Source organism: Curcuma longa, chromosome 17 (assembly GCF_044706935.1).
Source record: "Curcuma longa cultivar G26 ecotype Majalengka, Jawa Barat chromosome 17, ITB_CL_G26_1.1, whole genome shotgun sequence".
NCBI classification, from domain to species: Eukaryota; Viridiplantae; Streptophyta; class Magnoliopsida; order Zingiberales; family Zingiberaceae; genus Curcuma; species Curcuma longa.
The window spans coordinates 915,806-976,753 of record NC_133877.1 but is presented as its reverse complement, the minus strand read 5'-3'; the positions used below and the strand labels follow the sequence as shown (position 1 = coordinate 976,753).

General features: G+C 38.5%; 6 protein-coding genes across 8 annotated transcripts; 2 read left to right on the top strand and 4 right to left on the bottom strand.

Moving 5' to 3' along the window:
• Positions 1-252: 252 nt before the first annotated feature.
• LOC141811916 (uncharacterized) lies at positions 253-1,993 on the top strand. Its single transcript, XM_074699993.1, has one exon. The coding sequence runs from the start codon at positions 274-276 to the stop codon at positions 1,774-1,776; it is 1,503 nt and encodes a 500-aa protein (XP_074556094.1). The 5' UTR covers positions 253-273; the 3' UTR covers positions 1,777-1,993.
• A 261-nt stretch (positions 1,994-2,254) lies between these two features.
• LOC141811832 (uncharacterized) lies at positions 2,255-6,872 on the bottom strand. Its single transcript, XM_074699890.1, has 3 exons — positions 6,700-6,872; positions 6,490-6,595; positions 2,255-2,559 (listed from the first exon to the last, which is right to left on the bottom strand). Exons 1-3 carry the CDS (start codon positions 6,830-6,832, stop codon positions 2,481-2,483), a joined length of 318 nt encoding a protein of 105 aa, XP_074555991.1. The 5' UTR covers positions 6,833-6,872; the 3' UTR covers positions 2,255-2,480.
• A 147-nt stretch (positions 6,873-7,019) lies between these two features.
• On the top strand, positions 7,020-10,845 carry LOC141848253 (ras-related protein Rab2BV-like). The gene is made up of 3 exons (XM_074736307.1): positions 7,020-7,094; positions 7,185-7,395; positions 10,326-10,845. Exons 2-3 carry the CDS (start codon positions 7,231-7,233, stop codon positions 10,806-10,808), a joined length of 648 nt encoding a protein of 215 aa, XP_074592408.1. The 5' UTR covers positions 7,020-7,094; positions 7,185-7,230; the 3' UTR covers positions 10,809-10,845.
• A 2,501-nt stretch (positions 10,846-13,346) lies between these two features.
• On the bottom strand, positions 13,347-14,341 carry LOC141811703 (uncharacterized). Its single transcript, XM_074699738.1, has 2 exons — positions 13,971-14,341; positions 13,347-13,889 (listed from the first exon to the last, which is right to left on the bottom strand). Exons 1-2 carry the CDS (start codon positions 14,231-14,233, stop codon positions 13,589-13,591), a joined length of 564 nt encoding a protein of 187 aa, XP_074555839.1. The 5' UTR covers positions 14,234-14,341; the 3' UTR covers positions 13,347-13,588.
• An 11,706-nt stretch (positions 14,342-26,047) lies between these two features.
• On the bottom strand, positions 26,048-28,312 carry LOC141811594 (protein IQ-domain 26-like). Its single transcript, XM_074699615.1, is given in 5 exon segments — positions 26,048-26,376; positions 26,379-27,023; positions 27,122-27,328; positions 27,675-28,138; positions 28,299-28,312. Coding segments are annotated over 4 exon segments (1,293 nt in total). The 5' UTR covers positions 28,074-28,138; positions 28,299-28,312; the 3' UTR covers positions 26,048-26,334.
• Positions 28,313-32,389: 4,077 nt separating this feature from the next.
• Positions 32,390-49,980, bottom strand: LOC141848439 (neutral/alkaline invertase 3, chloroplastic-like). Of its 3 annotated transcripts, none has more exons than XM_074736468.1 (7): positions 49,875-49,980; positions 48,877-49,577; positions 48,165-48,330; positions 47,745-47,956; positions 34,985-35,478; positions 34,851-34,899; positions 32,390-33,094 (listed from the first exon to the last, which is right to left on the bottom strand). In XM_074736468.1, exons 2-7 carry the CDS (start codon positions 49,513-49,515, stop codon positions 32,780-32,782), a joined length of 1,875 nt encoding a protein of 624 aa, XP_074592569.1. In that variant the 5' UTR covers positions 49,516-49,577; positions 49,875-49,980; the 3' UTR covers positions 32,390-32,779. The 3 variants fall into 3 exon arrangements, with proteins under 3 accessions (XP_074592569.1, XP_074592568.1, XP_074592570.1); XM_074736467.1 differs by having other exon boundaries at positions 49,730-49,976; XM_074736469.1 differs by having other exon boundaries at positions 49,733-49,976.
• Between the last annotated feature and the right edge of the window lie 10,968 nt (positions 49,981-60,948).

Genomic DNA, 60,948 nt, shown 5'->3' with positions numbered 1-60,948 from the left:
AAAAAAAAAATTAAAATATCTTCTTCTTCTTCACTATATTTTCTATTTTTAGTCTTGTTTAAATGCTTGTTTTGTTAACGTAATCTACGATGGATTTCAACCAGATTCTGCCTAAATTCCAGTAAGATCACATGGACTGAAGCTGGCAATGAAGTCAAACGATTGCACGCCCCTCCACGTTTCAAACTTCACACCCAACAAAAACCACGAATCTTGTGTTTGGAATCCATTTCCATCTCCTCTGTTCTTCCTTCCTTGTGTTTGGAATCCGTGATGAAGAGAGAGCATTGTGGCGGCAAATCCATCGGTTTCCGCCAGCTCTGTCGCTTCCTCCTCGCCGTCTCCATCCCTTCCTCCTTCTTCATCTTCTGGCCTCGCCCCGCCTCTGCTCCCTGCTACATCGATGCCGCCGCCGCCACCGCCACCGCCGCTAAGCAGAATAGGTCCTTGGACATCCTCGCCTTTTCCTCCGCCCTCAACCAGCTTTCTTTCTCCGCCCGCCCGCCGCCGCGGCTCCTCAAGATCGCCCTCTTCGTCAAGCGCTGGCCGCAGCGCAACCGCGCCGGCGGCCTCGAGCGCCACGCCCTCACGCTCCACCTCGCCCTCGCGCGCCGCGGCCACGAGGTGCACGTCTTCACCACCAGATCCAACGCCACCCTGGGCGACTCCGCCGCCGCCGCCTCCCCCCTGATCTTCCACCCCACCGACCCCTCCCCCGCCGGCTTCCTCAACCAGGCCCTGGCGTGGGAGCAGTTCCGCATCCACAACGCCACCGGGCGGCCCTTCGAAGTGATCCACTCGGAGAGCGTCGGCGTCCTCAACGGCCGCGCCCGCGGCCTCAGCAACCTCGCCGCGTCCTGGCACGGCATCGCCTACGAGACCATCCACTCCGACATCGTTCAGGACATGCTCCGCGGCGGCGACGAGCCGCGGAGCCCGATCGTGGCGGAGCGGCTCGCCAAGGTGATCGAGGAAGTCAAGTTCTTCCCCCGCTACGCCCACCACGTGGCCACCAGCGACCACGTCGGGGACGTCCTCAAGCGGGTCTACATGATCCCGGAGGAGCGCGTCCACATCATCGTCAACGGCGTCGACGAGAGCGTCTTCGGGCCCGATCCGAAATCGGGAGCAGAATTCAAGGCCAAGGTCGGCGTGCCGAGCGGCGCGAAGCTGGTGATAGGAATCGCGGGGAGGTTGGTGAAGGACAAAGGCCACCCGCTGATGTTCGCAGCGCTGAAGAAGGCCTTCGAGGAGGGAGAGACGTTCCGAAAGGGGGACGTCTTCGTTCTGGTGGCCGGAGACGGGCCGTGGGGCGACAGGTACAGAGAGCTGGGCCGGAGCGTCGTCGTCGTGGGGCCGCTGGAGCAATCCGAGCTCGCCAAATTCTACAACTCGCTCGACGTTTACATGAACCCGACGCTGAGAGCGCAGGGGCTGGATCACACCTTCATAGAGGCGATGATGTCGGGGGTGGCCGCCGCCGGCACGAGGTTCGCGAGCATCACGGGGTCGCTGATAGTGGGGCCGGAGGTAGGGTACACGTTCTTGCCGACGGTGGAGTCGCTGACGGCGTGCCTGTACAGGATCGCCGGCGACGGGAAGGAGGTGCTGGCGAGGAAAGGTGAGGCGGCCAGGAACAGAGCGTTGAGGCTGCACACGGCCACTAAGATGTCCCTCGCTTACGAGAGGCTGTTCTTGTGCATCGCCAAGAGGTCGCCGGCGGTGAAGGTCGACGACGACGACGACTACTGCAGATATCCACTTCCGTGGGATTGACGTGGAGTGCTGCCGCAGAAAAATTAGCCAATTAATATTATTTTTTTAATCATAATTTGACAAAACTGACCATGTGACTCGCACCAAAGACTTCATTGGTCATGGCTGTTAGGACTGGGGATTAATTCTCTTGCATTAATATTTAAATGCTCAAAATTATTGCAGATGTTCAAATAAATGTGTTTAAATATATTTATTTGCCTAATTAATGTTTAAAGGGCGTTTCAAGGGCTAGCTTGTTAAAAGACAATGTGTATTAAATCTAGATTGGTGAAATAAATTCGTGCATTGTCCTTTTACAAAACATCATCCATCTTGAAATTGAAACATTTGAGATGACAATTTTAAAAATTACAGAATATTATGAAATAAATCACTGAAACCTAAACTTATAGAAAAAAATTAAAAATAAATAGAAACGCATTTCCGTGAAAAGGAGAAATCAAGGTAAATATAATGTTGAAGGATAGCTGAGCACTAAAGCATCACGAAAAAATGTATGTGAGGTCGATAAGTGGATATGTAATTTCCAGTCTCACCAAGTCTACATCTATTTGAAATATTTCAATCAATACAGCACAAACAAACAATTGTTTTGAAGCACTTACAATGCGTTTCCATAAATGATCTATATTTCCGTCTGTGAAGAGAAACAGTCATTATTTCCAGAGTCATCATCTCCGGTTTGTTGATTCATGGGCACCTCAAGTATGGAGATAGTTCGCAGCCATCATCAGTTCCAAAGTCATCTCAGGTTCAATGTGAAACTCGGTTTCCTTTCCACTGTCACGTACAGCATCCAAATCATCATATAGTTCTTATAACTTTTTTTTTTTTGTAGTTCTCTATTTTTTGATCAAAAACTTGAGCAAGTAGTGAAAGGATAGGTGCACATGAATTTGGGTTTTAACTCACTGATCATCCAATTCTACCATTTTGAGCATGAAAATGAAACAAGTCATAAATTATTTCAAAATTCCTGTATGCAACTGCTTTTAGTCAGAGTGGGATAGCTGGAACTATCAATTCAGATCAGCTGGAAATGCTAGATTTGCTAAGCAACATCGATACATTAAATTTATCAGTTTCCATCAATTGCTTAGTAGAAGCATTGGAGAGATGATTAACACTTAAGGATTGTAATGTCGATGATAAAAGGTTATGAGTTGCCAACGCGTCGACTTGACATTAGAGATTGCAGAAAAAACATCCACGAAAGAAAGTGATTATGATGATAGGGTCGTATCGTTTGAGAAAAGATTCCCAATGGTCCCATCGTCCTCAGGATGACTATATAAAGGAGATAACAAAACAAAATAGGCTATTGGTTAAGGATTAGGAAGAAATTGAGGTTTCCTATTCAGGCTGCAATAATTGTCAAGACACAACAACAAGAAGAAAAGCTGTGAGTCCCAGCTATTTGGGTTCAGCTAAACTACTGCCAGTATGTGAAAGCTAAACAAAAATCACACTAGAAGATAAAGGAAGTCACTCCCTTGAACAGAGTAAAGAAGTTCACATATAACATGCCTACATATGTTTGTTAAAGTTGCATGATATAGCATATACGGCTGCAAGCAGCAGCATTCTAAAGAATCAAATGATTTCTGAATTTCCTATGTGGGAAGGGAGGGAGGGGCATGCGACTGATGAAAATGCTGGTGGAACTCACCATTTGTTCTGTTTCCTTGGGGGGAACAAGAGGGTGGGAAAGAAACAACTGGAAAAACATTTTCCCAGTTGAGCAAAATTGCTTCTAGCCAAATGAAGGAGAAAACTACATAAGCAAGGTAGCAATTTCCTTCTCCATCTATATTTCTTTCCCTTTTCACATCTTTCCATGACATTTACCTCTCTCATAGGAAATACTATACGATAGATTAGTTGAAGACAATTATGATCTTTCTTCTGCAAATAGAGCTTCATCTATTAGTTGTAGTATAGAACACTAGCGTAGATAAGTTCAAACTGACAAGTCTATCATCCATAGGTGCTCAATTTTAAATGCTTCTATAGATGGGCATCATTGGCTACTTATTGTTCCAAAAAAAGAAGGAAAAAGGAGAATAAAGAATACAAATTTGAACAAGTTCAAACCAAAAACTATATTTATGTCCTTTACAGGACATAGTTGGCATAAAAAAATGAATTAGAAGAAATTTCCAATAGAATTTGATCAGGAGCTTAAATGAAAGAAAGCAAGTTGGGTGGAATCAGAAGATTAGTTGTGGCCCAAAATGGTCAACTTTTCCCCTTAGCTACGTAAGGTATAAAATGCAATAAACAGATGGCAAAATTCGCCATCTATTTCTTTTGTTTGAGAAGGATTAAACTGAGTTAAATGAAATTGCTAAATGTTATCAACAAATATAAATCTCATTAGAAACAAACTAACGGGATTTTAAGTGTAATATAAAACCCCAATTTATTAAATGCTGTTTGTCAATGGGAATTAGCAATTTGGTATATAATACCAAATATTGTACACAAAGGTAAACTATCATGACGCTTTCTACTATTAGTACTTAGGAGTTAAAACTTGCAATTATTATTGTTTCCATAAAAAAGTGTATCATATAAGCTCATCACAACAAAAATTCACATTGCATGATTTTGTATTTCAACAATTATGGAAAACGTTATAATAGTTTCACAGTAAAATTTAATTCAACAAGAATCTATGTTTTTTCTCAAAGCTTGACTAAATACTTTTACTGTAAAATGATGGAAGGCACTGAAATTCCAATAATAAGGAATTGCAAAGAGATACAACAATTCAATATGTTAGAGGTATTAGATTAATAAATTTATCATTCTAGTGGATTCAGTCCCACATTAATACTATTAGGTATGAGTTAATAGACATCCACATGTTATCTCTTAGTATGATGCAATACAATATTTATGATCCCCAAATTTCACATGGTATCAATGTGGGTAAAAATACCCACTATTCTTACCCAAGGTAAATAACAAATGGCATCAACAGATTAAGCTACACCGAGATAGGAAACACCCAACCTAGTCAACCAGGAGACACCATCATGCTGGCACCAAGCCCAACATCAGGTGGCTCTCCCTCCACGTGGTGGGAATCTCATGGAAGAGGGTGTGCCTCTCCGAGCCTATAAACAGAGCATCAAAGCACTGCTTCAAGAAAATGAAAAAATCACACCAATTGAAACCACCAACCATCAGTCAGTTCTTCAACTCAGACCAGCTATGCCTACGCTTCGCACGGCTAGATTTCTTTGCCATGGACCAATGACCAACTCACTTAATCCAACTCGACCAAACTCCTTCTGGAGGACCCTAGCTCAGTCAGACCACCTCAGAATGGGCAAGTGTGGACCTCCACTATACAGCTCAACCAGCTTGTGATATAATTTAACAGAACTCCAACACATTCTCTAACCAGAATGTAGGCTTGCATTGACCGCATGCTGACAGCAACTCTATTTGTTGACCACAGTAATATCAAACCCCCTTTTCTAAGGATAGCTTTCCCAAATGAGGTGTTCTCTTGAAGAGGAAGTCGTCGACCTCACCCTCATCTCTCTAGACTGTTCGACTGACCCCTCTTTATTGCATGCCCACCATCATTTAGGTGAGTGCAGCCTCCACCCACAACCCAACCGCCTAAGGCGCATGCCTACTAGAACATGGAAGTTCCTGCAAGCATTATGTTGTTTATACTGCAACCACCAACTATCCATTCTGCTCACAGCAAACCCACACAGAACAAATCCTTGTCCAGTACTACCAGACTTGGATCTCCCAAGACTAGTAAGCAAATTACCTCTTCTTCATACACTCATCAGTGGCTTCATTTTCTAGCATATCAGGATCATTCTTCCAGGATTATGGCTGAGGAGGAGGAAGAAACCAGACCCAACAGAAGCAATGTTGGAACCAGGTGAAAGAGAGCATTTCCACTATGGGCCTCTGATCTCAACCTGACCACCAGCCTCTACATGCTGCAAGGACTGCAAGGGACATGAACACCACCATTACTAGACTCTACACTCAACCTGACCTTCTGTCTCCACTTGCTGCAAGGACTTCACAAGGATCCAAGCACTACCACTACCATCCTCTCTCATGATTCAACAGTCTGCTGATGATTGCACCTTATGGATGTGAGCATTGCTAGCAATACGCTCTACTTGTGATCTGATAGTCTACCATTGAACACGCCTTATGCAGACATAAATATTGCAACTACCTGCCTCTGTTTGTAGCTTGACCATCTGTGTACCATCTCTGGAACTACTAATTATAGGATGAAGGGATCCTTAGTCGCGTGCTTTGTTAACTCTTTATGTTTTGTTTCTCCTATGTGTGTGCATCATGTTTCCATGTTCATGGCTAGTTCATATTTTTCTCATGATAATTTCTGTCATTTACGTTAGAAGGGCATTGATAGTATCTGTAGTCCAACTTGAGGAGTGTTGGAAATATTAGATAATAGGATTAACATATGCCGTTATCACATAGGATGATGCAATACAAATATTTTTTTATCCAAAATTTTCTACAACATGAACAAGTTTCACAAGTAGCAAACAAACAATTGGTCTAATTATGCATCCAACCGATTACTAGGGTTTGTAAACACATGCTAGCAGATTATTTTTCACAACCCCGAGGGTAAGGCAAATCATAATCACGCAATAGAACAAATAAATCAAGGTAAACGTAAGGGAAAAGAACCTCAGAAAATCAAGATTCCAGTAGAAGTATTGGCAGATTTTCTCGAGGATAGGTGTGCTAATCTCTGGAAAGGTCACAACTCCCAGTTGCGTCTCCGCGAAGCCACCTGCGCCACCGGAAAATTTTCAGATTTACTCCACAAAAGACTGAGAAACAAGAAACGTACAAAGATTCGACGTTTAGGAAGGAGGAGCGAAGAAGGAGAGAGACCGGGGGAGGTAAGCATGTTGCTGATCGTCTGGGAGACCATGGCGGCCTTCTTGTCGATGACGAACTCGAATCCCTCGGCGCTTATCAGCTTCACCATCTCTCCATTCCTCGCCTTCTCCTCCTCCCCCTCCATCGCCCTCGATCGCCGCCGACGCTGTGATCCGTCTCGCTTCCGAAGCGACGCCATCAATTTATACGGATCGGGTCTAATTTGATTCGGGTCCGATAAGCCGGTCCTAGCCCGATAAGCTGAGACAGGTAAAGGTCCAAATAGAAAGGCTATTTCAAGGTTCGTATGAAATGTTCCCGTTTCTCGGTCGGCCGTTCATGGCTTCCCTCTCGCCTCCCGAAATCGCCGGGATCGCGGCCCTTCCTTCCACCGGATCTGGCGTCAGGTGGGTATATTTCGTTCTCTTCTATTCAAATATCGATCTCCTTTTTCTCGTTCGATCATGCTCTGATGGTTGCGGTTCATTTTGCAACAGTTTGAGATGGATTGAGTTCGGGTAATAGAGAGGAGGGGGAGGAGAAATGGCGCATCGAGTGGACAATGAGTACGATTACCTGTTTAAGATTGTTCTGATCGGGGATTCTGGCGTGGGGAAATCCAACATCCTCTCCAGGTTCACGCGCAACGAGTTCTGCTTGGAATCCAAGTCCACCATCGGCGTCGAGTTCGCCACCAAGACTCTTCAGGTACTCGACGAATTGCTTGCGTTCCTTTTTCTGCTCGGAATCCTGTGCGTGATAGAGAGCTGCATGCGTGCTTTCTGTCCAAGATTGAGAATAAGCCTAAACGCTGTGGGATTACGACTTATAGCCACGTTGTGCTTACTGAATTATTCACAAGAGCAATTGTTCATCCTAATGCTCGAGAAGTAAGCTGCTTGCGCGCCTATTATTTTGTTCCGTCTAGGGGGTGGAGCGGAAGAGTGAATGAGTTACTCGAGATAACTGGTTCAGAGTTTCAACTTTCAAAACCTTAATCTTTCATGGAGGTTGTGGAAAACCAAGGATAGTTCAATTCAATCCAATTGTCAAGGCTTGTAAGTGATAATCTTTTGATACTTATCCAAGAGTATCTCGCTTAGGCCCAATATTCTACCAGGAAAGGAAACCACCGAGGAAACAAGAGGATATAGAAAAATAATAATGATGAAAAAGTGATAGGAAATATTTCTCTTGCTTTGATTTTCTTTGAGGGAAGGAAACAATTAGAGTTTTGCTTGTGACTGTTTCCTTGGAAAGAAGATAAGAGAGAGGGAAAGAAATTTCAGAAATTAATTTGTTAAGAAACATATATATCAAAAATATATTTGAAATATATATATATATATATATATAGATTTTTTAAAATCAAATTTGAGCTTTATTACACATGAATAGTAGTGTCTTTTCTGCATAAATCCAGTGAAAACAGATTCAGAATTGGGAAAATATTTTCTCATTTTTTCGCTTTTCTCCCTCCATCTTCACAAAAAGAAATGGAGTGAAAGTGCAACTGGAGAAATCCTTTTACCACCTTATTTTCTTTTGTATTTCCCTCATGGGAAATATGGTCACATGAGACTAAGTGAAGAGATGAGTTTGTACTCTTTCTTGCTCCTCAATCACAATAGAGATGGAGTCACTCTGCTTTCATGTAGAAGACTAAGGGAATGCCTAATCTAATTTAAAATTCCTCGTGGAGGTGGCCCCTTGATATTTAAGCATTCCCAAGAAGATCCCACTTAAATCATGTAGTACTAAAAGGAATAGATGTCTCTTATTACGCCCTTAAAATCCCCTAGTCCAAGATCATCGTAATTAAGATATCGACTCTAATTGCACATAAAAGCCCAATGCAAATATAATTCAATCTAAATTGCCAAGATACTTAGGTTGGTGTTTGTAAAATGAACCAAGTTGATCATATTAGTTAACCAAGAACAAAGAATAATTTGATTCATTTGCAAAATAGAACACATCAGCTGAACTAGATTTTTTACTAGTCAAATGGAAAAACAATGACCGAAGTGGATGATTGATTAAACCCTAATCTAGTTTTCAAAATATCGTCTTAGGTGTTGGGGTCTCTTGATTCTTAAGCATGTCCGTGAAGATGTAACTTATCATGTGTGATAAAAGTGAATTTGTGCCTCTTACTATCTAATACTTTCTCATTCTCAATATTATTAGAGTTGATAGACTAAATTTGTTCCATATAGATGTCTCACAATATTTAAGTATGCACTCCAAAATCTCACTTAATTGAGACTAAGAGAGTGTCTCTTACTCTACCAGTCTCAACATTGTCAAAAGTGAGAGACTAATTTTGCTACCACATGACAATCTAAGCAGACACTCAATTCAATCTAGATGTAAAGGTAATTAATTGAAGATCTCATTGTACGTAAGCATGTCTTAAAGGATTTTACTAACATTAGTGGATCCAAGGGACCCCACCATAGTTAAATTTTCAAGTGATACTTAGACTTTTTATCTAACTCATTCATACTCATTTTGGATACATTTTGGATACTGACACTTAGACACTAACACCCAAGTGAAGATTAAATATTTCTATTAATCACATGTGAAAAACAAATTTAGAAATAGTTCGGCCACATATTGGATATGCACATGTATCGAATACTCAACTGAAGTTGAGTAACATAGGATTTCTTTAACTTTTGACTTTACTAAATATATATAGTATATCATTGTTGTCTTAATTAATATATAATGATAATTGAGCAAAAATCAAAAGGACACCCCCATTTTATCTAAATCTTAAAAAAGGGCACCTTTTTATTTTTTATAAAAGGGGTGCCCCTTTTCTAAACAACCAAAATACTCCTAGTCTATAATAAAATTATAAGTGAATAGTTTAAAGTTGTTCATTTTTTCTAGATTGTAGGCAAAAATATTCTAACTCTATTTGTAGTTTTGAACTAGCATTCTTGAGATGTCTGACCCATTAACGAAGCTATAAAGCATGTAGCATAATTAACAGATAACTGTATTCACATTTAGCGAGCACAAACAAACATAGTGCATTTCAATGAAATAATATGTCCATGTAGATTTAGCTACCCTTGGGATATCTTTATCCACGATGTAAAAAATTGAACAAAATTAGTGAAATTGCTTGGTTTCTATTCTTATTGATATTTTAATTATAAAATTTGGTGTGATAATACTTGTGTGTAAATATGAATGCTTTGGATTTTTTTTTTCTTCCTACAATGTAGAAAAATTGAACAGTTTAAGGAAACTTTTCTGACACAGTTATCATCGTATTGATGTGATTTCTATAACTGGCTATAGATTCGTGGTATGATTTATGCTAACCTAACTTGAACCAGTCATGTAAATGGTTCATCAATATATGCTTTAACATGACAATTGGCAATAGTTCAAATCCAAAAGGGTTCCTTGTGTGCCTGTGCTGATGGTTGTATTATAGCCAAAATTATTGCCATCAACCTTTTCTGTTATTCTCATTCCTTAGGCAGCATCAAGCTCCTCATTTCAGATGGTATCCTTATGTAGAATTTAATCAGTATCAAATAGCAATTGCATAGTGATTCATGCCTTCCTAGTTTTCCATTTTTATATTGTTAATAAGTTAATTTCATAAACAGCTAGAGGGGAAGACAATCAAGGCTCAGATATGGGACACGGCTGGGCAGGAAAGGTACCGAGCCATCACCAGCGCTTACTACAGGGGTGCAGTTGGAGCACTCCTGGTCTATGACATAACAAAGAAGCAAACTTTTGAAAATGTTCAAAGGTGGCTACGTGAGCTGAGGGACCATGCTGACTCCAACATTGTGATCTTGATGGTTGGGAACAAGGCAGACTTGAGGCATCTTAGAGCAGTCACAGAAGAGGAAGCCCAGATGTTAGCTGAGAAGGAAGAGCTTTCTTTTCTGGAGACATCAGCTTTGGAGGCACTTAACATAGATAAGGCATTTCAGACTATTTTAAAAAATATTTACCAGATAATCAGCCGAAAGGCACTTGCTGCTGCAGAGGCAGCAGGAACAGTTCCCAGCCAAGGCATGACCATCAATGTATCGGATCCCAATGGAGGCGTCACAAAGAAAGGTTGCTGTTCAAATTAGCTAATTTGCCTTTTGTGTGGGTGGTTTGCCCAGAAACCTGGATCCGCCCAAGGTGCTAACACAATTATTCAATAATTGTTCATTTATAGTTTATTCAGATCTGCATTGAAAAGTCTGTCTTGTTTCTTTTGTTCTGGAGGCTATGAGATGCAGATTTCCTTTTCCATATACTTGGTTCTCACTAAAAAGTGCGCGTGCGCCGCATAAGCTCATTTGGATATAGACTGTAAATTTTAAGTTTTTGTATTACTAATACCAGAACACTGTCAGATATTTGTTCATCTCTCAAATGTTTGTGGCAAAAACTTGCAAAGCAAATAGTATTCTTATCCATTCATGAGGTACTTTAAATATGATTAATCATGCACACACATGAAGGCCACAAACCACATGACTAAGCTTCCAACAAATTTGATTTCATACAAGCCTATCAAGTATTATTATAGGATGTTTTTTTGCTACCATCTTTTGTACAGTTTGTGCTGCCTCTGTGTACCTTTTTATTTAGCAACTCTTATTATCTTGAAGTGTGGATGGAGGAGGGAAAGGAATCGAAGGTGGAATAAATTCCTCAGGGAAGAGAAAGGAGAACGGAAAAAGGAGGAAAAAAATACAATCGGCACCTTTGATGGCCGCAACTCATGACCAGACTGCGAGGTTACAGTGGCCTAGCCACAATTTGTGTTTAGGCCAGAGCTCGTAGCCACAATTCGCAGTCAAGCCTTGAGCTATTTGTGGCCTGGCCGCGGGCTTGCAAGCTTGTGACCATGATTCACAACCATGCTGTGAATAACTCGCAACTATTTGTTGTTTGACCATGAGTTTGTGGCCGCAAATTGGTCTACTGTGGAAATGAGATTTCAAAAGATATGGATTTAAAAGCAGAACAAAAGATGGGTAAACTCAATCATCTTCCCAAAAGAAATGCAGTAATATTGAGAGAAAATTATTTACCTTGTAAATTAAATATATGATGAGGTTGTTTGATACTGTGATCAATATACGACTCTTTGAGAATGTATAATTTTAGGTATTGTGACAATTTATTTAATCGATACAAATTGTGATTTGGATCTCGCAAATTAGTATCCAATAATGATGTTATAGCTTCAATCCTATTGGTTTTTAACAAATTACTATTCAACTATTTGCGGCCTGGCTATGAAATCACGACCACTGCGATTCACGTCCAGACGCATAAGAGCTCATAACCATGATACGGTTACAAGCTCGCAGCCAAGCCAATGCAGCCAAGCCAATGGAGTGGCTCACGGCTGTGAGTTTGCATGTTGTTGGTTTAAGAGTTTGTGTTCTAAAGTGTTTCACATGAATTGCTAATTTCCTTGCCATTGTATTCAAGAGTAATTTCCAGTCACCTTTATCTCACTTATTTTCTAGTGCATTGGATATGATTTCGAAAGATTTTTCATGGTTATCCAGTACAATATGCTTATGGAGATGCAAGTTTCTAAAGGAGTAAACTTCCTTTTAGGCACTTGGATTTTCCTAAGACTAGAATGATTGAGCTTATCATATGCTGCAGGAGATGTGTTGCTCTTGTCTTAGGTAAAGCATCTTAATCTTTGTTCTTGCTAATGATACTTTGGATGGATGAGCAGAGTTACTTTTTCTTGCAACTGCTGAACAGATAACCACACTGATCAGAGGCAGGCAGCTAAACGGCTTGCAGATGTGCCTGAAATTTTCAGTTAACCCAGCTGGAGTTCCAAAGAGTAGGCATTAACATACTTCTGTATCACCTTGGAGTGGCCTCAGATGAGGTATTTAATACTGCCTCTGAATATATTCCTTACAGATTGATTAATTGAAGGTGAATTACTTTTCCCCCTCAATTTTGACATGTTTGAAATCTATCTTAAGATTTTGGCTGTAAGTTTAATGTTTTCATGATACTAATGGATGGTGTTCCCAGACAGATCTGAGTTTCTTTGTTAAGAAATGCTAGAGGCATCTTCAGCTGGTCATATTGGCATCAATTAGATTGTTAATGTGAAAAAGGAAAAGATCTATATTAAGAACTAGATTGCTAGGCATCACAGATTTCTCTATTTTCAATCTCAAATATCATAGTTGCATGTGATGTATTCTCAGTTGGATTTGCTCATCATGAAACTATGGAAACATATTTGTATTATAGGCACAAAAGAGCTGCTGTCTTTATCAAGTGAGCAAAATATAAATGCACAAAGTAATTATCAACCCAACTTCTGATCTATATTAAGAACTAGATTTCTAGGCATCACAGATTTCTCTATTTTCAATCTCAAATATCATAGTTGCATGTGATGTATTCTCACTTGGATTTGCTCATCATGAAACTATGGAAACATATTTGTATTATAGGCACAAAAGAGCTGCTGTCTTTATCAAGTGAGCAAAATATAAATGCACAAAGTAATTATCCCCAACTTCTGATCTATATTAAGAACTAGATTGCTAGGCATCACAGATTTCTCTATTTTCAATCTTAAGTATCATAGTTGTATGTGATGTATTCTCAGTTGGATTTGCTCATCATGAAACTATGGAAACATATTTGTATTATAGGCACAAAAGAGCTGCTCTCTTTATCAAGTGAGCAAAATATAAATGCACAAAGTAATTATCAACCCAACTTCTTTCCCATCAGTTTGGCACTCTACATATAGGACTGATTATTCATGGTTCCGTGGCATGAACAAAGGGGGAAAATGATCCAAATGAACTCTCTTCATAACATAGATCTGTATGGTATTACATGGAATTGATATTGTGCACCTTCACTGCAGGTTCTCATGCAGAGGCAGATTGAGCATCTTGCTACTGAACAAAGCAGTGCTTCTGTTCCTTCTTGCCAGCGAAGAGACAGTCGAACCCCTGGAGGTTTTCTTCGATGTTGTCCTGCCATGGAACCTTGATCTGTTGCAGTGCTTTTGTGTCGAATCGAATCCATGGTCACTGGATGCCTTTAACCTCTTTCTGCTGGGATTCACTTTTTTCACAAGATCTTCAATGCACCTAGCATCAGATAGAGATCTAAAAGACTCTGATTTCCCCTCAAAATACTTGGACAGCCCTCTTCTGCAGGTTTGACAGTTTCAACCTCATTAGCTGATGAAACATCGTAGAGTTTGTGATGCAAACTGATAATTCAGTACTTACTTGATTGGGAGGTCGTCCACGAGCGAAGATAAGTCGAAAGAAGATTGATTTGGATCAAATTGTGATGCATTTGATGACCGGGACGACGACGAGCTTGGAGATGTGGAGGTTGCATCATCTGTAAGATCCGACGTCAAGATGGAGTCATCAGAATTTCCATAAAATGATGAAGATTCACACCTCTTATCATCATCATCATCATCATCATCATTAATTCTCTTCAAACAGAAGCCATTGGTAGCATCCTTAGCACCTTCATCCATTTTACAGATATGAATCAACAAATTGTAGATGGAGATCAAGTGGAAATGGATAGGGAAGCAAGAAACAAGTTTTGTTGTTAGTTATTTTCTCCTTGCTTTTGTGGGCTTTCTCTTATATATATCGTATTGTTGTGCCCTGCTCCTCGGTCATTTTCTTATAGAGGATTAGAATCACTCGTCTCCACCTGCTGTTGATTAGGGAGAGTTTGTGGATAGGATGAGGAACATGGATAGAAGCGACCTGGATCATCCATATCTGCCACGTTTTATTTTATTTTATTATTTTCTGGTTTATGTTCTTTCAACTTTAATCACTGCATTCAGCCATATTTATTAATACTTTCAATTATTTAGAAGCGCTAAAAATTTTCAAACGCGGAATTCATGGCTGCAGGAATTTCTCAGAACTTCAATCGGCACATTTAAAAATAAAAAAAAATGTTTTTGAGCATTGCTAATATTTTTGAAACCATCTTTTTCTTCCAATTACTCTAGAAGGAATTTGAATGGGTTTTAAACCAAAGGTTTGATTTGATTGTGTTATAAATGAAAAATATTAATATTTTTGAGTTTGAGTTGTAAAAATATGTGAGATATTCATCAAATTCAAAAATATAAATAATTTTAATTCAAATTTAATTAAAAAATAAAATTGAGTTGGCTTAAATTCATTTGCACCTATACTTTCTTTAATAAAAAGTAAAATTTATCATCTAACAATCTCACACAGTGGATCTCATATTCATTTGTGAAGAAGTAAATTAATAAGCATTTTGCACCTATATTCTCTTTAGTAAAAAGTGAAATCACCACCCAACGACTATAACCATCTACGAAGAGGTAAATCGAAAAGCTGCAATGACCATTATAGAGGAAGACAATTATCTCGATTTCGTTGAGATTCGATCTTATTTACTTTAACAAATTTTCTATCGTAACCAACTTAACTATGCTCCGGGACCGCACCTATACTCCCCATTATAAAGCAAATGGATTAAAAAAAAACATTGACCTAGATTATAATTAACTACAATATCTCTAGCTATCCATATACAATATAATCCCCCTCCCCTCCATATATTCCTTTAAAAAAGAAGTGGTTCAGATTGTAACGCAAGTTCGATTGAGACTCGGCTTAATCGTAATTATTCTCACCCAAATGCATATCTTAATGGAAAAGTAGTCAGTCCCATGAAAGCTACTCTACTGATCATCTGCCTAACCCTAAACCCTAAATCGGAACCCTACTACCTAGCTAGGAACACCTCATCTGATCTTCCTGTCAAACAAACAACTGGAATCATTCTTCCCCATCTCCAAACATTGCACTGCATGTCCTTTTCGCCATGACGTACGCCTTTGGGACTTTTCAATCCAAGAAAACAGAGCTTTTGCTTTCGCTTGTGTCAGCCAAAATGAAATGTCTCAAGAAAGATTCAAAATGATTAATTAAAAAATTCCAAAAAAAAGACTAAATGTGGTGGAGTGCCTGGAAGTGGATGGATAAATATGGTGGATATATGAAGGTCAATTCAACATCAAGTTCAAAAAAAACTCCAAAATAATAATAATAATAATAAAGTAAGGAACATATTCGCACATTGACTTGATGGTTTATCACTTTGGAGAGATGTGATGAAAGGAGTATGAAAACGTCTTCACTAGTTTATGAAATGACTGATTGTGTAAAGGGCAAAGAGTTACAAGCTAAGAAAGTAGGTATATGATTTTCAAACACGAAAGAATTTTTTTTCTATCACGAAGAGGAGCTTTGAATTAATGGTAGAATTGCTACCGTGATTTTGTGATCATAAATTCAAATCAAGAAAATAATCTCTTATATTGCAATATAAGATAAGATTCTTACATTGATGAGAACTTCATGTACAGAATTATATTATCCTTTAATAAATTCTAGAAAATAAAATTGACTCTAAATGGTGTTTATCTTTAACAAATTAAATATGAGCATAAAGTTACGTATTCCTTCTCTGTTTTATTAATCTAGGTAAATAGGCCTTAGGCCCAATTAGTCCTTGAGGTGGGTTGTCTTCCCCCTTATTCGTCCACCAATTCAATTCAAAAACATAGCGGCTCCTCACCCAACAGCTAACTATCCCAATTGTTCGAGCACTGCATAAGAATCGAATCCTAGATGCACAGATATACCACTGGATGTTTTATTTCTTCGTCAAATATTACATTAGTTGTTTTTTCGACTTTAAAGGTTTCTTTGTTATATACCCTATGTGTAACACCCGGATTATTTTTCCCTATTTGTAGGGATTTTAATTAGATTTAAAATTCTAATAAAAGTACCTTAGTTAAACAATAGAAGAGAGTTTAATAAAATAAAATGGATAAAAAGGTTTGTCTCGCGAAGACGAATCCAACAAAACTTGTTTGGATCAAATCGGAGGTCGTTTGGTTAGTAAACCAAGTGAACCAAAATTGAACCCGGTTCGGTTCAATCGTTATAATGGGATTTAGCCGGTAGTTTAGATTTAATCGGGTTAATTACTGTGCACTCCTATTATAACTGCACCGCTCGTTCCCTCCTACGCCGCGAGACCCAGTCCGCGCAACCGCGCCCAGCCCGCCACCGCCGCCCGATTCCACCGACGGAAAACTCGAACGGGGAGGCTTTAAAAGGAGCCAGATCCCAAACCCTAGCCACCAGCCCGCCTCCTCCTTTCCCTCTGCTCGCGTCCGTGCGACGCGCCGCCTTCCCCTTTCCTCGCGCCGCCTCCCTCACCAGCCGAAGCCAGCACTGCAGGACGCCGGAAGCCGCCTCCTCTCCTTCGAAGCCGCCTCCGCCGACACCCTGCTGCCGGCCGCCGCGTGAAGACGCCGCGATCGTCGCCCGCCGCGTAGAGGCAGAGCAGACGCCGCCTTTGCCGCCGCCGCTCGCCGCAATCCAGCTGCCACCGCCCCGGTCTCCTCTGCACAGCTCGACGTCGCCTGACCGCCGCCGTCCAGCCGACACAGACGGCTTCCGCCGGTGCCCAGCCCGCGCCTCCGCCCGTGACCGCGCTGCCTTCTTTACGCGAAGAAGAAAGCCAATTAATTAATTATATTAATTAATTAAGGTAAGGTTTAATTAATTAAAGTTAGTTTGATTAATTAAGATTTGTTTGATTAAACTAGTTTAATTAAATTATTAATCTGGTTAATTACATACTAATCAAGTGAATTAGTTAAAGGATTAGTGATTATTTTAATAAATTGATATGTGATAAATAATCTGATTAATTAAGATAATTAATATGTTAATCAGATAATTAATAATTAAGTAGGTAATTAAAGGTTATTTGTTAATGAAATATGATAATTTGTTAACTAATCATTAATGATTAGTTTAGTGATTAATTAGTAAACATTTAAAAGAATTGGTTAAATCATGGATTAATAATTGATTAATTAAGTATTGTGATATAAATAATTAATGGATAATTAATGGAAGGATTAGATAGGGTTAATGATTCCGGTTAAACTATAGTTATGACTTTTCTAGGTCGTGCGAAGAAGGCGCTAGAGCACCTCAGAGAAAGTCTCCGATTTCACAAACATTAGCATTAAAAACCTAGTGAGCAGACAAGGTAAGTACATTTCTCACCTGCAGTATGAGTTGTTCCGTTATTTTCTTTGCTTTATTGTTTCCACAATATGATTTGATAGAGCATGCATAAAGTATTCTTTCCATGACATCATTTTAAGTTAAAGCAAGTGTAAATTGTTTCTTCCAAATTGCATGATATAAGAAGTATAAGAAATGTATTTTACTTTTAAGAGGCGGGTATCGGGCCAAAGGTTCGCCCATCGAGAACACTTGGTACCAGGATTCATAAACTTTAGTACTTAGCCTGGAGGTCTAGAGTTCGAATCCTGGGGAAGGCAAAAATCTACTTCCAGGGGTGGAAAGTCCAGATGAGTAACGACACGGTCGACGAGCCGACGGTCGACGGTCGACGACCACAAGGGTCGCCAAATGGGCCGCCGAATGGACCGCCAAATGGGCTGGGCCGGATGAGTAACGACACGGTCGACGAGCCGACGGTCGACGGTCGACGACCACAAGGGTCGCCAAATGGGCCGCCGAATGGACCGCCAAATGGGCTGGGCCGGGTCGTTACAATTCAAACGTATGACTTTCAATTATAAAGAAGCTAAGAAATTTTCTATGCAATACAAATATTTCCATGTTCAGGTAGTTTCTGCTTAAGTACATGACTTCATAACTACAAGTTATTTCCTGTTTAATTACTAAGAAAGCATGCAATGATTTCCGTTGTTTTGTGAGATTAGGTATGTACTTACTAAGCTTTGCTTATAGTTGCATTCCTTATACTGCAGATAGAGGTAAAGAAAAGTGTTAAGCAACGGGAGGCAGCAGGAGCAGTGTTCGATGTGTGTGGCGGCGGAACCGCGGATTAGAATAAATAAATGAATAAACACCTTATATCAATTATGTATTTTATATCAATGGCTTCCGCATGCATCGTAAATTGAACAGTTATTTTATTCCGTTATAAGAATATTCCTTTTGATAGAATTTATCTATTGGATTTTCTACCAATAATTTAATAATGATAAGATATACGTAACATCCCCCTATTAGTCAAAAATTAAACTGATCTATTAAGTCAAAAATTAATAGAAAATAGAATTTATCCGAAAATCTATATGTACAAACCTTGACAACTCGACCACTCGGCTGCTTGGTCCACTCGGCACCTCTATCACTTGACAGCTCCATAACTCTGTCACTTGGTAGCTCGGCAATTCGGCAGCTCAACCACTCTGTCACTTAGCAGTGTTAGTACCGATGGAATCAAACTATTTCTACAATGGTATGATATTGTCCACTTTAGACCTAAGCCCTCATGGCTTTGTTCTTGGGCTCTTCCCAAAAGGCCTCATACCAATGGAGATACTTTTCATCCTTTTAACCCCCATGATCTTTTTCATGTACTTTAGATGTGGGACTATGTTTGCACCCTTGCAACCCAACAATCCCCCCCCTCAAACAAAGGACCACATGCCCCCCTCAACGTCGTTTTTGATGTATGAATCCTCGACCCACCAGGACTTTTTGCCCCTCGGTCCATCCGACCTACTAGGACTTCCCACCTAGCCGCAGCTAAGACTTTTTGCCCCTCGGTCCACCCGACCTACTAGGACTTTCCACCTAGTCGCAACTAGGACTTTTTGCCCCTCGATCCACCCGACCTACTAGGACTTCTCACCTGGTGTCTGGTCCTCTTGATTCAGACACGGGAGCACCTATTTCCTTTATTTAAGGTTCAAACCACATGATTAGATCTGGATCATGGCTCATCCGACGGTTAGTCCGGTGAAGAGTGGTCTCGCTCTGATACCATTTGTTAGTACCGATGAAATCAAAATATCTCCACAATGGTATGATATTATCCACTTTGGGTCTAAGCCCTCATGGCTTTGTTCTTGGGCTCTCCCCAAAAGGCCTCATACCAATTGAGATACTTTTCATCCTTTTAACCTCATGATCTTTTCCATGTACTTTAGATGTGGGACTATGTTTGCACCCTTGCAACCCAACAGGCAGCTCGGCCACTCGGCAGCTCGACAGCTCAACCACTCGGCAGTTCTATCACTCGGCAGCTTGGCCACTCAGCAGCTCTGTCACTCGCACTACAAGAAAAACAGTCATAGACATCGGTGGAAAACCGATGTCTATGAGAAAATCGACCGATGTCTATGAAGGCGATGTAAAAGGTCTGACATTTTAGACATCGATTTTTAACCGATGTAATATCACTCAACGACATCGGTTTGTAACCGATGTAGTACCGATGTAGTATTACTCAAAGACATCGGTTATGCAACGGTATAAAACCGATGTAATATCTGTTTAACATCAATTTTAGCAACGGTTTTTGACCGATGTAATATCACTCAACGACATCGATTTTGCAACGGTGTAAAACCGATGTAATATCTGTTTAACATCAATTTTAGCAACGATTTTCGACCGATGTAATATCACTTAACGACAACGCTTTCAAACCGATGTCATTAAATCTAAAACTGTTATAATAACACTTATTTTTTTATGTTATTTGTAAATTATGATCGAGCAAGAGTACAAAAATATTATAAATTCACACAACAAATCACAAATAGAAAAGCACCGATATATTTAATCACCTCAATATTTACAAATAACCAAAAGTAACTAACACAAATATTCTTCTTACAACATATTACACATTCCCTCAGCGTTTTCATCCCCAGAAGGATCACCTTCAACCCCATCGTCCTCTTCCTGGTCTTCGCCATCTTGTTCATCATCATCCTCTTCGTCCTCATCTGAATCACCAAAAGCCTGAGCAGGGTTTCCAAGTACTGACTTGGGTTTCCACTCTTTATTAGGAAGAGGTGCTGAACAGAAAGAAGATCACTCAGTCTACTTCAAAGTTAGAAACTAAATAAATACAAATCAGATCAGAAATTTAGACAACAATATTTAATTATTATCACACAAGATATTTTCAATGCACAATGTTAGGCCTAAAACTAAGAATTGTCCGATGATATATATAAAATCTATTGTAAGAGGAGCATCAGAACAACAAATGTGAATTACAATAAAAATCTCAAATTAAAATCAGTGTAATTAGGTGGAACAGGGGAAGCAAGGTCTCAGACTGTGCATTGTATAAGCAAAAGGAGCAAGTTCCTGAAACAGACATCCTTGTTCTCTAGCACAACTTCATTCTTGCTGTTTCGAAGTAGCATTCAAAGAAACAAAACTAAGATTATTCGCTGGTACCATATCAGGATCATAACTGCTTTGAGGTTAAGGTAACAGCATCTACCTGTAAATTGCATCAGGACCTTTAACAAGTGAAGCAGTTTCACGATGAGCAACACGTGGTAAGCAGTCCATAATGCTGAGCAACACGATGAGCAGCACATCTCAGATAGGAAGTTGGCAAGTGCTGGAATTCAAATTGATGTTGATCAGAATTCTGCATAAACCTTTGGATGCCAAATTCCATACGCAGGACTGCAATGGAAAAAAGAAAAGAAAGCATCATATACATGATATAATTTTCTTTAGAGACAAAGAGATTGAACAAGAATTTTTTAGTACAAAGTTCACAATATCATTTTTTTTTGTCTACCAAAGAGCAATGAAATAATATTTCAACTATCTCTCCTGATCAGTCATGTATGCTATTCATGAATCCATTCATATGAATAACATACATATGGAGAAAATAGTAAGTCCACTCAATCTGCCTCCAAGTTCAGTTTTCATGTATGCTATTCATCCATTCATATGGAGAAAATACCTATTGAGCTAAGGACCACTATTGCCAAAACTACTTCAAAATTTTTTTTAAACCAGTAAAATTTATCTGATAGCACAAATAATCCTGTGGTGTGCAAATCTGATAGCACAAAGGAAATTGGACAAGGTCCCAGTTCATAGTGGTGCCATAATAGCAATGTTATTGAAGAAGGCAAGGTCCTAACCAACCAAGCCATTAGATGCTAGCCCAAGAAAAGGAATCTGACATAAAATTATAAAAATGTATAAAACAATATAATTGCATAAAATGAACTCATTATATATTAAAGACTTCTAAACTTACAGCCACCAATAGAATCAAGCATGTGGATTAAAACAGATAAGTAGTAACTAAAATAAAGCACATACTATAAAACTTCCAACAATAGAACAACTAAACCTGGAGATAAATAATCAACTAAATCCTATAATTATGAAGATGAAACAAAAAAAAGAAAGGTTGCATATTTATAACAGTAAAAATAAAAACAAAGTAAAAAAATCAAGTATTATAGTAAAATCAATTGATAAGCATAACGATCTAGAGCATGAACTCTTGGAGATTCTGCAGTTAGATTCATTAATTGGTAGGTTGCATTTAGTATTAATTATACTTTGACAGTTCAACCTAGTAAGAGACCTCAAAATCACCAGCTTGAAAAACCACAAACAAGATCAGGTATACATCCACTGCAGTTATGAGATGAAATTATTACATTTATCAAAGCTAATTCGTTATTAATATGGTCATAAAACTAACTATCGAATGTTATAATAATTTTAGTTCGAAGTTGGAGAATATACGTAAAATTCCACGACCCTAGTGTGACAAGATTCAAAAAGAAAAAAAAATCTACAGAGACAGATCTTGGTCGCCAGAGTCCAAAACTACAGCAATCTCACACAAAAACCTAAAATTTATAACCAAGAGACAAAAATATACAGTCACCAAAAACAAAAGCAACGAAACAGATTTATGCCACAGCAACAGCGGCGTTAGATTCATGAGATTACTACAAACCCTAGGCACCAAATCACAGGCTAAATTCGCAATCCAATAAAAGATACAGTACCAGTAAGACGATGGCGAGGATTCTCTAGGGCTTCGATGAGAAAAGAATCCACCTGGTCCTGGAAACCCTGACTCTCGATTGAGACCGCACCGGTCACCGAACGCTCCATCAGCGGACAGCGAGAACAAGTAAGAAAAGGATGAGATATCGAATGGGATCTGGAGAGGTGAAAGAGATCCCCTCCGCCGCTTCTTTCCTCGCCTCAGACGATGGGGGCAAGAACAGAGCAACGACGAAGGGCAGCGACGAAAGCGAAGGGAGAGCGGCGAAAGCGAAGTGCAGTGGCGAAAGGCGAAGGAGATGCGGTGTTGGCTTGCTCTGTCGGCTACGAAGGAGGAAGAAGATGAGGTAGGGCGGCGGCGGTAGACGGTGGAGAAGGAAGAAGTAGGGCTCGGGTTTATGAGGGAAGGGGCGTGAATACGAAGGAGGAAGAAGATGAGGTAGGGGATGTGGTGTTGAAAGGCGACGGACGGCTCCTTTCGACGGACGGTGGTGAAAGGCGAAGGGGCTGCGGTGTTGGCTTGCTCTGTCGGCTACGAAGGAGGAAGAAGATGAGGTAGGGCGGCGGCGGTAGACGGTGGAGAAGGAAGAAGTAGGGCTCGGGTTTATGAGGGAAGGGGCGCGAATATAATAGTTCCTATTAAAATAAGGAAGGCAAATGAAATCGAGGTTAAAAAGGTTATTCGCGCGTAGTGGAAGAAATATTTGGAAGGAGAGAGGGAAAGAAAAAATGAAAATATACAACGGTTTTAAATTGTTGTTATAGCTTCCAAAACCGTTGTTGAAAGCGCAAATAGACATCGGTTTTAAAATGTTGTTATAGCTTCCAAAACCGTTGTTGAAAGCGCAAATAGACAACGGTTCTCAAACCGTTGTCGTAGTCTTCAAAAACTGTTGTTGAAAGCGCACATAGACATCGATTTTAAAACCGTTGTTGTAGCCTCCAAAAATCGTTGTCGTAGGCTCCAACCGATGTCTCAAAGACATCGGTTTTTGTTAAAACCGTTGTTAAAAAGTAAAAGACATCGGTTTTGACATAAAACCGATGTCTTTTGAGTGTTGTTAAAGACCGATTTTCTTGTAGTGTCGGGGTAACTCGGCCACTCGGCAGCTCAGTCATTCGACCTCTTGGCCACTCAGCCACTCATCCAAGTCTCTCGGCCACTTAGCAACTTAGTCTCCCGCCATTTAATTAGTCTGATTTGGAGGTTGCAGAGACTCCTGAAACATACAATAGCTAGAAGGTATAAAAGGGGTGCAATTACTAAGTTGCCAAACTTGACCCCCCGAGCACTCTCATATCTGCACATAACGTCAAACAGAAGCAAGGATATTCACTGATTGTTACAGAATAACCCAAACGATTACAAGGGGTGTCAGACCTGGTCCCCTCGGATACCCCTTTCTTCTGCACAATGCCAAAAAGAAATAGAAGTGATCAGCACCCGTCAGATTTGGTCTCCTCATACACTTCCATAATAATGCCGCTCTAACAGACGTGGAGATGCCCTCTCGACAGCTATATAAATCCTAAATAAAGTTTTCTAAAGGACTCTTCTGCTTCTTCTCCGTTGGTTGGTTTGACTTTCTGAACTCCTCTTCTTCTTTTTTGGTACTTCTATTTTTTCTTCTACGAAATATTAACTTGAGCTTCAGAGTGGCATACCCTCCCCAGCACCATTAATTATCGCCTTTTGTTGAAGTGCATTTCAGGTCCTCATCATCTCCTCCCTCGAGTTCCATCAAAAAGTCGCATACGTCGGATTGTTCGTTGACTGATGGCTTGACCATCAGCGGTATTTGATCGGAATAGTCATCCAATATCATTCTTCCTCGATAATCTTAGTTATTTCATTTCAGTTTTTTCTCTTTTTTTTTAATTGAACTAAAATTTTGTCCAATTAAGCTCAATAAAATGAAAAAAAGGGAAATTATGGTGTAAAATTTAATTTCTATTCCAATATTGATCGACAGGAGAACTGAGATGAAGCATGCATGCATGTAAGTGTACGTACCCTGCTATAAATAAACCAAACCCATACATAGCCAGCCAACTTAACCAAACACTCAACCCCACAACCAATCGATCCACTTCATTACGATGACAATATTAATTAATTAGAAGAGGAAGAAGAAGAGCTAGCTGTCCAGTTTAACACAGTCTTGGCGAGACAGGGCCTGAGCATGCATGCATGCAAATAGTGCACAGGTGATCTAACAATGAGCTTGCATGAGCTAGGGCCCAACTCATCAAGGTGATCTACCATGCAAGCTGCCAAGAAGCTAAGAGTTCAGTACTGGGCGATCGATCGAGAGCTCTGGTAATTAATTATCTTTCATATATGCAACCCTAAAAGAGCTAGTAAATTCTCAAGGTAAAATTAACGCTCACTGCGAAGTAGATAAGGTCGACAGGCGATGCTGGAGGACCACAGCGAGCCACTCCAGAGAGACTGACTGAGAACAGGCCGGGGAGCGGCTCCCGACACCGGAACATGCACGCCGCCTGCTGCGCTACGGTGGCTCGATCCAGATTCGCATGGCGCAGAAGGAATTCCGTGAACAGCTTCGATCAGTCAGTATTTCCAATGGATCCATTTGCACATCCTCTTCAATGTTGAGGGAGAGAGATAAATTTGTTAATTTGCTCGAGGGATGAACAAGCCTCAAAATATGCAACCATTTAACTGATCCTGATTTTTAATCAGCAGTGCTAGCTACTTACGCTCTGCTTTGATATCGATTAGCAGTGTACCGATCGAGAGTTTCTGCACACCCTTTTCGAGAATTCAAAATTTTAATTGACAACTCTGGAAGCTCGCCCAGATGCAGATGGTGGTGGCAATGGTCGGCGACCACCATTTTTGCAGCCTCGTGGACTGAGCCATCGAACTAAACAAAGCTATTTGGCAATGACCAAGGTTAATTTTTGGATAAGTCGACTGTAGAGAAGGCTGTGGAGAAGAGAATGCTGCAACAGTTGGATAGTAATGGACGAAGGGGAAGAGGAGCAAGCACAGGAACATTTCAGAGAGAGAGAGAGAGAAGGTGTGTGATTTTGATTCAGATGTTGTCTGCATGCACACCTCCCAAACTCTCATCAATCAAATCAAAACCTAATGATTACTGAAGAAAACTCAAAAAGATAGAGAGAGAGAGAGGGAGGTAGGTACAAGGCAAGCATCATCATGCATCAGCATCTGGCATTTGCAGCCTCAGCATTCAAAAGGGTGCCATAAGTTTTCAAATTCCTCTCTGAAACTGCAGATTTCACTGCGGCGGAGTAAATGCTTTGCTTTTACTCTCTCAGAGTGGGACGGATTCCCAAGTTATGGAATGATGAGTAATCCGCTAGCAGGAAGACAACTTTAATGCAACCAGGTGCAGCGAATTCAAGTAGCAGGAATGATGAACATTATTTATAAATATTTATGAAAATTCGATTCCAAAATAGATTACATATTTGAAACCAAATCATGGCGTTGTCTGGGATATCTTTTTTTGGCACTCAAACATGTTTCTTGGAGTGGAATCTTAATTAAACATCTGCAATTGAGAACAGGGAGTAATTCTGAATCGGATGATAAGAATTTACAATGAACCAGGCACGGCGGAAGAAATTTGATCGAAGAGAAGAGCAAGCAAAAGAGCTCCTCTCTCTTTATTGATTGATTTCTGAATGGCGTCTTGCATCATTTTCTTTGCACGTAGAAGAACTCCCTCTCTGGATTTCCAAATCAGAGCACCTGTCGAGCCGCCCGACGACGGCGCTCTTGAAGTTGAAGGCCTCTTGAGCGCGAGCGCACGACCTCTGCATTCCGACGCCGCTCAGGCTGGCCCTCGTTTCCAGCATCACTTCGGTCAACGGGAGCCGCCTCCTCGTCGCGGCTGCCTCCGGCCGCTGCTTGGGCGCGCTCTGCGACCTCAACTTGGCCTCGAACGACTGCGTGCTGGCCATGTAGTTAGGGGAGCAGGGAACGTTGGCGGGTCGCAGTTGCGCGCTTTTCGCCGGAGTTGGGGGCGCATTGCTGCTCATGTAGCAGCGGGGCGTGGTCTGCGCCGTCGCGGGCCGGCATTTGTCTCCTCCGGCGAGGCACCAGTCGAAGTCCTGGAAGTTACGGCAGTCTGGGATAGGAATGCGGGCCGGGATGTGGCAGGAGAGCAGCGGGGAGGAGATGGAACTGGAGTGCCAATCGTCGGCAGGGTCGAGGACGGACGGGTTCGTGCTCCGTCGAGAAGATCGCGACTTGGGGCGGCAGGTGTCGATCTCCACCACCTTTGGGCTCCAGTCGAAGCCATTAGAAGCGTTATCGAGACCCACCGAGGGCCGCCGCCGGTGGAATGATGTCGTGTTCTCACTCCGTATCTCATCGAACTTTTCCTGTGATTCACGTACAGAAAAACAAAAGAGCAAAAATTAGTAGAAATGCAAGTCCACTGATGCTACTATTTGCAACATGTCGAACACGATCGACGTACTACAGATCGTCGAGGACGGAACTCTGGCGGTAACCTCCGATCGTTACGGACAAGATTGCGAGTTCGCTGAGCTCGGACGGCGGCCTGAGCTCTGATGAGAGCCTGCATACTGTGGAGAGTTGCAGCGGCTTGCTTGCGTACGAGATAGCCTCTCACTAAGGCCTGCAGCTTAACCAATGCTCTCAGAGCTCTAAGGGCTTTCCTTGCCTGCGCAAACTCAAGAAAGGAAAGATTAATTGCTTTGCAGCAGGGATGCAGAGACGACGGATAAGAAGAAGAAAGAAAGAATTGAATTCGAATGGAGCAGGACCACAAAAAAAAAAGGAATTGCAGAGATCGAGCATGGACGAATAAAGAAAGGTTTAACTTATGATAAAATCCAAAAGTAGATGATATCACAGGATAGACGAGAAGTGCCTTATTCTCTACAGAGGGATCCATTTCTATCGAGTTCTTTCATTGAAGAAGACATCGAAATAGTTGTAACGATGCAGAAGAATCCGGAATCGCAAATAAAGATTGCAGGAAAAAAAAAGGAAGAAATTTTAGGTACCAAGTAGCCCCTGAATGCTCTCTGGATCTTCACCGCCGAGCGTTCGCAGGCGTTGACGAAAAGGCCGCCGCCCCTTCCCTGGCTTGTGAGCCGAACGACGGCAACCGCCGCCTGGGCTGCCGCCACTGCCGCATCGGCAGCTGCGGCGGTGGCCGCCGCAACCGCAATGGCGTGCTTGCTCTGCTCCTTCTCACTCTCGGAGTAGAACGACCTGAAGCACGCTGCCTCCACTGCTGCAGCTGTCGCCTCCGATGTGCCCCTGCCCGCCTTCGCGAAGCTCCACCTTTTCTTCTCCCTTCTATCCTCAACGCTGATATGGCCCCCGGAGCAGTCGCCTGGCTCTTTCCTCTCCTTCTTCCCGCTCCAAAGGCTCCGAAGCCACCGCGTCGCCCGACCCATTTGCCGGCAGTCGAAATCTTCCGTACGTATTCCGGCAGTAAAAGGGCGCCTACTGGCTGCAGGTGCTACAGGGAACACAAGAGCGAGAAGGATGTGAATGAAATGATATCATAGGCTACAAACAAGACATGATGGAGCAGGGAATCTGACTAACATAGTAAAATAAGGGAGGGAATGATATAAATGAATTTTGAAATATGCAGAAGGAAATCCGGAAAAAATTACTCGAAAAGATGCGATCTTTTTCAAAAAATGAAGAAAAATTATAGGCCCTCGTGAAGAACAGCATTAGAAGACAAAAGGACGCCGAAGGACGGCAAGGGATAAAGAAGCTCCACGTCCCACTCCAAAACCATTAAACTAATAGTCGAACGGATAGCCATTACAGACAAAAAAAAGAGGACGAAGAAAAAGGAGAGAGATGTAAATTGAGGCACTCCAGATTCAAATATGGAAGACTGAGGCGGCGGCTTTCACTTGTTGATATTTGTAAGTAAAGCTAGCTAGGAGTCCAAAAGAGGCGGAGAACAGAGGGGGAACAGCTCAGATTTCTATATATTCTCTACGCCCCAAAACTTCATCAGAAAAGACAAAGGAATCAAAAGAAAGTAGGAAACAAGACTGGCTAATTGCTCAAAAACGGAGCAAGATTGGACTTTTCCTCCCACAGACTGTCTCTTTCTCTTGTTCTCTCGCCACGGCTTGTAACTTGAAAGCAAGAAAACGTCACCGAGATAATCACTACATATCGAGACTACAAAACTAGTGTGACAGTGAGAAATGGCACCCAAAAGGTCCGGGCTTTCCTTTCCGATTCCTGCAAAAGTGGACAATGCACATCGCAACAAAGAAAGCAGATTCCACATGTGGTTCAAGAAAAAAAAAAGGGGGAGGGGGGGGGTGTTAAATCATCAAAAGAAGGAAAAAAAATTAAAACCCTAGATTAACTCTACATTAATCAATTTAAAATCCTCGAAAAGAAATTTAAACCCTAAATTAAAATCTACGGCGATCGGTTCATATTTCTTCTCTCTCTTTACTGCTTATGATGTCATTTATTGCGAGATCTCTCTCTCTCTCTCTCGATCTCGATCTCACTAGGGCAATGAAAATCTACCTTTTTAAAGTTCACAAGGTTGCAGCTTTTCTATCGCTGACCGAACGAACTGCTCGCAACGCCAAAGGACGATCTAATGGCAGAGGAAAAGGGGATCGGTCGGTGGTCTAAACTCCTCGATCTCCACGGAACGTCTTCGTCGAAAGAACAAATTGGGCAATGGATCAGATGAGAGGGAATGCGAATTGAATGACATAGACCACTTACTCGTTTTGATATCGCGATGCCGTAGGCTTTGCGCCCTCTCCGCTCCAGCGAAGTAGCGTGATTTCTTTTCCCGGCGGCGGAGAGATCTGCCGCACTCCTCCGCACGATCGCGTGGGATCGGAATCGAATGGCGTTGTGATGAAAGCGAGCAAGAGGTGCGGGGATTTAAAAGACGAATCCGTTGGATTAAAAATGAATTTTGCTTTTAATTAATTTCAAAAAGAGTAGTTTAATGCCTGCCACGTCATTAAAATAAAATTTCCTTTTTGATAAAACTTTTTTAAAATATATATATTTTTTAAATGATAGACAAACACAGACGTTGTAAAGTTACAGAAAAAGCCCACGTCATCGCATCTGCAACCGAATTTACTTAAATACCCCTCAAAGGATCTCATATTAACCATTTTACCATCGTTAAACGAAACAGAGGAGTGGCGTTCTGGTAATTCCACTAGTGACGAACGGTGACGTCGCCGTTTATCAAACTCGACTTTCTAAAAAGACCCGAAAACTATGATATTTACGAAACGGGACGACACTTTAGCGAGAGGATCCACAGAGTTGGTTTATTTTCATAATAGTCCTTTCCTAATACTAAGCGAGGGTTTCCGATTGTTAATGGTATAAATATCTGGGCTTGAATTTACTTAAATACCCTTAATAGGATCTCATATTAACCATTTTACCATCGTTAAACGAAACAGAGGAGTGGCGTTCTGGTAATTCCACTAGTGTCGAACGGTGACGTCGCCGTTTATCAAACTCGACTTTCTAAAAAGCCCCGAAAACTATGATATTTACGAAACGGGACGACACTTTAGCGAGAGGATCCACAGAGTTGGTTTATTTTCATAAAAGTCCTTTCCTGAATACTAAGCGAGGGTACATACAATTTTTTAAATATGATATGGGACTCTATTTACTATTGTGGTTTTGCATACAATTTTGTAAATATGAGTTATAAAGTTAAATCATGATTTACTACTACGATTTTGCTTAAGTTTAAGTAAATATGATTCAAATCCGCTTTGGGTTATAAGGAGGACTCTTGAAATTTGGCATGTACTACAAATCATATTTTGTGATTTTCATACTACATATTCACATTTGATTTATGTCATTAATTAAATTAGAACTGTGATTTCTGTTAAGTCTTGTTAAATTATAGTAACTCTGACTTCTTTAATTTTGTGCTAATTGAATTAATAGACCAGATTGTTTAAGGGGTTGTTTAACCTATAAAGTTTGGCACGTTAAGTTCAACTAAGGGGTTGTGTGATGTATAAGAGATCAAATATAGGCCAAGTGGGAAATTGAAGGATTTTAAGTCCACATTAGTGGTTTAAATCTCCATAAGGTGAGCTCACACTTGGTTAACACATACACACGACTAATTGCCATTAAGGAATTAAATCCCAAGCAAGTGATCTAATGTTTGTAGCATGAAAGGGGTTTAAGTTAAATGGATGTGAATTAAATGTGTATATCCAATAACTCAGTTCATTAACAATAATAAACTATTAATGGGTAATGGATTTTATAATGGATGGTCGCTATAAGATGGGTCAAGGTATATAAGGAAGAAGGTAAAATTGATTTGGGCATCTTGCATTTTGGTGAATTTTTGACCTTTATTCTTCCTCCTCTCTTCTCCAATTGATAAAGACTTTGGTTTTCACTCATTCCTATAAAAAAAAACTTCCACTATAGAATCTTCAACGAAGTAAGACGCCATGATATTAGCTTTTGACTCAGATCAACCCTTCGATTTCCATTGCATTCAATTTGCAATTTTGTATTGTCTTATTCTTGATGATAGCTAGATCCTATTTAGATGCATCATTGATTTATTTCAGCTATATCATATTATTGCTAACAGTTTTTTTTTTGCAAGATTAAATGTTATTTTTGAATATTATAATATATATATATATTGGATTTTAAAAAATTTTAAAAATTCTCCGTTCTTATGTTTTCGATGTAGTATCATCTATAAGAATATATTGTCAAGCTACCCTTCAACCTCTTTTGAAGACCAACAATGCAACCTCATCTATCTAAGCGACCACCACCTTGCCTCCTGATCATATTCTTCTCCCTCTCTTTATTTCCCACTACGCACTATGCAGAAACACCATCAACATTTTCGGCAAATATATAGTTATGTTCTTTATCAGTTAGCCCACTTTTTTTTTCTTCTTCTCGTAATAGGCTTATTTTAAGCATTCTTTGGCTATCATTTCTTTATGAAATATATATCATCAAGAAATTGCAACATGCATTTACACAGAACATCCGTTAGCATTCACCCATTATGATGATAGTGTTCGATTCTTCTTCTCTTAAATCTTGATGACTTGGTGTCTATTATATGCATTCAACTTCACCAAAGGATGAGGTTTGATGTCATCCATCCTCCGTGGTAAACCTAGCGTTCATGCTCTAGGTAACATTTCCTGTCATTGTCCCTTTTAGGGCTTGTGCATTATTAGGATTTACATGCTGCTCAGCTGATTCGCCTACAAAGCTCCATTCACGCCTTCATCTCTACTGTTGTAAAATTACAAACTTTGATATGCCTTTTTCTCATTTGGTGGTCCATTAGGCATTTCTTTGTCTAATGCTATGATAACTATTCGTTCGATGAGTTCGTCAATCAATGGAAATTACAAACTAAATCCACCCTTTATCTTTCAATAATTTAAAATTTGATAAATAATTTTTTTTTCTTTCTATAAGATGAACAAATCATGTACTAACTCAGCATGAGCTACCTCCTAATGAAGCAGCTCATTCATTCTGGAATAAAAAAATCACAGTGAGATTTTTTCTAGGTTAGGATGCAAAAACAATTGAGATGCATCCTCATAGAGACGCTCATAATCTAAGTCATCAAGCAAACAAAGAATAGTGGGTAGAAGTGACAATCTAAGTTGTCTCTTTAACTTATCTGTTGATTATGTAACCAAGCTCATTTTAGTACGAGTACTTGACAAAGTGTTGTCTAAAATCACGATTACAACTGGATTTTATTTCCTATACAATTCATCCAAAACCATAGGTCAGGCACATTTCATACCTAGTCTGTTCTATTTCAGGATCCAAAGATTCCACACGTTATTCCACTTACAATCCAGAGCTGAAAGAGCCCTCAACAGCATCAACTACATACCAATCTATTACAACATCCCTCCAAAAACTGGATGGTGGAAATAATAAGGTGACGTCAAGGAATTATTATATACACATTTATAAAGCTTTGATGCACCAAAGAAGACAGAAATGCATGCCTTGAACCTCCTTCGTTCATCATAGCCTGAAGAGATTCTGCAGCAAAATGTTCTGCCAACTTCCAAATTTAAAAGGGATCAAGTGCATCTCAAATTATGTATGTTTTCTTCAATGCTTTCCTACCCCGTTTCCCCCTTGGGAAAATATTTAATGCATTGACAATCTCTGCATCCTCGTCGTTCCAAATATTTCTAGCAGCATCTGGCTTTTCCAAAAGCAGCTTTGCCACCAAGAAACCTGCGATGGACCAAGTTTGATAGAGTCGAGCTTGTTTCCCGATGAAACGTGCTCGCTTAGTATCGTAGTATTCAGGCCACTTGTCTAATGCTAAGCGCTTCTCTGCAACCTCAATGGCTCTTGCAGCAATTTCCGGCCGGTCCATCTTGATGCACGCAACTGTGAGCTGCATAATAAAAAAATGGATAAAACAAAATGATCATAACATCGACATGCAACCTGTTAAATTGAGTCGAACTTATGTTTGAAAACCAAAAATCTTATAGTCAGCAATGTACAGAATAGGCTAACATTGTGAACTGTCATGTGCTAATAATAGGTTGTCAACGGATAAAGTTGAGGGGAACAAGCATGACTTTTTTGTTTGAAATATATATATATATATATATATATATATATATATATATATATATATATATATATTTGAAAAAAAATATTTAATTTTTTTATAAAAAGAATCAAGAAAAACTTAAAACTCGACCTACAACAAAATTAAAAAAAAAAATCACTACTCTTTTCCAACTCAAGAAACTCCTTTTCTCAAACAATTAGTGATTAATGGGTACAGGCGTATTCATTTTTGAAGTTGATCGGAAATGGAAATGTTGAAAAGGAATTTATAGATCACTTCAAAATTACTTAAATTTGTAGTCAAAACCCACATTATTTCTTTTGAGGGTTTATAATCCAAATCTTATGGTATTTTTGCCCTAAGGGATTATTATTCTCTAATCATTCTTCTTAGATATTTCTCCTTGCAACAAATACCTATTCCCACTTTATTTCATTCTCTAAAAGATCCTCTTCTTATTTTGGTCAATTCTCCAAAAACAAAAAGTATTTTGAACAAAAAGAATGGGCAAGAAGGATTTGGCAACCCAAGTGAGCGAGTGGGCAAAAGTTGAACTGAGAGAACCATCATCTAACGAAGATAACCAGAGGCACAAGTGAACCATCATCTACAACTTGAAAGGGATATCTTTACCAATGTGGAGAATTATTCCTTGCTCATTACTTGTAATGATCTGGCAATTCAAATGAAAATGATCCATTTTATTCCATTCCATGAGCCAAATCAAGAAAGTCATACTTCTATTTCATTCTCTATCAATTCCATTTGATGGACCAAACATAGCATTAGAGGGGCATTCACCCATGGATTAAAATCTTATGTCATGCCGGCGAAATGGGCAAAACATTTCATTCCGTCCGCCAACAGGCACCGACACAAAGTCCCGTAGCTGCCTCAGAGGTGTCGCTCGAGCCCCGCAGCTACCTCTGAGGTGTTGCGCAAGCCCACGCCCTCTGTGGAGGCATTGAGGGTTGCGAGGAGGAGAGGGGTTTTTTTTAACTTATATTAATAATTTCAATCAATCCTAGTAGGGATAATGGCTTAATTAAATCCTAATAAAATTATCTTTTTAATTTAATAAATATATATATTATTTATTTTAATTTTGAAAATATATAATAAATTATTTATTTATTTATTTACCATATGGAAGTGTCATGATCCCTTTTTTTTTTTTTTAAAAATTATTTTTTATATTTTAAATATTTATATTAAATTTTTATTTCTAATTAACCTATTTTATATTTAAAAAATATCAAAATCATATCGACACGGCATGATACAATACTGAAACCATATCATTTTGATCATAAATCAAAACTCTAATACGGTTTGAGATTTTAAACCATGCATTCAGCCATCAATTACATCACTCTAGTCATTAAGTGTATAACTCTTTTGATCATATATTCTATTTCCAATCCAAACATATCCATGATGGTAAAATTAAAAGACCATATTTGATATGCCAAAAGCACAAGTGAGATCTTATGATAATGCTAAATACACATGCAATGAGTATGCTAAATACACATGCAAGTAGAAGACAACAGTAAGCCAATTTTCTTACCTGCCAGAGCAATGTCGGCCATGAACCTCCGTTATGGTACGACCAAGGCCTGCATAAAAACACATATTTAAATATTTATAATAAAAACAAAAGAAATAACTACAAATTTTATCATAACTGATTAAAGATCTTACGTGTTTTTGGGATCACTTCCAGTGATAATGCGCCATTCCTGACCATCAAGAGCAGGATAGCATATCTTAAATGGCATATCTGCCACTAAATCAGACCATTTAGCTTCAACAAGATCCAAAATCGCATGTGCTTGATGAGTTGTAGTAAGGCTGCTTACTATGGACCACAAGTTTCCCAGAGAAAAGAATCTGAAGTCCATATGAGCAGGCTGCAAATTTCCAATAAAGTATCCTCCTTTATTAGGCATCCATTCCACTAGCCATGGAGAAATTTGATCAGGATAGATGTTGAATTTGTTCACTGCATCATATGAATATTCTTCTGTTTTATATCGGTAGATCTCATTGAGTTTTCTTTTGTCTACCCAATAATACTCCCTAATGTGAAATGACAATGCTATTAGCCTATTGTTTAATGCCCGAATTAAGTCTGCTGATCCATCCTCCGGTGCAAGCATCTCACGAGCACATAAAAGAGCTGAATAGAACAGTGCCTGGAAATTTGTAGGCCTCAGTAAAATGGAAATGTATAAAACAATTCATATAGTTTCCTTAGGTACAACATGCTTTAAACAATACTTGTATCAATCTGTATACACTCTTGAGGCAACAACAACCTACCTCCCAACACTTGGAAAAAGAAAAATTATAAAGAATACTAAACAAGTTATGATTTAAGTAACTGCTCATTTCAGGTCAAAGGACAATGTAAAATTCCACCTAAATGAAAATGTCTGATGCAAGTGATTTAACTGACAATTAAATTAGAAGGGAACAACGAAAAAAGCTATCAAAACTATCAAAAGGTTTGCTTGAAAAACCTTCCCCTATGACCATTGACAAGATAAATATCCAGTTAATTAGCAATGCCAAAAAATAATGAAAAAAAAAGGAGGGAAAAAAAGATCAACAGTCAACTACATGTTCTACAACATATAAACCTAACTAATTCAATCTTGAGTAAACTTTAAAAAATCCAGTCCCAATTTGACTATGGTGTTTCTCCATTCATCCCTGTAATCATTGAGACACATCACTTTAAAGAAGCAGTACAATTAACTAAATCAAGTAGTGCGTAGTACAGTAAGATTGCCAGCTTCCAAATATAGCACCATGGGACTACAAAAATTATGCATAGCCTCAGTATTCTGAGAAGTGGACTTAACGAAAGGTTTATACTGAGCAACTAAAAAAGGTCCAATACAGGACTTAAGCTTGACTGAGCAACTTGTAGATCTTGGATCTTTAGGAAATCAAGTTGGCAAAAATATTTAATCGCTAAGTATGGAGTCATTCTCTCTTAGCGTAAGAAGAAAGACAGAGGATATGGAAGAAAACTTTACAAGGCGAGAGGTAGAAGACTAAGCTGTAGGAAGGAAGATGCTCTGCTACTCACCAGGTCTTGAAGAAGCAAGAGGAAGAAGATTTAGACATTCTAGATCTTGGCAATTAGTTCTAACAGAGCCTGAAGCTAATGTATCTTGTTTTCTGGGCCTGGAAGAGCTTCAAAATTGATCCTCCTAAAAGTTACTTATCTCACTAGATCTAGAGTCATTCTCCCTTAAAAACCTTTGCTAGAGGAACTGGAGGAAACTTCGAGGCAAGGCGAAACAGAAGAAGACAAGAGCCTTACCTAGACGAGATGGAGGAAACCTTGATGAAGCCATAGGAAAAAGACTAAAGCTGTAGGAGCTGCAGGGATGACCCTACCTCTTGCTACTCTCTACGAAGGTGGAGGAAGAAGATTCCTCCACTCTAAATTTAGACAATTTGTTCTAATTGAGTCGGATGCTAGTGTGTCTTGTTCTCCAGGTCTGAAGGAGCTTCAAAATCCATCCTTCTACAAAGCTCCAAGGGAGACTCATGCTTTGCTAGGTCTGGAGTCATTCTACCTTAGCATTCTGCCATCAAAGTTCTACCAATTTCTTGTGCATTTCACACGTAAATTGACTAGCAAATAAAAGGTTTTGACAGTGCCAACCAGCACAACTATTTTTCGAATCATGGTCTTAATTATATCCTAAGTGAGGTGCATTTTGATAATTGATGTGGTCCAAAATACTTAGTCAAATTTAATCAAGTTGGTGTTGAGTCTTAGAGCTAGAAAATTGGAGTCTAACCATTATTTAAATCTCAAATAATCTGGCTCGATATAGGCAAGATGTCATATTCTCATGGGCATGGGCTTAGACACTAGCACATAAGAACCTTCAATTGAGTCTTCTGGAAGAAATGTCGATGGCTCCAGCAAATATCAAAGTAAGTTTCCTCTCTAACCCCCACCCCCTCCCGTCCCCTCTTGTTACAATTTATAACCATATCTTGCAGAAAAACATGATTTCAAACCCTAGGCCACAGGAAAGAGTAGAAAGCATGCCATCCAGGGTTCAAAATCACCTCACATTGGCAACAATCTCAGCTAAGGTTCAAAATCAACTAACTGAATGGTGATTACCTTACTTCAATGACAATTTTTCCCTCTTTATTCTCTATGTATCAGCTGACACCATTTCAGCATGTGGTCAGCACCACCTCGACGCACCACCAACACATCTCTAACTAGCCTGGGATTGAAACCTAGCTCAAAACAAAAACCTTAAGCATAATGGTACCAAGATAGAAATAAGTGGATTAGACAATTTTTAAAACTCTTTTACAAATTCAATAAAAGTTAATTGATCATAAATTTCATTATTATTATTATTTGATAATACAGGTATCTAGACCCTTACATACCCAACTAATCCTGGAGATGAGTGGTCTTCTCCCTAATTCGCCCACCGAATAGATCTGGAAGCGCAAGCGGCTCCTCGCCCAACAGCCAACGTCCTAGATTTTTCATCTCACTGGAGGAAAATGTCTTGTAGTGCGCCGTAGTTGAGATTCGAACCATGGGTGCTTGATTAATCTGTTGAACGTCTTACCGTTGCACCATGTCAGCAAGGGAGGGGGGCATAAATTTTCTTATTGTTACATAATTTAGAATTTTAGAGTATCATTTCTTATTTCATCTCTTTGATTGTAAATTGCATATTTAGGCTATAGATTATATTTTATTTAACCCTGTTTTGACTTCATAAAATATTTAATATTAATATTTAAAATATTATTCTAATATTTTAAATTGTTTTCATGATACTTAAATAGTTTTATTTCTACTTTCGAGGTCAAACTATTCACACTTTAGATAAAGAACTCTGATATTAAGGCCCAACAGTTTAAGATGAACAAAGATCTTAACTGTCTAGTTGACCTTATCCTTGATCACCTAGGCATCTGACTAATAATATTTAAAGGCTTCTGAAATCAGAAACCAAGATTAAAATAAACTAGGATGGTACAAGTCGAGTAATCTGATATGTCAAATTAAGATTGCCTGCATGTAAGAATACAGAGCCAAAGCATCCATTATATAAATTGACTAGACCCAATGATGTGGGCTATTGATATGGAGTCCTTTCATTGTTATGGGATCAAACAACACAGATTAGACCGGAGGTTTGAAACTTAATAATACTTTTTATATTCCTATTTCTCTTCCACTTTCCTTTTCCAACAACCTCCCTTCTCTCACACTAATGCTCACAGCAATGAGTTAGCCAGTAGTGTCACCTTTTGACTCTGTAACCTATTTCTTGAACACCTCTCAGTTTCCTTCAGTTGTCGCCTTGACAGAGCTCTAGTTTATGAATTGTTTTCCTCTTTAGTTATGATAAACGCTTGCCATCTGTATTCAATGAAACCTGGGGACTCCAGCTCCAACATACAAGTAAGAATATTTTTGTATTTACTGTATTCAAATTATTAATAATTTTCCTTTTGTTTTAATTTAAACCCTACACATGTCTTGCAAGTGTATATCTGACTTGTTGGCTTTAAAACTATAATGACCCAACTCTAGGTTGTAGATGTAGACCCGACCACAGTTCAGAACTACCGGTTCGACGGTTCGAAACCGCTGATTTGACGGTTCTAAGAATGTTGAACCTTAAACTTAACCGTTCAAGATGATTACGGTTCACAGTTCGGAACCGCTGGTTATAATTCGGTTCATGATTCGCGAATGGTTCAAAATTATTATTTATATTTTATATTTTAAAAATATTTTAAAATGTATAAATATACAAAATAAATAAAAAATTGTGCAAGTTAAATTGATCAAATCGATTTAAAATGAACTATGAAATTTTCAAAGGAACTTTTCTTTCCTCTCTTTCTTCTTTCTCTCCCACACATGCCAACCCGTAGGCCACAACTAACACCGCTCACCACGACCCCACCTATCCCTTTTTTATTCCACGCACCTCGAGGCTGATCTCTCCTTATCTTCTTTTTCTTCATCCTCCCTCCTTAATCTGATATGTCAAATTAAGATTGCCTGCATGTAAGAATACAGAGCCAAAGCATCCATTATATAAATTGACTAGACCCAATGATGTGGGCTATTGATATGGAGTCCTTTCATTGTTATGGGATCAAACAACACAGATTAGACCGGAGGTTTGAAACTTAATAATACTTTTTATATTCCTATTTCTCTTCCACTTTCCTTTTCCAACAACCTCCCTTCTCTCACACTAATGCTCACAGCAATGTGTTAGCCAGTAGTGTCACCTTTTGACTCTGTAACCTATTTCTTGAACACCTCTCAGTTTCCTTCAGTTGTCGCCTTGACAGAGCTCTAGTTTATGAATTGTTTTCCTCTTTAGTTATGATAAACGCTTGCCATCTGTATTCAATGAAACCTGGGGACTCCAGCTCCAACATACAAGTAAGAATATTTTTGTATTTACTGTATTCAAATTATTAATAATTTTCCTTTTGTTTTAATTTAAACCCTACACATGTCTTGCAAGTGTATATCTGACTTGTTGGCTTTAAAACTATAATGACCCAACTCTAGGTTGTAGATGTAGACCCGACCACAGTTCAGAACTATCGGTTCGACGGTTCGAAACCGCTGATTTGACGGTTCTAAGAATGTTGAACCTTAAACTTAACCGTTCAAGATGATTACGGTTCACAGTTCGGAACCGCTGGTTATAATTCGGTTCATGATTCGCGATGGTTCAAAATTATTATTTATATTTTATATTTTAAAAATATTTTAAAATGTATAAATATACAAAATAAATAAAAAATTGTGCAAGTTAAATTGATCAAATCGATTTAAAATGAAATATGAAATTTTCAAAGGAACTTTTCTTTCCTCTCTTTCTTCTTTTCTCTCCCACACATGCCAACCCGCAGGCCACAACTAACGCCGCTCACCACGACCCCACCTATCCCTTTTTTATTCCACGCACCTCGAGGCCTGATCTCTCCTTATCTTCTTTTTTCTTCATCCCTCCCCCCCCCCCCCCCCCCCCTCCTCTTATTTTCTCCAACTGTAGCAAAACCTACAGCCTCCCATCTCCTCTTCTCTAGAACAACAACCCACCCTCTCTTCCATTTCTTTTGTTGTTTTGTTGTTTTCAAGCCAACCACAGCCACCACAACGTCCTTTATTATTTTTCCTTCCGTCGCTATCCTTGCATCTCAACAGCAGTTGTCGGAGCCCCGTCGAAGCTAGTCAAGGCCACCAACGCATTTCGATTTCCAACGTTAAAAAAAACACTGTTGAACCAGAGGTTCAACAATTATTTTTGTGTCCAAATCGAAACTGGAACCAGACCAGCTCCAACCGAGCCGGCTTCAATTCAGGCCCGTGTCACCGAGTTAATGGGTAACCAACCCGTTGACCCAGTTACGGGTCTAGGCCAGGTCTGGTTCGGACCCGGCCCGAGGTCAGGTGTGCTTGGATGCTTTTAGTTATCAAGGAAATTTCACGTTCTTCAGTTAGAGTCAAAACTTCAACATAAAGGAAGTATTTCTTTCAAATAAGCGGTGTGTTTCTATTGATTTTGTCATCTTGTATTCTAGAAATTTTAAGACCTTCACAACCTTAGGCTCATAAAGCCCTTTGATTTTATCCAATTTCCTATATCATGGGTTCTGGTCTTACAACTTAGATTGCTTATAGTGGGATAGAATAAGAGATTTTCCCTAGGCATGATGGTTTGAGAAGGGGGATGATCCACCTTGCTACCATGCTAAGAGGCAAGGAGAGAGACATGGCAAACTATTTAAGAATATAGAGATGAAAAGATGAGACCAAATTTCTGCAATGTTCAAAATGTGGTTGGTCTAACAGGGAGGGATCAAGTCTTTGTCCAAGTTTATTTTTAGGTCATGTATAATTCATTGTGGTATATTTTATGAATGGACTTTAGGTCAGTGTGCATTTGAATATAAATCTCATTTCTATTATGTTTTTTTTTATTTTGGCTTTAATTGATTTTAGTTTTATTATTTAATTTTATATGGTTTTAACTCAATTTTGCATTTGCAAACTCATGGAAGAAGTAGAAACTAGACTCAACTACTCAAAAGCCATGACCCTAATTTTTGTAATTTAATGTCAATGTGAGTTAATTTAAAGTTGTAGCGTAATTTTTTGTAAAGGGACTTGTTGATTCAATATTGCAAATATTAATGAATGTACAGGTTTAATTTTTTCCCCATTTTCTATATAATTTGTGTGAAAATTATCATTAAACACATAAATTAACCTAGAAGAACTCAAAAATACAAAGTTATGTGATAGCAATCAAAACATGATGCTCTTGATATACACAATCGCATAATGTTCATTATCTAAAAACAACATGAAAAAGAAGAATAAGAAGAGAACAAATGTATATTACTTACTCTTATATGGAATTCAGGGATTAAAATTTCATGCCGAGCCGGTCGAAATGGATGAAACATTTCGTTTCGCCTGCCGACTAGCACCGGCACGACCTGACACCAGGCCCAACCGTAGGAGAGATCACACAGAGGGGTCGCGCGACCATTGCGACTGCGCTGGAGTGGTCGCGCAACCCCGGCCTCACTGGAGGGGTGCACGACCTCTCCGACACAACCGCAGGGTCGCAGGATCACGCGACCTCGCGTCAGTGCGTGCCAAGGTTGCACGCGTCTCGAGAAAAAATTAAGTTTTTTTAATTAAAATGGAACTTTAATGAATTAAATTAAAGGTTTAATTTACCCCTAATAAAATTATTTAATTAATTATATATTTTATTTAAACCCTAATAAATTTTTATTTATTTATTATTATTTTTTAATGAATCCAATCAACCCCTAATCTAAATAAATAATCAAATATATTTCCTACAATTCTAATCAAATTATCCCATTAAAATATATAAAAATTTATTTAAAATTCTAATAAAATTTTATATATTCCTAAAGCCCTTCACAAGAGCTGCGGTGCTACGACGACCTCCACGAGAGCTATTACAGCCATGATTTTTTTTATTTAGTTAATTTTTTATTTTTTAAAAAATAAACTATTGTTAATAGTTATAAAATATTAAAAATTATTTCAAAATTTTTAAATAATTTTAAAAATTAATAAATATTTTATAAAATAATTTAATTTTAAAATTAAATATAAATTTAAAATAATTTAAAATTTTAAAGAAAATATAATTCTTAAACATTTCAAATAAATTTTTTAAAATTAAAAATTTACAAGTACATTCAAAAAAATAATTTATGATTTTCAAATAATTTTATAATTATTTTTAACCTTTCAAATGATTTTACAATTTTAAATTTAATTTTGAATTATAAAAAAAATTTTTTTAATAATTTTTATAACAATTTAATAAGCATTATCTATGAGAAAATATTGAAATATAAATTCAACATTTCAACATATACAACATATTTAATAATCAAATAGTAATAAAATTAATATACATTTATATTTAAAATTTTAAAAATACCGAAACTATATCGGCATGGCACGATATGATACCGAAACCGTATCGTTTCGGTCTGGGACCAAAACCTCAGCACGGATCGAAATTTGAAACCTTGATGGAATCATACAATTTTAACATTGTATCACATAGCAAAAACTCAAAATAATAATAAATATAGCATGTCAAAGGATGTTGAATGTTAGTATGACATGATACTCATCGATATGATCGACACAACACAACATAAATTATCTGTACCAAGCAATTTCAAGCATGATTTAAAATCTTATACCCTATCGAGCGAGATACTACTCGGCGCCAAGGTTCAAACCTGGAGCCATGTCATAATTTTAGTCTTTGACTGGAACGATACTATTTTAATATCGTGTTGATGCTTTGATGCCTAGTGTCGGTGATAGATTGGAGGTTGAAGAAAGATATGAAACAAAGGAATGAGACATTATCTATGTTAAGTGTTGAATGGTATCGAGTTTACTTAATACGGTATGAGATTTCAAACCATGAGATAAACATCTTATACATTTATGAGTTCAATTAGTCACAATGCTTGCAACATGGTAAACAAACTTTACATACACAATAAGCCTTAAACATCTGGCAAATTAGATGGCAATTGACCTAAGATAATAGGTCAAATGCATTATCTTGCTCACATACTAACAATTTACGTTAGACAAATAAATTTTGGCATTAAGAAAATAATAAAAGAAGGCATTCAAAACTATATGCATTCATACATTTGAAATGGACATCATAAAATAACAAACATCAATTAGAATGGGACTAATGTTTTTTATTATGCTCAATGCTTTTCTATTCTAGAGTTGGTTCCTAATGTCATCTATCCTTGCAACAGCTCACATAGTCCCTTATGCTAGTTTCTATAAATGTTAGTGAAATAATACATAGCCCAAACTGTTCGAAGAATGCGAAGAAGTAAAATCAAAGAGTCGACAAGGAATGACTTGAACAGGACCACTTGAGCCACATACATATAACAAAGAAGAGAGACTCTAAGAGGGGACGGGTGAGAGTTTATGATTGCTAACAAATTGAAGGGTTTGAATTTGCATGTAAGTCTGCATAAGCTATCATGGTAGAGTAGATATTAAATACCCAATTCTCTCTCTCTCTCTCTCTCTCTCTCTCTCTCTCTCTCTCTCTCTCTCTCTCTATATATATATATATATATATATGATTTTTCACGTCTCCAAATTTATTTATTCTAAAATTTTCAAACATTAAAAATAAATTGAACTAAACAATCAAAAAAACTAAATTTGGGCATTAAGGTTGAATTAGACTCGAATTGAACCCACTGGGTAGGCATGGTGATTAGAATTGCATGGGTTCGAATAGGGTTGATTTGGCTTTGTTTTAGTCAATTTTTAGCGAGGCCAAATTTTAAGTAGAGATAAACCACTTCTGTCGATTTAATAGAAATTAGAGAATTGTTTTAATTAGGGATAATTTTCTCTCTTCTCTTTTCTCTATCTTAGCATTTTTTCCACACATGATTTCTTCCCTACGTCGCAAGCTACACGCTAGCCTCCCTCCAGGCATTGGTTTCCCTAACCAACACCTCCTCTTCCCTCTTCTTCCTCCTCCTTCCTCTCTTCTTCATCCAACATCGAGCTAGAATCTCCTCCACTAATCACCGCTCTCTTCTCCGTCGCAAACACCACCTTGTTTCCCTAAACCTGTAATCTCTCTCTCCTTCCTTCTCTTGTTGCTCCTACAATACCATCGCACCAGTGATGCCCTGTCATCACGCCTCCACCACACACAAGTACCGGCGATAGACATCGACAGCCTCTCTCTTCCCTTCCTTTTCTGATTTCCTTTTCCCTTTTTCTTCCTGTTCTTCCATGTGGGCATAGCAGTAAGCATTGCTCACAGTCAGAGTCAGGAGAGGTCATCGTCGACAACGCAAGAGGACTCTCCTTTGTTCCCTCTCTTTTCTCTCCTTTGGTTTCTCCACCCATAGAAGACCATCAACTACCATTGAGCCAAAGGAGAGAGCCATCAACCGTTCTCTCTCTTCCCCTCTCAATGTCTCTCTTTCTAGTGGTTTGCCACCAAAGCCAAAAGAAGCCACAGCCGGCTATTTAACCTTCCTCATTTTCCGAACTTCTTGATAACCTCATTTAAAGAGGTTATTGTTCATATGTCGGCCAATTACATGTAAGATTTAGTAAATAATTATATGTTGACATAAGTAAAATGATTAATTATTTTGGACAAATTACAGTATCCATTTAGGTTTGATTGGCCCTGTGTTATATCAAAAAACCACCTATCTTGTTTCATGGAACAAGGAGAAAGTGTTAGATAAATATTTTATTTCATTATATTTCTGATTTAGATTGACATATCTGAATTAGAAGGGAAAAAAATAAATTATTGTTCAACAATAATATGCATCTCATTTAAAAATTTAAATTATATTGATATTATGATTGGATTCAACAACTTCAAATTATAGTAAATTTTATATTTTCATGTTATTATCATTATTAGATATTTATTTTAAGGTTTTTGAGTCATTTTTCATGTTGTATCTATAGGCAAGTTCGAGTAGAGCACATTAATTTAGGGGCACTTAGAGCTATTATTGTATATAGAGGTGGGATATTCTTTGTCTCATATATATTTTTGGTGCATGAATAAATAGATAAAATGAAGTACACATATGCTCCTACAATTGTTTTTGAAAAGGGGGATGAAAATGATATTTAAAATAGCAAAATGGGTTTTAAATAACGTAAATTATTGGGAATTAAATAATTGATACTCTTTCATTGTCATATGAGGGTTTCACATAGGCATAAAATAGATGCTCTGATTTAGTCTCCAATTGATATCTTAATTCGAACTGCTTCACATTTCATAATACTTACTGATACCTTACCTTTATGATGTATACTTAATGTGGAGATCGCATGCTAATATATAAGAAATTAGCATAACATATAGTAAAAGACAATTGATTTAGGTTACTCGTTGAGAGTAACGGATAAGATGTGAACACAAAATAAAATAATTGTGGTGTAAAGATTTAAAATGATACCATAATAAGTTTAAATACAGAAAAGAAATACTAAAAAGTGAAAGTTGAGTCTAACTTTATACCAGAGTACCTATCCATCCACTGGAGGATGTGGTAGTGAGGGAGGGATCACCTGCTGTCAGTATTTATCTGTGTAAGGGTGTGATATTATTGTATATTATCGTTGAGAGCTTTAACTCATACATGAGATGGCATTATTACATTATGAGGACGGTAGCTATAGTGATTCACTTCTTGGTTCATTTATAAATATTAATTTACTAAAGATGTCTTATTGTTAATAGATTTATAATTGGTGACTAAATGATAATAATTAAACTTATATTAAATTGTGATAAGTAAAAATGATAATTTAGAGTAACAATAGTGACTCTAAATGTTGATAAATAATTAGAAGAAAAGAAATAAAAAAATATTGATTAAATATATATTAAAAAAACAACTAAAGACCTCACAGGAGAGTTTAAAGTTGTAATATAAAATTATGAGTTGTCTAATTTTTTTGACCTCTTAACCAAGATTAAATTTTGCTCATCGTTCTTATTTATCCACTTAGCATATTTGTGCTTACTTTTTGTTTTCTTTGACCTCCATTTTTGGAGGCAAAGATACGCTTTTGAGATTATACTTGATTTGATCTAGTACATAAAATTTCTTAAAGATCTCAACCTGCTTCGACCTACTTCAACCTGCTTGATTACCAGTTTGCTTCTTTTTTTTTAGTTGTATTCTTTTATTCTATCCATATAATGCTTTACACTCTAGAGTTTCATTGTATTTTGTAGAAAAAATATATAAATATATAATGTTTGTTGAATTCGTTGAGTTAGTATTTAGTTGAATGGCTCTTAGTTTCCTTTTACCACATTCTCACCAAATGAGGTATCTTCTAGTAAGTGAGAATTACTCCCCCGAGGCGTAACATTAGAACCGGCAACACTCAAATAAGAGCGTAAAATCTGGCATGGAGGAATATAGAAAAAATATATATATTACCTCACTTGAGAGTATTTTTAAAACTTCATATTTTAAGTAGAATATGAAAAGAAAGCCACTAAGCGCTTGCTTACGAAGAAAATTAAACAAGTAAACATCCAACCACGTGCAGATACGAAGAGTATTTTTAAAACTTCATATTTTAAGTAGAATATGAAAAGAACTCCACTTAAGTGCTTGTTTACGAAGAAAATTAAACAAGTAAACAGCCAACCACATGTAGATACAAAGACTATTTTTAGAACTTCATATTTTAAGTAGAATATGAAAAGAAAGCCACCTAAGTGGTTGCTTACAAAGAAAATTAAACAAGCAAGCAGCCAACCACTTGCAGATACGAACTCAGATGCAGACAGTGGAAGATTCTTTCTGGACGAAGCAGTTTTCTTATCTTGAAATGACTTAAATGCAACATCTAATAAAAAACTATGGAAACTAGAAAAAGATGTATGTTTAAATCTTAAATATGACTATTTAGCTAAATCCACATTATTTACATCTATTATGCATTTTATCATAATCCACCTGGAATTACATGAGAGAATACATAGGGTAGTGTAGCAGCCAAAGATGCAATATAGTACATCATTTATTGATTGATATGTAAATGAATCTACTCAAAAAACATGTCAAACAATAATTTGTCATGTAGTTTATTATTAAGAATCTGTGTCCCACTTTGTTTGCTTATTTTATTGCGTTATTAGTAATGACCATTTTACTCTGCTTGAAGAAACATGAAATTGCTGGAGGAATGCTACTAACCAGCTCTACTGAAAAATTTTGGTCAAAAATTTTAATTATCATATCTAATTTTTTTGGATAGCAAAGTTGTTGAACTGAAGCAGATGAAACATACCTGAATTTCAAGAGGATGGCCATGGATCCCCATGCGTCGGTCTATCATACATGAACCATCTGTTACTAGTAATGTTGGGAACATGTCAAAGCCATCAGCTAGACAAAGTTTTAAAATCATTTTGATTCCTGTCTGCACATCAATTCTTTCCTGCACAGAGAGATCACCAGAACATTTTCCATAAGCACGCAGCAGAATAATCCACCATAATCCTGCAAACACAAGTAGCATGCTGAGCACTTCACTGTTGATGATCATGCAAAAGACTTGGCACCTTCACAGATATCAAATCCAAAAGATCTCACTAAACCTCTAGATAAAAAAGCAGACAGTGGAAAAAACATGTAAAACAAAGGGAAAAAAATCCTCCTATAAAACATTAAAGATATTGGCAGATAAACAACAGTACTTAAGATACACCTGAATCAACTGGTGCCACACGTCCTATTGCAGCTTCTCCAAAATCAGGGTCTAAAACCTCTTCAGTAGCAGAGTCATCACCGTCAAGCGGAACTGTCCTAACCTTGAAACTTGCAGGCATCAATCCTTGACCAGGACTGTGACAATCCATAGTTTTCTCCCAGCTCTACAAATTGCAAAATAAGGGTAACATAAGCAAGAATTCAACAACATACAGCTTTCTTTTTGTGATTCAGCTTATGGTCTGAAAGTAAATATAAAGAATCTTGCTGAAAGTAAATATAAAGAATCTTGCTGATATGATTAATGAAAGATGCAAATAAGGTTGAAATAAGTCTTAAAGGAAAAATAACCTCAAGCAAGAGAAATCTAAGGAAAAAAGATTCTGCCATAAGGAATGCATATGCACTCACAGCTTCTTGAAGAAATTCAAGTAAAAGAACAAACTAACTATATTCACAGATTAGTAGAAAGGTAATAAATCTGGAGAAATGAGATTACATATAAACTCAGTCCACTATCAGAGATCAAGTTTGTTCCTATCATAAATCAGGAAAAGGAAAGAATGAAGGGGAACAACAAAGAAAAATTGAAACGAAAAAGGACCAAAGGTAATTTTTAGCAAGTTTTGGTTTGTTAAGTCTAGTGCTAGTTTCATCTCTAGCTATAATAAAGACAAAATCATGTTCGTTTATGAATCTAAAAGCAATACCTGCAGCTGAAGTGTGTGAAGAATAAAATTGCGAACAATGTCATATTCTCCCTTCAAAAGAAAAGCCATTCCAGAGGGTATGAAGTCCCGAATGAAAACCTGATCATAATTTAGGACATTGCTGCTGCTGTCAGATGGATCCTTTGCTGCAATCGTTCCAACAGGGGTTCCACAGTAATACACCATAGAATCCTGTAGAAGACGCCATGCTTCATCTTCAACAGCACTTCCTCTTGACCTATATGGTGAACCATTGGTTGCTATATTACCAGCGATGGCTGGCCCATTCTCGAAAGAGGCAAATTTCTGGCCATTTAGGTCACCTGGGATCTGACTTGTGTACCAGTTTCCTTTAGCATCACTGCTGGCAATCCCACTAGTATCTTCAGCTCGCTGGCACTGGCAACTCAAAAACTGGGAACGGTGATTGACCTTCTCATGCGCACAACTCCGCAAGCAACTGTTCTGTTTCCATGATGTCGAGTATAATGATCTGTATAAAAGACTCTTTCGCGAGTATTTCCTATGGGTTTTGGATGGGCAAGCCAATTGCGGAGTGTTGACAAATAAACCAGCACAAAATTGGGGAGATGCTGCCCCAGATATAGCACCTAGACCTATCTCCAAAGTTGCCACCATTGTAGAAGGAAAGATGGCAATATAGGAAGAAAATAATTGTTGGCGCGCAGAATCCCCAGATCCTGGGATCCAAAAAAAAAAAACACGCACAAAAGAAACGTCACTGCCAGATCAAAGTTTTGTTCGGCGAAGATTCAGCTCGAAGCTTACGCCACAGCTTGTCTCCGAAATAAGAAATATGAGTCGGAATCAATCAAAGAAGAAATACGCTTACTGCCGTTGTAACAGTCTGAAAACCTAATCGATGTGGAAGCAAAGAAACATTGATCGAGAGCACTTGAAATCTTGTGGTGGGATCAGGGAAAAAGAAGGAACGATATCCACAAATTGATCGATTAGGAGCAGACGAGATATCTGACCTGGTGAAGAAGGCACGATCAGACCTGGTGGATGTTGTCCCCTAGGTCGGATGTTCAGCGTAACCAAATGGGCAAATCTGGGACGGAACGAGGACGAGCACTCTGGCGGGTTGGGTGGGTGGGGAGGAAATAAATTAGGGGGCGTTTGGTTTGGAAAATATTTTTCATTTTCTGTTTTTCATTTTCTATTTCTAATTTTCTATTTTCTGATCTAGTTTTCAGAAAATAGAAAATATGTTTGGTATGATATGCTGTTTTCTATTTTCTAGAATAGAAAATTGGAAAACGCGTTTGGTTTGATAACTATTTTCTATATTTTTTATTTTTTTATTAAAATAAAAATCTAGAGTTTTAATTAATTATCTTAATTAATCCAACAGCCTTTATCTAATCCCACGAGTTTTAATTAATTAACTAACCTTAATCCAATTCATCAATTAATCTTTTATCAAATTACCTAATTACACATATTAATCCTCAATTAATTAACAATCTAATAGTTATTAAACTAATTGACTAACTAATGATTTAATTAACTAATTAATCTAATAATTAATTAACTCAATTAATTAAAACTAATCGGTAAAGTTTCCTTTACCGATTTCATCGGCAACTTCTTGCGTAGCTTGGACCGACGGCAGAGGCGGCGTCGACAGGCGGCGGCGACTCCGGCGTTGGTGGGCGGCGTCTTGAGCGCAGGCAGGCGGCAGGCGGCTGAAGGGCAGCGAACGGCGACGGCCAATCTGCGACGGTGAGCAGAGGTAGAAGAAGAAGAACAGAGGGGGCTGCGGTGTCTTCGTGTAGGGGGTGGCGGAACAGGGGGTGGCAGCGTGCGACGGCGACGGAGCGGCGGAGCTCCTCGGTTGCTGTATCCTCTTCGCGAGCTGGCGACAACTGAAGATGGCGGTGGCTGGATGTTGGCGACGGTGAACAGAGGCGACAACGGAGGAAGAGTCTCTATACCTAGCCCCACACCAGGCAGCGAAGCGAAGCGCGTTTTCACGTTTTCTGATTCTCAACCTCCGCATTTTCCATTTTTTAGAAAACGATGTTTCATCGTTTTCCAGTTTTCCAGAAAATGAGAACGAATTTTCTAAAAAATAAAAATAAAAACGTCAACCAAACAGGTTTTCTGTTTTCATTTTCTGAAAAACAGAAAATGAAAACGGAAAATACTCGTACCAAACGCCCCCTCGTAATTAATACCCACCAATCGATCGCCTTTGTATCTCATCAACTTGAATTGGATCGCATAAAAGTCAACTTAGGCTATATTTGAATACAACACGCCAACACGGGACTGGACGGGAAGGGAAAGGGATCACGGTCCATTTCGCGTTGTGTTCGAGGAAAAGGACTCGGACGGAACACGTGATGCATCCTTGCCGCCGTCTGCAATCACGCACAAAGAGTAGGAAACCAAACAGCTTTTCTTTTCATTTTTGAGAGCAGCCCAGAACCAATCGCGTATTTAGAAAAAAAAAACTGGTTATAAGTTTGTTAATAGATTTTATAAAATTTTATATTAAAAAATAGGCAAAATAAAAAATACTCTTTTTATTAAAATCATCCAGCACATCCCAGTTTAATTTTTTATAAAAATAATATCTCTTCCCACCACTCCCTTGTGAAATGACAATACTATCCTTTGCCAAACTGATTTAAATTTTGATAAACTGATTTAAAGTATTAATCCTAGGTTGACTGTTCAGGTTGAAATCAACTCTTTGTTTAAGGAAAAATCATATCCAACGCTTCAAATTCTCCGTTCTTCTTCGAATTCTATCATTTCCCCTTCCTCTTCTACTTGTATTGATCAACTCTATTACTTGTTGTCTCCTTAGCTACTTGTCTATTGATGATATATTCGTATTTTAGGACAAATTTAGTGTTTAGGATTTAATATTTATCAAGGTTCAGGACTCCATTTCCGCTTGCTCGGTCATCTTTACCAATCAACTTCATCGCTTGTCATCTCCTAATCTACCTGTTTGTCAAAGGTATGTTTATTCAGGACGGATTTAGAATTTAGGATTTGATATTTGTTAAGGTTCAAGACTCTAGACTATAACATTGTTAAGCTCTTAATTAGGGTTTTACATTACTTTATGATTTACAATATTAGATGAGGTCCAAAATTGTCTATGATTCATAGTTTAGGATTTGCATAATTAGAAACATGACATGGTTATATAACCCGTCTACTATGATCTTCTTAAGCCAATGAGAAGATCAAAAGGTCAGCATAGGGTATTGCATCTTCTCCAAGTGTTTTCTTGGTTGGCGTGTGTTGTTGGTCTCCTCCTTTTCATTATCGTCCAGTAGACTAGTACTATTCTTAATTGTACATTACAAATTTAAAGAAACCTCGAGTTACATTCAAGAGGAATCTAATTTTACAACTGAAAGTATGAATGTAAAAGGCACGACATGCATGCTGTATTATGAATTATAACATGCACACACACATAATCCAATCACATTGGATAAAAAGGGATCATAACCATCACCATGGCATACATCATTCATAATAAATTTTAACCATGCACTATAACATGCTTTTATTATAATTCTAAATAATGATTTATAAACCACAACCTTATGGCCTCCCTCATAATAGATTGATGCATACTTGTGACAAATACTATACAATCTATTCACAATAGTGAGTGAGTAATTTCACAATATGTTCTCAACAAATTGATGCAACTGCATCAACTATTATGAAAATCGTAGGTTATAAAAGATTTGTCGAACAAAATCGGACTATAGCACGCATTTATATTATGTATGAAAATGCTACAATCCTTTAGTTTGATCAACACAAACTATTTGCTCGATAAAATACTCATACAATCATATAAATCATAATAAATACATGTTTGTTATCTATATCACATATAAAACAGAACTAAAATGATGTATATGCATTCGCAAGGGGCTCTGATACGGGATCTTATGTGAAAAATCAAAAATAAACACAGCGAAAAAATGATCCCTTCAGAGATCCATGCAAATACAGTGTACATGTTTATTATCTAGTTGTCATCTTTATTACATGAACGTAATAATCCCGACAGCAACTTTAACTTGGCAGATCTCAGTATGATCAGAATGGTCATACCTCTTCGATATCCACACAAACACATCCTTCGTTTGTCGCATGAACTCAGCCTTGGGAAAAGAACCACCTTCGTTGTGCTAGCAACTTGGATGGTTCAGCCAAGAGGAGAAGAAGAGGAGACTAGAAAAAAATAATCATCCATAAAAATGCATAAAATTAGTTTTCGTACTCATCCAATGAATACAAAAGGTTATCTAATGAATACAAAAGGTCATCCAATGAATATAAAAGATTTTTGCCTTTTGCTCTTCTTTTCATCAATGCTCCATTAATCTCTATTAATGGATATTAATCCTCTTTAGTGGCTGAATCTAATCCAATGAATCTAATTTGGATTAGATTCAATTCAATAATCTCTTAGTTGAATTCATTTGAGTCTAATTCAATAAGTCTAACTCAGATTGGAGTTAACCCTATAATCTTAGGATCCATCATATTTTAGTAAAACTAAAATTAATCCATCTCTAAATCAATATGTTCTTTATGTGTGACCCAATAGATTCTCATAACATTGGCAATGTATCTAAAATAACATTTTAGATACATAAGCAATGAATGTCAAAATCATTGCTACCCAAGTGATAAGAATGTCAAAATCCGACCTAACCTTTCTATGTCTATAATCTTGTATAACTTGGTCCTTTTATCCTTGATATCTAGATTAATCCATGAGGTATAGACCATGTCATCCTCTTATCAATATTTGTGTTTCTTGATTTCTAAGTAGACTCACTTAATCAAATGAGCTCAATATCTCATATTGACTTATTTGAGTATGTTCATGCATTTTAGTAGTCCTACTTAATCAAAGGGCTCACTGATATCACTATCGTCATATAAAAGGGATAGATCATATTTATATCACTCACATCCCTCCATATAATTTATTGCATACCTAGTGATTGACTTTATAGTCCATCTTGTTACAGGTGATGTTTGTCGATACTAAAGTACATAACTCCTTATGTAGGGAACCGTAATAACTTCAGGTCTAAAAACTATTTATACTAATACTCACTATGAGAATATTTATAACACTCATATAACGATTCATGAAGTATTCTCATGGCAGGTCAATTTAGTACATATTCTCTAATATATACCAATGTATCAACTTGATATCTTATATCCATGACTTATGAGATTAAGTCATCAATTGACCTATATGCTAGTCTCAACATATTAATATTGCTCTTGTATATTAAAGCTTGACTAGGAATAATTAAAAGTAGTATTCTATATATATCTACAATCTTCCACTATCAATTCAACCAATTGATATGCTATAAACTAGAACCTACTACCCTAGGATATTATTATATTTATTCATCTGGCACAAATCTGAAGTAAATATAATAACCATAGACTTTGCCTTTTATTAATGAAATATGATACAAAAGTTTCCTTGTCAATCATTTCATAATTGGCTCTAAGGGTTAATACTAACACTGGTGACACTCGGCATCCCGAAATAGCATTGGCTTCCAACTCGGCTAGGAAGCACTTGGGCCACTTGGACCTCGCGGTACTTTGCACCACTCGAGACCACTCGAATTCGGCCAATGATGCCCCACTTGAGCTCAAGAAAATCCACTCGGTAGTCCAGCAAATGGCTACTCTATCGGATCGAGCACTCGGGAACTCAGCTAGGTTGGCACTTGACAGCTTAGCCTTCTTGGTAGCTTCGCCTTCCCTGGCAACATAGACAACCTAGCAGCTCGGTCTAACTAGCCCAGCCTGACATCTTGAGATTGTCAACTTAGGTCATCTTGACAGATAATCTAATTTTGATTTATAATTTCAATTCAAACTATTCCTCTATAACACCGACAACAATCTGAGAAGTAAGATTATACAACAATCCTAAAATAAAAAGATTGTCCAACAACTACAGTTGGGCATCACTTTAATGTCTTTAATGTAGTAATAGATTTCATCTTGATAGAGTTAAATGTTGGGATCGTCCCGGTGCAATGCATGTATTTACACGTTTCAAAAACATACGCAGCAGAAATAAAATAATAATTACAAGGAATTATCATACAACACACGCATACATAAGCGGGAAATAACAAGTACAAGACATGACAGGAAATTAAAATTTTCAGAATAATAAATTATTCTACTTGCAAAATTTAAATTTATAGAAAACTAAATAATTCTACGCATACCTTTTCGATGACGTTTGAGCAGGATTAGTATCAATCGAGTGGTCCTCGTCGGAGTCCCGCCTCTACTGGTGATCCATGCCAAGCTCTCGTCTGGACGGCTTCGGAAACCACGAGTTGTGTCATCATCTTCGGTACTAGCCGATGATTAATGACGATCGAATTGAGAAAAACCTTATTCCGAAAACCACGTAACAACGTTTGTTGCGATCGTTCCGGGGCTTTCTAACTATTACCGAGAATCGTATTCTCGATGTAGTTTTGGTGGTTAATCATTGACCAACAATTAAGATAAAATGGTTGGAACCTTTCCGTCATTGATGAAAAGAAAAATCTCTGGAAGCTTCGTAAGCTTCCGCGAGATTGACAAACGATCGTGGACGATCGGGATTTGATTGGCAATGGTCGAAGATCTCATTGGCCAAAATAGGATGACACATCATCTTCTCCTCCTATCCTCTTCTCAGCTGAAAATAGAGAACCCAAACAATTGTTGTTTGGGTTTGGCTTATTCTCATGGAAAGAGCAAGTCTTCTCCTCCTTTGGCCGGCGAAGTATCCCACAGCTCTGGCAAAGATCGAGCTCCGACCGGTAGAAGATAGAACACAAACAAGGGTGTGTGATGCTCTGCTCAGCGGTGGGAGGATGAAGCAAATGGCCAGTGGCGCTGAAGGACTTCAGCTTCTCACCAATGCCCTCTGAGAAGCTCCCGGCTCGCATGCTTTTCCAGCGGATAGCAAACAAGCGCTAGAGAAGAAATCGCATGCACACGACAGCTAGGGTATCCTGCCTTCTCTCCACACGATTGGAACTTCTAGGGTTGTTCCCTCCTTGCTTCTCCGGCGATCAACTAGCAGAGAAGACCAGCGAGCCACCTTGGGCCGCGGGAAGAAAACCTCACGGTGAAGAGCTCACGGGAAGAAGCTCATGGTGAAGAACTCGCGGGAAGAAGCTCACGGTGAAGAATTCGTGGAAGAAGCTCAGAGGCGCATGTGAGAAGCCCTATTTGCCACGCTCTTAGAGAGGGCGGCTCTCCTCCCTCATCAAAGAAGATGAACAGGGCAAGACGCCCTATTTTTATCGCGGTGAGAAAAATCGGAGATTGCTACAGGATGCCCTCTTTATTAAACCGATTTAACCCCAATTAGGTTTTATTGGCTGAACCAGTTTCAAGATTAAACCAAAACATCAAAAGTCAAAACCCTAATTCAGATTAAACTATATCGGATCACTGTAGCGAACCGAATTGGACTGAGTTCAAGACTAATTCGCTTAGTTCACTAACCAAATGAACTCCGATTTGACCCAAATCAGTTTTGTTCATTTCGTCTTCACAAGACGAAGCTTTTCATGTCATCCGTTCTGTTAAAATATCTTCCATCATAAACCAAACTAAGTTGGTTCAATTTTGGTTTAAAACTTAATCGTCTGGTTTACTAACCAAATGACCTCTAATTTGAACAAAATTAATTTCATTCATTTCATCTTCGTGAGATGAATTCCATCATTTTTGTCCTTTGTCTGGTCCAACCATGTTTTATTTTTCTCATTCTGAGAATCAAATTCTCAAACTCATTTTAAGTCCTTCGAAGAACTTATTGTGCGTGTGACCCAATAGGTTTCCGATTATGTTGGTCGTCCATAATTAACCATTAATTATAGAACGATCATGAGTGGCACCTAGTAGTACATCATGATCCCCAATTGATCAAAAAATTAATGATTGATTCCAGAATAATTCTAAACCTTTCAACAGCTCCAATGAATCGTGCCTCGTTCCTTTCACCGTCTTATACCTGCTTGGTTCAGGACATGGTCTATGTGTCGATCCCCACTAGGCTGACTACGTCACACCTAGCCCAAGTTATTTTCTTATCCTGTGGATTCAAGTTACTTGTACATGTGTCCAAGAGTACCGTACTCTTAACATGTAATGCTTTAGCCAAAGACTTTTAGTAACAATCCTGACAAGCGATCGCAAGGTATACATATCCTTTTTCAAGGAGCGATGAATCCTCTGTGGGCTATTCAAACACCTTCAGACACTTTATCTTATACCCAATCATCTCGGGTTCACACCTCCTCAGAGATGCTTACTTAAGATGTCAAAGTATAAGCCTCCATGACCAAGGTGACTTGAATACCGCAAGTCAAAGGAAACTCGCACTTAAGTTGTACTGAGATCTTCATTTACATTATATATCAAACCATATGAAGTCTCAAAGCAGGTCACTTCAATGAATTGGTTACCTTTAACCAGCATCTACGTTTAACTCTCAACATCTAATGTCAACAGCAGTGAGATCAGTTGCTTGGCTAACCAAGGAGTTCAAAACGTGCTCGTCTCGACAGAATCGATGACGTTCATGCTCATCAATTTCTCGACTAGGGATAATTTCAATACATTTATAATTACACGTGTAGAGATGCTCACTAGTTATGATCCAATCATAAATTTTCTCACACTATGAATCGTATTGCGGACATTCAATATTTGAGTTTAAGATCCAATCAAACATATATGGAATGTGCACTCAAATAGTGAATTACTATTTATCTAATAAATAGTATAACTGTAAGGCGATTGCCTTAGGACATCTCTCAAATCTAACATTAAATACTCAGTTTAATGAATCATTAGTGGAATTTCTTTCTCTTAGTACAACTTTAGATCCAAAAAATTCATTTGACTCAATTAACAGTGATGATATTTGCAAACTTACAATGAAGTTTTATCTTAAAAATTTCATAGATCAAGACATCATTGCTCTACAGTATGAATTGATACATTATAAGCTAGATGTGCTTGGAGGTTTGTACACTTGTTGAGTTATGCCGGCAATTGACTGAGAGTGGGTGATCAAAGGTTTACATTATATTGACTAGATTGATTCATCTTATTTTGATGCTACTTGTTTCTGTTGGTGCAGGGAGCACCAGATAATCGAACCTTAGTTTTGATAATAGCAAAAGGTTCAAGTTAAGTGTGTAGTGATTACTAACAAGCCGATCTAAGTATGCAGGGAGCACAAGAAAGTCCTAGTTGAGGTTAGGTATAGGCAAGTCCTAGTGAAAACTAGACAATTGAAGTCCTGTTTGGAGGCTAGGTAGTGGAAGTCCTGGCTGGAGGCTAGACAGTGGAAGTCTTAGTTTGGAGGGCTAAGTAGTGGAAATCTTGGTGGATTAAGTGCACTAGGTGAAAATTTAAGCAGGTCAGGTGGACCAGATGTCTAGTAGTGGAAGTCCAAGCAGGTCAGGTGGACCATATTTTGACAGTGGAAGTCTAGGTAGGTCAGGTGGATCAGATGTCTAGTAGGAAATCTTGGGGTAGAAGATCGAGGTTAAGCAGAAAGTTCAATAAGTCTGGAGAACTTGATTGGCAAATAGGTAAATTCTCCCGAGTGGAGTGGGTAAGGGTGTGTTCCTAGTATGAGAACAGTAGGCGTCGGTCTGACCCAGGATTTCACTAAAAATTCGAAGTTAAAATCAAAAATAGTTACAAAACTGTTTATCTTTTCCTATTTGTTTTGTTTTGTACTAAGTTGTTATGCAGGAAAGGAGGGATGTCAACTTTGATTCCGAGCGCCCTTATCTGGATCCAAGTGATAGGAGTCGAAGGGCTCGAATTTGATCCAGGCGATTGGACGTCAGCGGAACAGGACCAGCGAAGCAGTGAGGTGGCAGAGTCCCAGTGGTCGAGACACCTCAACTTTCAAACGCCCAGAATGGTTCCAGACGCCCAGATCTGGATAAGCGTTGCGGAAGTCAAAGTCAATTCGGAACGTCCACGTCAGCATACATGCGTCTAGAAGTGTCGAGTCAGCAGCGCCGATGGTGGATCGACGGACAGCATGGAGGCGCCTAGAAAGCCTTCTAGGTACTCGGAAAACCCAATAAAAGAGCATCGAGGGAGATCCCTTAGTACATCATTCCAGAGACAATCGACGACTGTCTACACGTGAAGCAACAACCAGGAACGTCGTCGTAAAGCTGAAGTGCTGCACGAGAAGTCTATAACTTCACTACTTCAGTAAATCAGATTTTGTACTTAATTTCTAAGGGTGGTATCAATATTACCGTTCTGATATTTTTGTAATTACTAACTCTCTTTTGTAAGAGAGAAGTTATTTAGTTGATTGCCCAACGTAAACAGTCAATTGATCGTGAGCCTTGGAGTAGCAACCTATGGCTGTGAACCAAATAAACACCCTTGTCATTTTCGTTGTGTTTACATTTTCCACTGCATTTACAACTTTGACCATAAGAATTCATGGGCGACTTTACAAAATTTAAAATGCTACCGATAGTCCTATTTACTCCCCTCTAGCGCTCTCAACGATCCTACAATTGATATCAGAACGAGGGGCGCTTGAACACAGTGCAATCACTGATCGAGTAAGTTTTTAAAATTTTCATATTTTTATCGATTTATTCTTTCTCCAGCATTACTAATCCAAGATCAAGTCTTGGTACATTTTTATTGTTTACTTTGTGTGCAAGAGTTATTGTTCCATCAGGAAAGATTCAGTACCGCAAGGCCACCTCTGTTCTTTGAGGAGGGCTTCATCTACTGAAAAGTAGAATGGAGTACCACCTAAACCCTAAACCCAATATTACCGTTCTGATAATTTTGTAATTACTAACTCTCTTTTGTAAGAGAGAAGTTATTTAGTTGATTGCCCAACGTAAACAGTCAATTGATCATGAGCCTTGGAGTAGCAACCTATGGCTGTGAACCAAATAAACACCCTTGTCATTTTCGTTGTGTTTACATTTTCCACTGCATTTACAACTTTGATCATAAGAATTCATGGGCGACTTTACAAAATTTAAAACGCTACCGATAGTCCTATTTACTCCCCTCTAGCGCTCTCAACGATCCTACAATTGATATCAGAGCGAGGGGCGCTTGAACACAGTGCAACCACTGATCGAGTAAGTTTTTAAAATTTTCATATTTTTATCGATTTATTCTTTCTCCAGCATTACTAATCCAAGATCAAGTCTTGGTACATTTTTATTGTTTACTTTGTGTGCAAGAGTTAATGTTCCATCAGGAAAGATTCAGTACCGCAAGGCCACCTCTGTTCTTTGAGGAGGGCTTCATCTACTGAAAAGTAGAATGGAGTACCACCTAAAGACACAAGTGGATATGTGGATCGTCATTCAAACAAGATTCACAATCCCAACTGATAGTAACGGTCTACCACAAACTTGCGACAAATGTGATGCAGTTACTAGGAAGAAAATTGAAGTTGACGCAAAAGCAACCCAAACACTATAATGTGGGTTGACCCAAGAAGAGCTAAACAGAGTTAGACCTTTAATAAGCTAATAGAACTACATGAAGGTACATTTGACACGAAGGTCAGCAAAAGGGATCTCCTCGTCAACAAGTTATATAATATCAAGATGATAAAAGGAGAATTAGCAAGTGGATTGCACGCAAGAATCCAAGATTTGCTGAATGGGTTGCACGTGATTGGAGAATCCATTGAAAATCGAGATGTCATAAGGTATGCACTGAAAGCGTTATTGATGCTACGGAAGAAGGTGGTGCAAAAAGCCAACTCCAACAAACCATCAACCAACAAAACGGAGCTCACTTGCTATGGGTGCAAAGAAAAAGGCCACTTCAGATCTAAATGTCCTAACCAGAAGAAGGAGTGCAAGTCTAGGAAGAAGGTGCTCAAAGTAACATGGGATGAATCTTCATCAGAGAAATCAGAAGAAGAACCAACCACCAGCTTCTTTGCTCTTCCAGCTTGAGAGGACCAAACTG

Coding starts and splice junctions, on each gene's coding strand:
- LOC141811916 (XM_074699993.1), top strand. CDS start 274: ATGAAGAGAGAGCATTGTGGCGGCAAATCCATCGGTTTCCGCCAGCTC.
- LOC141811832 (XM_074699890.1), bottom strand. CDS start 6,832: ATGGAGGGGGAGGAGGAGAAGGCGAGGAATGGAGAGATGGTGAAGCTG. Junction 6,596..6,699: donor CAACATGCTTACCTCCCCCG/GTCTCTCTCCTT, acceptor CCGGTGGCGCAG/GTGGCTTCGCGGAGACGCAA. Junction 2,560..6,489: donor TGGAATCTTGATTTTCTGAG/GTTCTTTTCCCT, acceptor TGTACGTGACAG/TGGAAAGGAAACCGAGTTTC.
- LOC141848253 (XM_074736307.1), top strand. CDS start 7,231: ATGGCGCATCGAGTGGACAATGAGTACGATTACCTGTTTAAGATTGTT. Junction 7,396..10,325: donor TCGCCACCAAGACTCTTCAG/GTACTCGACGAA, acceptor TTTCATAAACAG/CTAGAGGGGAAGACAATCAA.
- LOC141811703 (XM_074699738.1), bottom strand. CDS start 14,233: ATGGATGAAGGTGCTAAGGATGCTACCAATGGCTTCTGTTTGAAGAGA. Junction 13,890..13,970: donor GTGGACGACCTCCCAATCAA/GTAAGTACTGAA, acceptor TCAAACCTGCAG/AAGAGGGCTGTCCAAGTATT.
- LOC141848439 (XM_074736468.1), bottom strand. CDS start 49,515: ATGGTGGCAACTTTGGAGATAGGTCTAGGTGCTATATCTGGGGCAGCA. Junction 35,479..47,744: donor GCCATCCTCTTGAAATTCAG/GTATGTTTCATC, acceptor ACAAATTTCCAG/GCACTGTTCTATTCAGCTCT. Junction 33,095..34,850: donor GGCCGACATTGCTCTGGCAG/GTAAGAAAATTG, acceptor TTTATTATGCAG/CTCACAGTTGCGTGCATCAA.